The following is a 72,089-nucleotide window of genomic DNA, read 5'->3' as shown; positions in this document are numbered from 1 at the left end:
TTTCACTTTAGCCTAGCAGTTTGGTGCCATCCTGGGTATTATAATAAGACCCATTTATCTCAAAACAAACAAATGGCATTTTTAGGCTACTTGTAGTGACACATGCCTGAAAGCCAAGCGATTGGAAGGCATAGGCAGATGAATCTGTGAGTTTGAGCCAGCTTGGTATACACAGTGAGTACAGGTCAGCCAGGGCTACATAATGAAACACTTTCTCAAAATATTTCTTCTGAGTTAATTCTGATTCTTCTCTTTCTTTTAAATCCTACATCTGATATGATAAGTCCTATGGATTCTACCATAGAGCAAGTCTAGAAATCCATGGCTTCTCAAAGTCTCCATCAGTGCTGCAATATCCAAACCTGGGCTGACAACACAAGATTCCTGACTGGTCTCGTAAGCCTCTCCTTGCTTCTTCTACTCATACCACCAATATATCCACAACAGAGAAGCCAGTATTATCCTTTTAAACACTAGTTTAAACACTAGTCATATTGTGCTATCTCATCTGTCTGCTCTAAAATCTCTACTAAATTTCCATATCTCTCAGGAAAAATAACAAAGTCCTTAGAGTGCACATAAGACCTGAGATGACATGTCCCTTCCTACTTCCTGTCTTACCATTCTGACAGTATCAGACATACTTGGCTTCTTGGAAGTTTGTGGAGCAAAGGATTCCCTGTGTCAAATAGATAAATAGAGAATACGTAGATAATAGGTAGGTAGATAAATGGATTGATAGATAGATAGATAGATAGATAGATAGATAGATAGATAGATAGATATGATAGCCAGATAGATAGGAAAATACATGGATAAAATAATCCTCCCAGCCTTTCTCACCACACCTTGTTGGTGAGGTATTATATAATATGTCATCATTAAATTGTTTACTCTCTCTCTGAGAGAGGGGGGAGGGAGAGGGGGAGAGACTATTCCTAGGTAGACATGAACAAATACCTACGAAACCTAGAGAGGGAACTAAGGACATCAACAAAGTCTAACTTGGCCAACCATTGACTTTGTTGAAGTTCTTTATAGGAACATGGACCACTCAAAGGTGGCTATGTCACTTAAAGCCTGCCTCAGGATAGATGATAATGGAAGCTGGAGTCCTGAAGTTCTCTGCACAACCTGTAGGAAGCTGGACATGTTAAGGAATCTCCTCTTCTCAGCAGTCTCTATTTCTTATATAACCTTAGGAAGGGTAAATTTACTAAGTGTTATAGACTTTCTGAGACATTTGAGTTATTTCATCCTGAGCTTACCTTTAGATCTTTCTGAGTCTTCAGGTTATTTGCCTCAGAATATTACCTTTCATTTCAAATAAAATTATACATGTGTGTGTATAGTATGTGCATGCACATGTATGTGCACAAGTGTGCATGCATGTATGTGTCCATGTGTGTATATGTATAAGTGTGCATATGTGTATGTGTGCATGCATGTATATATGTGTTTGTATGTGCATATGTATATGTGTATGTATTTGTTGTTCCTTGTGTTTGTTTTATATTTGTCTCCCCTGATAGAATGAAAGCTACACTAGAAAACCCACACCAATCTCTTCAACTTGTAGATGCTCAATAAATATTTGTTGGTGGACTGTCAGAAAAGGGAAGCAGTAAGTATCCTGAACTGATGAATTTAAAGTAGATAAATATTGTAAAAATTCATCTGCAATTTGAGGTTTGTGGTTATGGGTTGAAAAAGTCATGATTACAGTCTCTCATCTAATCACGAATCTGCTCTGATGGTGTGTGCCCACACATAGTGCTGACTTAATTCTTTCAACAAATAGATGAAAGCCGGGGCATCCGTTCTTCAGCTTAATAGACAAATTACTGTGCTGGAGAAAAGTACAGTTGTTATCTCAAGAAATTTACATGGGGTATGCATTTTTTTTTTACTCCACTGTACTCAAGTGCAGTCAATGTCATATTGCTGCTTTTATTTGGTTTGGGTTTTGCTTTATGATTTTGTTGTTTGATTGGTTCCTGTCTCTAAACAAGTTTAATCTATTTTACTCACTCTGGAAACAAGTTTTCTGTGCTGAGTTCTAAGATCAAAATTCTTAGTATCCATCTACTCTGACTCCATCACCCATCCTATCAACCCTTGAGTATTAGGAGGAAATGTACACAGGTGCATGACACCTTAGACATGTCTACCATGTTTAGATGTGCTGGCATATAACTGCAACACCAAGACTCAGGAGACTTCAAATAATCCGGGCGATTCAAGGCCAGCCTGGGTTACCTAATTTTTTCTACAACCAATTAACCTTGCTCTATGTATGAGAATCTCATGCTGTATGGGGTCAAACTTTTTTCAAACAAAGATAATCTGTAATTCCACCTTCTAAATACTTCTGAGCCCTGAAAATTTGTAAATTCAGTATAAATGGGGTGTGTGCATGTATAGGAGAAAGGGGAAAAGATAGAACACATTCTATGTAACAGTAAATATCTAATATAATTCTATTTTTATCTGAAATAAAGTGTATAAGGTAAAAATATAACTTCAAGAGTAATGATAGCATTGCCGGGCATGGCAGCGAGTATCTTTAATCTCAGCACTTGAAAGGCCTCAGGAGCAGATCAACCTCTATGAGTTCAAGGCTAGCCAGAGCTATACAGAGCTACCCTGTCTAATAAATAAATATTATAACAGATACAAAATCTATTGGAGCATCATGGCTTATGCCTGTGATCCCAGCACAAGGAAAAGAAGATCATGAATTTGAGGCCAGCTTGGTCTGTATAGCAATACCTTGTCTCAAAAAAATGTGAAATAAAATTTCTAAACTAAATGTCCAAATTTAAAGTCAGTGCAAATTAAGAACTGATTCAACTTCTCTGAATTCGTCAGAGAAGTATTCCTAGAAGTAGATTTAGGACCATGCCTAGATCCAGTGTGGAAAGATAAAGAAGGACCAGCTTTCTCTGTGGTGTATCGCAGGGAAAATAAACAGGGCAGAAAATCAGGAAGCAGTGAGTCACGTATTGGGAAGAAGAGCTGGACGGCCGTGATGTGGGAAGGTCATGATGTGGGATACCACAGTCAGGGTGCTCTTCAGCATGGCAGAAAGACAAATCTATGGTGTGGGATTCTTCTGGAAACTGGAGCACATCACGAATGAGTCAAGACCAGCTTAGATTCTGGGAAAAGAAATCAGGAATTAAAATGCTGTCGTGAAGTATCAGTAAATGATCCCCAAAGGGAAATGAAGACCAAATACCACAATGAGCGATCCTAAATACTGGCACTGGGTTCTCCCTCCATTCTGACTGAAATGGAAGATTTCCAGCCCATCACTTACCCAGAGTTACTTCAATCGCTGCATTTGCCAAATCCAGTTTCTCCTTCAGCTTAGCTGTAGATGTGTACAGAGAGTCGTGACAAAAACAAAAAAACAAAAACAACAAACAAACAAAAAAGCCATCTATCCCAGTTTTCTGCCTTGTTACTAGACTTGGTAATACTTCTTTACCTAGGTAGTTAAAAATCCTTAAAATGAATAAGATGTCTCAGTGGTTAGAGCACTGGCAGCTCTTCCAGAGAACAGGGTTTGATTCCCAATACTCACATGACTGCTCACAACCATCTCACTCCCCCAATGGAGGCATACGATAGCCTCCACTGGCATAGCAGACACAGGGTGCACAGCCAATCATGTAGGCAAAACACCTATATACATACACTTATACAAAACACAAAACGAATACCCAGCATTAACATCACCAATGATGAACCTCACCAAGGGATCTGGTGCTTAGTTCTAGTTGCTAGGACCCAGATATGCATCTTCTTATTCCTGAGTTTCATTGAAGCTTTACCTCTGAGGTGGATAATAGCTGAAAATTCTTCAGTTAGAGCCATGTGATTAAGAGATGTGCTCAAGCTGAATATTCTGCCATTTATTATAATAAGCTAAACACATTCATTTTTTTCCCAGGGCCCCTCTTTACAAAAAACTATTGATCTTTGACTCTTCGTTAGGGGTTCAGATGCAGTGGATCTTTCCACACTCCTTCCTGACCTGTGAGAGAGACAGTCACTTAAGAAAATATGTTTAATGCCAGACAAACAAAATACCATGACACATGAGGAGAAAGCCATGAAAAGACCTTACAGGAAAGACATCATTTCAGCCTGCAATTGAATCGAATTTTAAGAAGCAATGAGAGGCATAACAAGGACATCCCAAGCTAAGTAAGACTAAGAAAGAACTGAAATGTGAAAGTGCATGGTTAAATTAAAGAACTAACTCATCGTCGTTCTGTGGTTGGAGCAGTGGGCACTGGGAAGATGGTGGTGGAAGATGAAACCAGACCACGGAGCAGCACGAATCTAAGACTCAGAATGGTGGCCAACCCAGAAAGCATTCCTGACCACTGACAGCCTCATCGGAATAAGTGGGTGGCTTTCTGAGACAACTACTTTGAAGAATAGCATCCCCTGGGATACTTCAGTTCTCAGACTACTTAAAACCAAATCAGTTTGAATTACTTGATAATCACAGCTGATAATCATTGTATCACTATAGAGAAAAACTCAGAAACAATTAGGTGAGAAATCAGGCTTCAGACTGCAAAACGAGTTACCAGAATACCCACAGGGGTGATGTTGGAAAGTCAGTCAAACGGCATTACTAAATAGAAAGACAAACACCTTCAAGAAAGCACATTGGGAAACTCTGCTTCTGGCTTAATCGGTTGAAGCCTTCTCCTGAGGTTCCATCAAAATATGGGCCAGGATGAAACCTGACTGCCTGGCCCCACATGCGGGGTCTCTGATTCAGTGAGTTTGCAGTGTAGTAAGAAATTGGTTTGTTTTCTCCTCCTCTTCCTCCTCCACCTCCTTCTCTTCCTCCTTTTCCCCCTCCTCCTCCCCCTCTTTTTCCTCCTCCCCTCCCCTCCTCCACTCCTCTCTCACCTCCTCTATCTTCCTTGTCCTCTTCTCCCTTTTCCCCCTCTCATTTCTTGCTTCACTTTGGTTTGGTTTCGGGGTGGGTTTTTGGTTTGTGTGTGTGTGTGTGTGTGTGTGTGTGTGTGTGTGTGTGTGTGTGTTGTTTTGTTTGAGACAGAGTCTCATGCAAACCAGTTTAGCTTTGAACTTTCTCTGTACCTAAGGAAGTCCTTAAACTTCTGATTCTTTGACCACCATCTCCCAAGTACCAGGATTGGGGACATGAACACTGGGGTGACATTGCAACTCCTGAGTCAAGATATCTGACGTTTGTGGGTCCCAGGGCTCCATCACCCTCTGCAGACCGAAGCTTCCAGTGATAGAAGCATAGGAACTGATAAATGCCATATGACCAGAAGCACTGATGTTTCTGAAAGAAGACTGATCAACATCCAAACAAGCACCAACCCAGACACGCAGCAGTGATGCCCCAGAAAAAAAGGGAAGAAAGGTTAGACAGCCTGAAGGAAGGAGGTCGAGAAGCAGTCCTTCCTGAAGCATGGAAGTGAATGCCTATGCTATCAGCACTCTGAAGACAGCCACCCTTTGGAGGAGGAAAGAATGGTATTAACCAGTCACCCAGAGTTCACAGCCCTATTGTCACCTGGCTCCCTCGGGAATCATCCAGAAAGCTTTCCAAAAATACCAGAAGTTGAATCCCATCCACAGCATAAGTCAGAGTCTCTTGCAGCTGAGCCCTGACAGTGGGATTCTCTTTATTAAGGGTCTTACGTGATTCGCATGCTCAATTAGAGCTGAAATTTACAGGTCGAAAGAAAGCCTGTTTGAGGGGCACTGACTGTTCTCCCAGAGGTCCTGAGTTCAATTCCCAGCAACCACATGGTGGCTCACAACCATCAGTAATAGAATCCGACGCCCTCTTCTGGTGCGTCTGGACATTGACAGTGTACTCACATATATACAAAATAAATAAATCTTAAAAGAGAAAAAAGAGAAAGCCTGTTTGTTAGAAAGAGAAATGCTGTAAGAGGCAATCTATTGAAGGAGGGGCACTTCCATCTTAGAATTTAATAAACGACTGCTCCTCACCTCCTTGCTGTCCATCAGCTGCATTTGTTGCTACGGATCTGTCTATCCAGAGTTGAGCATGCACACTCCCTTGCTGTCCTCTTGGGTAATTTGCTAACTGTGGATCATGATTATGGTCTTCTGTCCATCTGAGCTCAACACATCTTCCCCACTTGAGCACCAAACAAGTTTCTTCTAGGGTCACCTTTACCTTGTCTCTCAGAGGTCTCATGCTAAGAGGAAGCCCAAAGGGCTTTTCTTTCTGCCAAATCTGTGTGTCACTTATTTTGTGTGATATCAAAATGTGGGTTTAGATACAGGTATGGCAGGCAGTTCATGCCCATAATCTCAGCAGGCAGAGGCAGGAAAAGCACCATGAGTTTGGAGCCAGCATAAGCCACAGTTTCAGGTCAGTCTGGACTGTAGAATGAGGCTCTGGCTCAAAAACAAGAACCCATAGATTGAAGGAGGAGAAGGAAGAGGAGAAAAAAAGAAGGAGGAGGATAATGAAGTTGGCATAAAGATGTGTTCCAGGGCATTTGGGTGCATGAAAGAGAAGACGGCCATACTCATAACACAGTGAGTTATACATAGCACATGTATAAAACTCTCCTGAGCAGCATTTGTGATATGGAAGCAAGAGGATAAGTTCTCAGCCATGTTTTTGCTACATGGCCAGTTTAAGACTAGCCTTTTATACAAAAATATCAAAAATAGGGCTGGAGAGATGACTCGTGGCTTAAGAGCATTTGGCTCTCCCAAAAAAAGCCCTGGTTCAAATCCCAGCATCCGCATGGCAGCTCACCAGTAACATATATGCAGACAAAACACCAATGCACATAAAAAGAAATAAACTTTCAAAAATAAAAAATAAGTGAATAAACAAACAAAACCACAAATACGATGAAATGCTCTTGCATAGAGTTGCATTATTGACTGGGCAGAGTAAAGTGTAAGTAACCATTTACATGAAACCCTAAAATACAAACAGGTAAAAAGAGGCACTGGAGCACCACACATGCATGTTATTTTTCTGTTCATACAAGGATCAGTACAACACACACACACAAAAATCTCCAGATAGCCTTATCTTTATCCCTGACCCATAAGCCTCACACCCAGGCAAACACCCTTTGCAATTTCCAGTCCCATAAAATTCCTTAGTGTAACCTCCCTCAACAAAACTTTAAGTGAAAAAATATTAACCCTGCTTGCCATTTTTCTACATTCCGTAGTCCAGCCTAACTTTCTATAGGTGGTTCTTCCACATCTGTCTCCCGAGTGCATATTTCACATATTGCACAAAGCTGCAGATTAACCACAGATGAGGTCACTAAACCTACAGAATCTTCCGTGGGTTTTCCCCCCGCTTCTTGATCCCTCAAACATTTAATCTCCCCCACACAGCACATCAGACCCTAGCTGAATTTCTGCAGCCGTATTCAAAGAGACACTGACTATAGGCTCCTGTTAGTGGCACAGAAAACCCACTAATTAAACAAGGCCAAGCCTAAGTCTCATACTACGGCGGTAGTCATAGAACAATACCAATCCCCACTCTTTGTAAAAGACGGAGTAACAAGCTCTCTATACAAAGGCTTCTGTAGCTTACTCATCTAAGTTGTTTTCAGCGTGAGTCAAGAGACAGTGGAAGCTCCCATGGGTAGAAGTAACTCTACAATTCCTTCTTAATGCTGGCACAGGCCTGATGACCACTAGGTGGCAATAGCGACCTAAAAACAAACCCAATGCTCCTAGAGCCCAAACTGATGGAGTGAGCTAGCTCCCTACCATATAACTGTTCAGCCTGACTCACAGCCATGGCGCAGGTTCCAATTAATTCACTCTCTTGATTGGCTGTAGCCTCACGGTGATAGCAGTGAATTGAGGGAGGGGACGCTATGCTACTTGAGGGATTGGGGGTTGGCTGTCAAGGAAATGATCACATAGCCCAGGCTGACCACAAATTCAACATAACCTTCCCTACATCAGTCTACCAACTATTAGGATTACATGTGTAACCACATTTTAAAGACTACTATATATTTGCATGGCTTGTGGAGGCACTGAAAACCAGGAATCGCAGTTATATATCCTTTTCTTAAATGCACACACAGAGTCCATAGACTGCTATGTATACTATTCAACTATTTCCTCAAATCGTTTCCTTTTTCTGTCCATTCTTCATTTCTGAAAGCAAGAAGAGCAATGTCGCCTTCTTCCTTAGCTACCAAGCCATGATGTTGGTCTGTCCAGTGACCACCCACAGTGCAAAGAGCCTCTACTACCTGCTTGCTTCTTCCCTTCCTAGTCTTATGCATTGGTTCCTTTTAAGTTCTATAGAGAACATGGCAAAATCACAAAGAAAACATTGTATTAGGTATCTCTGTGTACACTCAAACCAGGAGGGAGTCGATTTTACTTTTTCCAACTCAAAAAAAACTGCACCATTGCCATTTTAATGTGAGAAAATGATGGTTTGGAGAGACTGACACCTTACGGACAATCACTAAAGGCACATAATTTATTAGTATAAATAAGTAAAGACATAAACGAAAGCTAGTGAGACCATCGTCTCATAGAAATGCTAAGGGGCAGATTACTTGGCCTTGTATAAGCTCCACGGTCAGATGGCTTGGGAACATATTCGCCCATCCTTGAAAGGCTGGGCTGTCCTCAGTGTTAGTGTCCAAAACAGGCCCCAAAATGACAGTGTGCTGGCAGTGTCCTGAAACAGTGGGTCAAGCCCAACTCAGGCCAGATTTTTATCGGGATCGGGTAAACAGAAACTTAAGCTCAGCATTCCTCAGAAACCTCATAATGTGGGTTTCTGAGCAGCAGGACAATCACCACTTTCTCTCTTCATTCTCAACCGGCAACTGCCATGGGCAAAGTGCCAGCTAACCCCAACACCCAATCATCCACCCAATCATCGCTAACATCTCTGATCCCTGCTTCAGCTCAAAGACCCCACCCTTCTGACTACCATATAAAATTCGCTCATTTCCCCACCACGCTGCTGCTTCCTATTCTCAGAGCAGCTCGGCAGTTTGTTCCCATCAAACTTTTTTTCTATACAGAGAGTGATCTAGTTCAGTGAGTTTGCAGTGCTTGCTTACACTGAGCTAATCAATTCACTGTAAAAATAAGTAAATATTAGAAATGTTACCTAACTCAAGGAGATTTGCATTCGCCTTTTTAATAGTAAAAGAATCTACCATGATATCTATTCCCTTGGAAAAAATGTTCTAAATTCAATGTTGGGACTCAGGGCATGATACCCCAAAGCATGGAGCTTGGACATGCTGAGTGTTTCCATCTGAAGGATGCTGGAAGGGCCCCAGAAGCAAGGTTTCTCTGACTTTCTCCTGTCTCCTTGTCTGTGCCTGACTTTCTTTTTCCTAAGCAATTTATAGAGATTAGAAGTAAGGGTCTAGGGATCTAGTTCACATGTCTACTGTGTTTGCCCAGCATTCATGAAACCTGTCACTTGAGTACTAGTGAGGCAGAGCCGGGATGATTAGGGATTCAACATCACACGTAACTACATAGTTCAATTAGCAGCTAAGCTTGGGAGGAGGAAAGAGAGACAGAGATACAGACAGAAACAGACACACAGACAGAGATACACAGAGACAGAGAGAGATGGAGTGACAGATTGAAAACTAGGAAAGGCAGAGGGAAACTGAGATGTGGAGCCAAAGAGGCAGAGAGACAAGGTGATAAAAATAGTGTAAAACCCAAAAACGCGGTTTTTCTTGAAATATGTCATTCCAGAGTGGCTTGCCCCACAGTAGAAAGAAGGAAACCTGACCTATAGAACTTCACCCTTTAGTCTTTTACCATTAGGTTATATTTTTTATCAAATCAAATTTGTACATAGTTCTCCATTCTTCATCAAATCTGAGCACAAACATACTTTCCCCCTGGGTCTTCATCTCTGAAGTCCCCCATAACATGTAAAATGTGGATTAAATTGGTATGTTTCTCCTGTTACCCTGTCTTTTGTTATTGGAGTATCCATTGTCACCTTGATGATTATTGAGGAACAATGCCCTACCTTTCTGCTTCCACAATAATAATTCGTTAGCTACAGCCTCCCTTCTTTCCCAGTAATATTATTTACCAAGGAGTTACTCATAGTCAACAAAAAATAGAAAAATCTAGAAATAGAAAATAAATGTTTCAAATTATACACCAGTCCGAGTAACATAACAGAATCTTGTGCCATTCCCATTAGTCCTTATCATGATAAGGATCACCTCTCTGACCAGCATATCCACACTGTATACCTTATCTATCCATTATCAGCTTACTGAGTTTTGCTTGGCCACCAAGATTTTCAGACTGGCCATCTGGTATACCAAAGCTACTCTTTTTTTGTTGTTGTTGTTGTTTTGTTTTTGTTTGTTTGTTTGTTTTGGTCTTTGATAATAATAAAGACATCTTGTAAGAAAAACACTTTGAGACAGTACAAGTAGCCTATTCCTTGGTTAGGAAGAATGAATCTAAACTATTTAAAAATGTTGCTAAGAGGTCTGCTGAATTAGCTGGCTAAGACTGCCCTAACAATTGGTAACAATGCGGGAGGCTCAAACAAGAGCAATTTATTTCTTGTGGTACGAGGTCATGGTGGGACAGGTTTGGTTTCTCCTGAGGCCTCTCTCTTTGCAGTGCGAATCTTTTCTCTATGTCCCCACATGGTCTTTTCTTAGTATACCTGATTTCCTTCTTCTACAACCAGGCAGCCTGGGCAAGGGTCCACCCCGAGGGCTCCATTTTAAGTAGTCTTTCAATGGTGCTATCTTCAAACAGTCACAATACTGGTGGCGGGCTGGGTGACGGCTTCAATTTACAGATTTAAGGAGCTATTTGCAGATTTTGAAGAGCTATTGTGAGATGACTCTCCATGTAAGAGGTCTCTACAACTGGAAAGCACTATGTAAATTCATCGCTCCTCTTGACAACCACCTACACACTCTCCACACAAATGACTTAAGCATTCCCTTACAATGCTGTTAGCATTGTTAATTTGACTCCCATTTCATGGCTGTCACTGATCAAGGTCAACCTCCCCTTGGCCAGCCTGTGTTATCACACATCTTCAGTGGCTGGCACCCACACTGAGTTTTGCTTGGAGTTCTTTAGCCTTTCTGAGAGGCACAGGGATTTTGAGCCTGTCTTCTGGTTATAACAACTACCTCGAATTAGGCCCAAGGCCTTTCCTTAGCTCAGAGAGAAAGGCTGCCTGTGAATGTGCCACTGATTTCTCCGGCAACCAGATGCACAGCCTTGGGCTAGGCCCCACTGAGAAGCACAGCTGAGAAAGCGGATAACAGTTCTCCCACGTAGGCAAGGAGGATTAATGAGGCAGTCTTAATAGAGAATTTGGATAACATAAAATGTGCAGACTCCTATTCATTTCTTCCTAGAACTCAGCCACAGAAGAAGCACCTGCTAGGAAACTGGAACCTGCTTCTATAGTTTTTACTTGAAAGTGGCAATGTGAAGGCTTAATACATCTTAGCTTCCTAGAGGAAGGTAAAGGACACACACACACATACACACACACACACACACACACACACACACACACACACACACACGTTTGCTATGTGGTTGCTATGTCTGATGAAGCGTAAAGCCAAAAGTATTCTCCCCCACTGAAATTTGTTACTTTGGGAGTTTGTTTTTGGCTTTTGTTGTTGTGTGTGTGTGTGTGTGTGTGTGTGTGTGTGTGTGTGTGTGTGTGTGTGTGTGTTTTGTAGAGTCTGACAGAGGCCAGAAAGAAGCTGAAGCTATGGCCTGCACTAACACTGAGTACCTCCACGGGACTTCTCTCTTTCTTTTTCTCTTCTTCCTTCCTTCTTTCCTTTCTTTCTTTCACAGGGTCTCATACTTTCTTATGTCACAATATAGCCCAGGCTAACCTCGAACACATGTCATTCCTATATTATGAGGTTACAGTCTTAAGTCACCAGGCAAGGTTCTTGAGTACTTCTTTTTTGCTTACTTGTTTGAGACAGAGTCTCACTGTGTAGACCAAGCTGACTTTGAATTCACAGAGATCACTCTGCCACATAGTGAGATTAAAAGCCTGTACCACCATTTCCCACCTGAGTATTTCTTAAGATTCCAGCATTCTGATTGTCCACAGCCTTCACACTCCAAGGAAAGAATGAGTAATGTTTGTTTAGCAAGCCCACCATTATTTCCCCCAGACTAACAAGAAACCATTTCTTATTTGCCTCAGGGGGAAAGAATGTGCCTAATCCTACAGAGTTTGATGCACCAGGGTGGAGGAATACTAGGAGGTGGGAAGAGGGAGGATAACCAAGAGGAGCCATCATTTGGGATGTAAACAAACAAATAAATAAACAAACAAACAGAAAAAAGAATAGTACTTTAGGTCTATTTTAGTAGGACATGCCTTTAATTCTATTTAATCCTTGGGAAGCAGAGGCACCAGATCTCTGTGGGTTTGAGGCCAGTGTGGTCTGCACAGTGGGTTCCAAGCCAGTCAAAGCTACATAAAAAGACCCCATTTCAAAAGAAATGGATTTTAGCTAGTCATGGTGGTATAAATAAACCTACAATCATAATCTTTAGTCGGCTGAGGCAGGAGGACTTCCAGATTGAGTCCAGCCTGTGTTGCATATCAAAGCCCTGTCTCAAAAAAAAAAAGAAAGAAAAAAGTTATTTTATTTTATTATATTTTAAATCCTGTGGTGGTTAACCTTAATTATCAACCAGACACAACTTAGAATCACTTAAAAAGAGAATCTCAATAAAAGACTATATTAGGTTGACTCATGGGCAAGTCTATGCAATATTGTCTTAATTAAATTAATTAATTTGGGGCTAGAGAAATGGTTTAGTGGTTAGAGCACTGGCTTTTCTTCCAGAGGACCCAGGTTCGATTCCCAGCTCTCCCGTGGCAGTTACTGTCCATAATTCCAGTTCTTCGGGATCCAGCACCCTCACACAGACATGTGTACAAGCTAAACATCAATGAACACAAAATAAAAATAAATAATTTAAAAATGTTTTAAAAGAATTTGAGAAGACCCAGCCCAGCGTGGACGGCACCCATCCCTAGACTGGGTATCTTAAAGTGTGCAAGAGTCGAGGCGTGGCGCTGACCACAAGCTAGCAGGTGAGTACTCACGCATTCTTTTCTCTCTGCTCTCGACTGTGGCTGTGATGTGAAGAACTGTTCGATGTTAACTTAGTCGCAATGATGGATGACAACTTGGAATCGTAAGCTGAAATATCCCCCTTTCTGCCCTAAATTGCTTTCTGCCTAGGTATTTTATCACAATAACAGAGATAAAACAAGGACAAAGCCTTTCAGAGTAACAAGTACTTAGCAACTATAAAGAGAAGCCCTTCTCCAAGGAGTACTTCCGAAACACTCTAAGAAGTTTCTCAGCCCAGGCTGTCAGCTTATGATGATGCATGACCTTTTTGTTTGATATTAGCCATTCCGTGTGTGCCAGTGAGCTGTTCTGTGGAAGGCTTATCCCCACAACCCCTTCCTTACTTGTCAGTCACAGCAACCCTCCAGGTGATCATCTCATTCTCTCTCTCTCTCTCTCTCTCTCTCTCTCTCTCTCTCTCTCTCTCTCTCTCTCTCTCTCTCTCTCTCTCTCTCTGCATCTCCATCACCCTCCTGCCCCAGTCTTTGTTATTTTTATTTTTTTAAACCAGCTTGACACAAGCTAATGTTATCTGGGAAGAAGGTATTGTAATTGAGGAATTACATCCATCAGCTTGACTGTAGGTAACTCTGTGGACCATTTTCATGATTGGTTGATGTGGGAGGGCCCAGCCTACTGTGAGTGGTACCACCCCTGGGTAGAATGGTCGTGTGTTATATATGAAAGCAGGCTGATCAAGCCAATGGGAAGCAAGCCAATAGGTTGGTTTCTGCTTCAGTACCTGAATCTAAGTTCTTGTTTTGAATTTCTTCCCAGACTTCCCTTTATGACCACAAGCTATAAGGTAAAATAAAACCTTTCCTCCGCAAGTTGTTGTTGGGCATAGTATTTTAGCACAGCAATAGAAAGCAAACTAGAACATAATCAAACTCTAATTTTGCAATAAAATCTTTTAAATTCTACATTGATTCCAACATCTTACTTGATTTAAAGATCAGTCAGTATCAGCCAGGAAGTAAGTGTGTGTGTGTGTGTGTATGTGTGTGTGTGTGTATGGTGTGTGTGTGTGTGTGTGTGTGTGTATTTGTGTGTGTGTGTGTGTGTGCATGCACATGTGCAAGATGGAAGAGTTTGGTGACTGTATCAGGACACTATCACAGCATCAGGGTGCCCATAGCATGGTCTCTTGGTGGAACTGCGTGTGGTCTAGTGAGCCTCAACACAAAGGTGAATGGGAGAGAGAAATAAATAAACCTCTGTAAATGCCCTGGGCCCTGTGAAGATGTATACCTCATAGACTGTGGGAGTCATTGAAGATTTTAACAACAGAAGTATCACAAACATTTGAGCCTGTGAGAAAGACTTCTCAAATGGAAAGATGGGGCATGAACTGAAGAAAAGACTATGATCAAAGAAGCCATCTGAGAAGCTCTCTGAATAACTCACAATTAAAGGTTCCAAAAGATGAGGAAACAAGGCACTAATGCAAGCAGCATTAGCCGAGTATGATTTCTTGGGGCAAGGACAATTTTTATGCCCATGTCAACCCTCCACTGGTCTTCATCAACCCCTTAAGATAGGCAACCTGTGCTAGAATAAAATACCTAAGGCACTTCCTTTATCAAAATCTCTTGCTTTATGGGAAAGACAATGCATTACCTGGTAAGGAGTACTAATACATACTATGATCCCAGCGCACAGAATGTTGAAGAGACTACAAGTCCAAGATCACCATAAACTACACAAAAAAGACTCTACCTCAAATAAATAAATGAATATCCTAACTGGGACTTACTGGGTGAGTTAATGGTGGTTATATGAATTCCCTAAGCTTCATTTCTCAATCTGTAAACCAGGGAAGATATCTGCCTCATGGGGATAGAGTCTATATGACCAAGTACGTGACAGGTATCTGCTAAGTGTTCGCAAGAAAAACTGGGCATGGTGACAAGCATCTGTAATTCTAGCGCTCCTAAGATTCGGGTAGGAGGATCAGAAATTTGAGGCTAGCCTGAGCTGTATGAGAAGATACTGTCAATAAAAGAATTTTTTTAAGTTCCTATGATGTACTTCATTGTAAGGAAAACTCAAAACTATGATGAATGTCATATAAAAAGTAAGTGAAAAGATTAATAAAATGTACTAGATAGAGCCAGGTGTAGTGACACACACCCTGAACCCCAGCACTTGGGAGGCAGATTCAGAAGGATCACTGAGTTCAAGGCCAGCCTGGCTTATAAAGTGAGTTCCAGGATGGCCAAGGCTATACAGAAATACTCTGTCTTGAAACCCTGCCACACACACACACACACACACACCACCACCACCACCACCACCACCAAATGTGCTAGATAAAAGAGTAAGAAGAAACAAAACTAGAATTCCCTATCATTAGCTTTTTCTGGAACAACTGTAAGTATAGAGAAAAATCATTGTTCTAATTTCATTCTGTTGCTGAGACAGATGCCATCACCCAAAACAACTTTGGGGAGGAGAAGGTTTAATGTCAACTCACACTCTGGGGTAACAGTCCATCCCCAAAGGAAGTCAAAGCAGAGACTTGAAGGAGAAACCATGGAGTCGGATGCCTTCCTGGCTCACTCTCTGGCTTTCTCAGCCAGCTTTCTTATACAGCCCAGGCCCGCCTGCCTAGGGAATGGCACCACTCAGAGTGGGCTAAGCCCTCCCATACACGTCATCAAACAAAACAGTCCCACATAAGCATAGCTACAGAATAAGCAGGGCTGAGCAATTCCTCAATTGAGGTTCCCCCTTCCCAGTTGACTCAGGTTGTGTCACAACCAGCCAGTTAAAAACTGTCTCCAGTAGGCTTGTGGGTTTCATTTCTAACCCTATCTTCCTTTTCCATATCCTCCCTATTTCCAGCTTTAGCCCCATTTTCTGAGGCCAAGGCTTTGAGTCATCCTAGTTAAGGCTCTGCTTAGCTACATCTCTATAGCTGTGACAAAACAGCATGTTCAAGGCAACGTATAAAAGGAAGCATTTAATTTAGGGGCTCGCGGTCCAGAGGCTTAGAGTGTGTGAAGATCATGGCTGGGAGTATGACGACAGGCAAGCAGGCAGGGCACAGGAGCAGTAGCTGAACGCTTTCATCTGCTCCCCAAGCATAGGAGGCAGGGGGAGGGGAGAAGGAGAAAAGGATAGAGAAAGCTAACTGGGGTGTCATGAGCTTTCGAAACCTCAAAACCCACACCCACGGAGATGCCTCCTCCAACAAGGCCACACCTCCTAATTCTTTCAAACAGCTCTACCAACTGTGGAGTGACCTCTGAAATAGATAAGCCTACAAGGGGCCCAGGGGTCATTCTCATTCAAATCACCACAAGCTCCACCCACAGCCTTGGGCATCCACAGGCCTGCTGTGGCCATAACTGATTCTACACAGACCTGTTCATGTACCTAAGTGTGCGGGAGATGCAATTCTCCAGGTCCCTGTTTGACCACCTTCTGACTGCTTTCTCATTCCATACCACAGGCTCCTAAACTCTCAACCCCATAACCACAGGCCTAGCACCTTCGAGTTTATCTGCAGTCAGATTTGCTGTACTTTCTTAGCAGCCCTTCGCCTCCTTGTCTGGAACTCTACTCAGTTTTCCTCCTGAATCCTGAAGAAGATCATCCCCATTGAACACCACACTTCACAGTCAGGGTAAAACTTAAGGATGAGGCATAGCTCAGTGGTAGAGAATATATTTCCCTTGCACAAGGCCCCAAGTCTAATTCTCACAACACCACTGGCCAAAAAGGGCAAGCAATCATTAAACTTGGTAAATCCAAGGGACCCCATTCCCCAGAATGTGACTTATTCCAAGTATGAAAATCAAATTCTGTAACCAAGTACTTAGCTCCATCTACCTAGGGCAAAAAAAAAAAAAAAAAAAAAAAAAAAAAAAAAAAAAAAAAAAACAGCACAAGAACACATTTCGTCTATTGTAAGACAGTATAAAATTTACTAAGGGTTTTTTTTTTTTTAAACATTATCTTATTTGAGCTCCACACCAAACACACCATATAAAATCACCAGTTTCTCTATCTTATATAGAAGTTTGCAAGCTTGGCACAGTGGTGCATGCCTGTCATCCTAGCACTTGGAGGGGAGAAACATGGGGATCATGGATCCAGATCAGCCTGAGATTCACGAAACTATTTCGGAATAAATCAAAGTAAAATCAGAAGCATGAGTGGGACAGAGCTGGGAGGTGCCACCCCACCCTGAGGATCTATAGGCCACTAATAGTTGCTGGAAGATGGAAGATTTTCTTCCATGGTGTAAGCATGGAAAAAGTGGCCTTGCTTCTGTAAGTAACCTCTCACCCTTGCACCTGTAAGCAGTATCTCACTCATGCTTTTGAAATCAACCCTAATAAAACTCACCAAAACAAAAGAAAAAAAGGAAGGAAGGAAGGAAGGAAGGAAGGAAGGAAGGAAGGAAGGAAGGAAGGAAGGAAGGAAGGAAGGAAGGAAGGAGGAAGGAAGGGAAGGAGGGAGGAAGGAAGAGAGGGAGATAGGTAGGAAGAAAGGAAGGAAGGAAGGAGAGAAAGAAAGGAAGGAAGGAAGGGAAGAGGGAAGGAAGAAAGAAAAGAAAGAAAGAAAGAAAGAAAGAAAGAAAGAAAGAAAGAAAAAAAGAAAAAAAGAAAGGTAAAGGCAGGACAGCAGAAGGGCAACTAACAGGAGAGAGAAGGAGGGGGTCATAGAGTGAAAGTGGGACATGAGAAGGTAATGAGATATGAATATCATCAAAGCGCGTTAGATACATGCATAAAAATGCCATAACAAGTCCATTGTCATACATAATTCATATATGCTAATAAAACCCCTAAGTAAATGACTTGGAGAGAATGATAAAATAACCCCATTTCCCCAGGTTTGAGGGGTTTCCCAGGTCACTGGTTTTCCTGTTTGGAAACAAGTCTGGCACAAACTGGGATGGTGACATACCCTACATCACACAGCTCATAAACAACCGTCTAGGATTTGGATCCAGGGCACCTAGCTGATACTGCAGTGGTCAAAACAAATAGCCATTTGTTAAGTGAATGCTTGCTCTCTTCTTTCCAAATCTCATGTGCTTTCCAGACTAAAGCATAAAGGTCCTGTTTGCAGTCTTCTTGAGATACCAGTTGGATATGGAGGATAAGAAATGGTTGCTTTTCACACAGGGAAAGCATCCTTGCATTATTGTGAAGGTCAGAATAAACACCCGCGGAAATGATGTCAATAAAAGGATTAATTGAACAGAGTCCATGATTATTGTAACGAGACTTGAAATCAAAAGTGATTGTGACTGGGCTACTAACCCAATTAACAATCAAACTGCCCCTACTCCTGGATGAGGAGCACTGATTGCAGAGATGAATATTCAGTGCATGCAAAATTTTCAGGCCCTTTTATCAGACAACAATCAAGAGTTGTAAGAGACATAAACAGGCCAATAAATCTCAAATCCAATGGTAGCCTTGCTGAAGCCATCTCACTAAAGACTCACTTAAAAACTGTTAAATAAAGAGAGGCCAAGAGCTTCCTAGGTGACAATTTTAACATCTACTCATCAAGGAAGAATGGCAGAGAAGGGGATTTGTAGCTTGAGATGGAAATGATTCCTTTCTCCTTATCCACCAGGAGGCTGCCATTACTTAATTGTGTGTGTGATGTGGGGTGGGGAGGAGTGTCACGGGGACAGGGATGTATTATTATCTAGTGATGTCATCTCTTCCTTTTGTGACAGATATGTGGACAATATAAGATAATAGCATTAAATGTATCAAAATGTAGCCTCTTTATGGCCAAAGCTAGCTGGGGACTTTTGTCTAGATCATAACACTATAGGTGTTCTGAGGGGCCAAGCAAGGCACCTCCTCCTCAGGTCTGGCACAGTTCCCCTCGAGGTGTGCAGCTTAACTTCTAGGCTAGGCAAAGGTCAGGGTGCATTCACTTCCCTTTCTGCAGACTTTATAGGGCACCACCCCTGTCACCAGAATGCCACTGTTCTTCCTAAGTTTGCCCAGCCTTCCTTTGGACATTAGTTTACATAGTCTTGGGGGATGATCCATTCCAAATGCTTAAATTCTATAATAAAATGTCCTTTGTATGCCTCCAATTTTAGTTTTTTTCAGTGTTTATTGTTTGTCTCGGGAAGATACTGAATATTCACTTTCTCTCAGTCTATAACTCTGCCAGACAATATGCAGGGTGCCAAGGTCAGAGGAGGAACAGCGATGATAAGGGTAAAAGTCCTCTTTAGCAACGAAGTGAGCAGGCGTAACAAAGCTATTCCAGAAAGAGGGACCAGCATTCATCGTATGCAGATGATACACGCAAGAGACTACACCTTAGTTCAGCAAGGTCTCAGGCAGGAAGCCTAGGAGCTGGCAGACCTGCAGCTGGATAATTCGGTACTTTTCCAGGAAGTTTTCTCTGGCTGATTCCAGTAGCAGCAACAGCTTCTGCCTACTCCCTTCGAATAATCAGAAAACCATTAGAGCTCCCGATGTCCATCCTGCCCCTTAGTTTCCCATCTCCAGTGTCTCCTCACCACGGGCGACATATTTTAAACCCTAATTTGCATTTGTTTTTCCACTTTTCTTCTGCGTCTACCTAACAGGCTGGTCCACATCAGAGTTCTCTGCCAGTAACCGCTATCAAGGGTGGAGTTTCCTGTGACCCAGGGAGAAGAGAAAACACAGCAGCCTTGCCAGCTCAATGTGATAGTGAAGCCACTGCATGCTATGTCAGAAGCATGGTTAATCTGTCTGAGGACAGCGTCGCATACCTGTCTCTTCTAAGCATGTCCCGTTAACTGAATGGACACAAATCCTGGCTCTCCCAGAGGTGTCTTTCAGTGGCTTACATGGAGCCTTGATAGTCAGTTTTCATGACTGTGTCAAAAATACCTGAGAAAAATATTTTGACAGAAAAGGTTTATTTTAGCTCACAGTCAAGGCACATGGTCACTTGTTCTGTTACTTCTAGACCTAGACCACTGTGAGGTGAGTCAGAACTCTGTGGTGGAACTGATAAAGTTAGGAGTCATCATAATTCAACTACCCTTCAAAAATCCCAGCAGCTGGCAACAAGCCATCTTAACACCTGAGCTTTAGGGGGATTGTTCCTAGCCAAACCACAGCAGGCACTAAGTAAGGGGCTTGGTTATGTCAGACACTGTTAAAACTGCTCCAGGCCAGTAAGATCTGCTCAGTGGGTGACTGGCAGTCGCTTGACAAGCCTGGAAGAGTTGAGTTTCATTTCTGAGACACACATGGTGAAAAGAAAGAATGTTTATCCTGACTCCAACAAGAAGGGTGTGGTACAACACCCCTCCCCCCAATGTGCACATTCCTCTAAAAATAAATTATAGGAAGAAGTGAGGACTGGGTGAAAGGCTATGGAAAGCAAGGGAGAAATGGAAGCAGCCTGTGGATGTATATGGACATCCTAAAGATGGATGCAACAAGTTTTGCTTGAACTTCTGACCCCAGGTTGAGTCTGAGCTGTCTGGGACAGTGATAAGCTGTGACCAAAGAACTGTCACATCACAGGCTGGGCGACAATTGTTGAGAAAGCTTGGGAGTGATGAAGATGAGGATTGTCATGGCCCAAGCTCGGATGGCTTGAGGCGTTTTCAATGCATTCAATGACTTTTCCTCTTAGCTGGCATTATGGCACTTAAGTTTCTGTTACAGATGACGGCCAAGTTAAGATGGCTCACGGTCTCCCAAGATAGAAGTTGAGTGGAACCCTGATCATTATGAGTGAGTCCAGACTCAACTCTGTCGTCCAAATTCAGCTTTCATTTATTGGTTGGTTGTTCGCACATTTAATATGCTTCTGAGTCTCTGCTACTAAAGTACTGTAATCACTTCTTGGTCTATTGGCTAAGACCTATAAATCCAGAGCTACACAAAATGCTGAAGATACAGTAGACTTCGAGTCTGAAAGTGTCACATGAGACTCCCTTTGAGCCTCTACATCATAGAACACAATCCAGTGACAAGCGATCAACAAAGGTTAGAACAGGCTATGTTACATGCTGTGGGTTAAGGCAGAGATGAGGAAAAGACACCTACTTGTGTGGTCAGAGGCAGGCCTTGGGGAGGGGGATGGGAGATCTGAAGGATGTTACAGAGTCAGCCATCTGACAACTGCCAGACCAGTAAGAAATAACCAATGCAAAGCAAGACTGAAAGTTTAGTAGGAGCCAGGCCATGAAGGGTCTTCAAAGCCATCACAGGACTTAGGATTGTCCTAGTACAATGACAAGCCCTTAGATGATGACACTGAACAATGGAGTGATGACAGTTTTACTTTTTATTCAGAGGAAGGATAGTTCAGCGCATGGGCTCTCAAGCCGGAGCACCTGGGTTTAAATCTTGGTTTGCTATTCATGAGCAGGATAGCCACAGGCAACTTCTTTTGTGCTTCCTTTTATCTTTCAAGTGCAGAATCTAGACCAGAAAATGGTGGTACATGTGCATAATCCCCGCACTGGGAAGGCTCAATAGGATGATGGCAGACACTCTGAGCTGCATAGGCAAGTCTATCTCAGAACAACACAGGACTCATCAAATGCAGAATCTAATAACAGATCCCTCCGGGGCTGTTAGGAAAGTCAAATTTGTTATCATTTGAATACATTTAGAATCACATTTAGCTTATAAAATACATAAGTAGATTGGTTAATAAATAAGCAAATAGATACTTTCATACATACAAGTGAAATATATCTCTGCATCAACTCAGAAATGTTATATCTAAGGCATCCTTTTTTTTCCATGCAGTGTGTGTGATTTCTTCTTCTCCCTGGTTCCCATTAGCAACTGTTCTGTCCTATAGGATTGACTCATCAAGAACTTGATGTTTCTTACCACATAATGATAAATAGGCATGCATAAAAATGTGTGTGTGCATCTGCATTATAATATGATACTATTATTGCTTTGCAAAAAGTAAGTCATAGTATATACATTGCTCAAGGAATTGCTCTACTAACATGTAGAAACCCTTTCTAAACAATGGGTATGAGTCTACTTCATCATTTAAGATGGGCGTGTCCTGACCTCTGTGGACTAATGTGCTATAATTTATGCAGCCCTTCCTCTCTTGGTACACAGTTGTCCCCAGTTCTTTTGACAGTACTAACATTTTTCCATGTGTCAGTACTTAAATATTTATGCACTCCTTTGTATCAAGAGATATCTAGGTGAGGGAATGCTAGCCTTCAGGATACCAGAGGGATTTTCTTTTCTTTCTTTCTTTTTTTTGGGGGGTTGGGTAGATTTTTGTTTGGTTGGTTGATTTTCTTTCTGATAGGATCTCAACTTAATAAAGGATTCTAACCTTGGACTTGCTAAGCAGCCAAGGCTGGTCTTGAACTACTAATGTCTCCACTTCCCAAGTGAAGTACTAGGATTACAAGAGACTTATTTTCATTTTGTTACTGTTTTTTAGCTTGTTTATTTGTTTGTTTGTTATTTGAAAGACTCTCACATAGCCCAGAGTGGACTTAAACTCGTTATGTAGCAAAGGTGGCCTTGAACTCCTGAGTCTACTGCGTCTACTGTCCAAATCCTAGTATTACAGGCATGTATCCACACCTAGCTGAAATGTCATGAGCTTCCATAATGGTTTTACAGTATAATCAAAACCACGATCAGGAAGAAAATATTCATCATCCTCTCAATTTCCCACTGACAATTATGATTTTGATTTCTATCATCATATATTAGTTTTATCTGCAGCTAAATGACATACAAATAAAACTACATAGTGTATATTTTAGTATCTGGATTATTTAACTCAACATTTTTTTTTATTGTTGGTGTTGGCTTTGTTATTATTATTTGAGAGACGATCTTACATTACCTCAGGCTAGCCTGTAACTCACCAAGTAGCCCAGGCTGACCTTAAACTTCTCTTCACTCTTTAGTCTCCAGAATGTTGGGATTAGAGATGTGAGTCAACAAACTCAGCTGGTGTTCAGAATGTTTGGTGTGTGTGTGTGTGTGTGTGTGTCTGTGTGTGTCTGTGTGTGTACATGTGCACATGCACACATGATGTATACATCATAAGCACATGAGTGAGTGCATCATAAGCACATAAGCACACCACTGAGGAAGCCAGAATAAAACATCAGTGTCTTTCAAAGGTTCCCCATTTCATCTAGGCTAGCGAGCCAGTGAACTCCCAGGATCACAGTGCTAGACATACACAGTCAGGTCCAGCTTTAAAAACAAAAACATGGGTATTGGGATTTGAACTCAGGTCTTTATGCTTTCACTGAAAGTCTTCTTACCCATCTCTCTACTTCTTCTGAGGGCTTTGGAGATTTATATGCATTGTGAGTATCAGTAGATAATTAGTATTACAAGATGAGTTTTTACTTATAATTTAAATGCAATAAAATCTACAGATTGTATCTTCCATTTTGAAAATTTTGATAATTGTATTAACTAGATAATACCTCATCAAATTCTTGTATAATCTCAGGTTTTCTTGGCCTTTAAAAATCAATTCATTGATAAGAAAGGTAGAAGACTATGATCCAGGAAGTGAGCCGGTAAACAGAGTCCCTTCATGGTCCTGCCTCCAGGCTACTGCTCTAGTTGGCCTGGGGTTCACTCTGTAGACCAAGCTGGCCTGGAACTCATAGAGACCTGCCTGCTTTTGCCTCCCAAGTGCTGAGATTAAAGGCATGTGTTACCACCACAACTACCATCCAGTTAGTTTTTATATTTTAATCTAGTATTATGTAATTTTATTAAATTCTCTTAAATTCCTCAAGTCTTTGTAAACAGAGGGTTTATTTTATTATATTGTTTTCTTTGAGAGAGGATTTCATGTAACCTAGGTTGACCTTGGATTTACTATGTAGCCAAGAACAACCTTGAAATTCCAGTTCTTCCCATATCCCTCAAATGTTGAAAGTACAGGCATGTGACACCACATTCAGTTTATAGGGTGGTGAGGTCAAATGTAGGGACCTTGTAAAGTCTAGATAATCGCTACACCAGCTGAGATACATTCCCAGCTTTATCAGTTTAAGTTATTTGAGGCAAAATTTCCTGGTGTTGCCCAGGCTACGCTCAAGCCCTCAATCTTCCTGCCTCTGCTTCTACTTCCCAAATGCTGAGATTACAGACACATGATACATATGGTATAAATATGGGGTTTTGGGTTTTTTTTGGGGGGGGGGATTTGGCTTTTTTTTTCAAGATAGGGATTTTCTGTATAGCCCTGGCTGTCCTAGAACTCACTCTGTAGACCAGGCTGGCCTCGAACTCAGATATCTGCCTGCCTCTGCCTCCCAGAGTGTTGGGACTACAGGCGTGTGCCACCATCACCTAGCAGGGTTTTTTTTTTTTTTACATAAACAATTATGTTACTTCTAAATAAATACCTCTTTATAAGTATACAATACCTCTTTATACAATAAAATATATTTTTCTTGCCTTATTGCATAGACTTGCATTTCTTGCATGGTGTAAAATGTAAGTAGTAAAAGCAAACGGCTTAGATGGAGTTGCATATTCCTGTAATCCCAGCACTTGGGAAGCTCAGAGGCAGGTAGTTTCTGTGAGTTCAAGGCCAGCTTGGTCTACATAGTAAGTTCCAGATATACAGTGAGACCCTGACTCAAAATAAAATGAAGCAAATATCTTTGCCTTGCTTCAGTAAGTAATTTAGTAAAAGCATCCAACATTTTGTTTTAATGTTACATGCTTTTCACCTATACTTTTTAAATTAAGCAAGTTGCTTTCTATTCTAAATCTTTAATAGGATTTTTTAAAGAAGGCCTTAATAAGGCTTGCATTCCTAGGATAAATTTTACTTGGTAATAATGTATTTGACATCCTATTCATATTAAAATTTAATTTACTAATATCCCATCTTTGACAGGCTCTGACCATAACTTTCTTATGTATTTGACAAGTGTTGATACCAGTACATAATTCTGGCTTTATGGAAATAACTGGAAGTCACTGTCTTCTCCTCTGTTTCTCAAGATTCTGCATTACACGAAAACATACAGCACATATGCACAAAAAAAAAATTAAAAAAGAATTTCTTTTAGATTTCTATTACTTTTCCCTTAAATATCTGGTGAAGTTTATCACTGAAATTACATAAGCTTATGAAGTCAACTACAGAGGGTGAATATATGGGGATAAATGCTCATATATGGATGCCATTTTCATAAACTCTCTCCTGACATCCCTTTACCAGGAACACCTAATCAGATACTGTATTTTATGAAAGTCTATGCCTACATATCAGTAATTCTTCTCAGTTGCTAAGAGAAAACAGGTGGAGGTGGAGTCAGATTTGGCTTACACTTCTCCATCATTGAAAAAAGTCAAGCCAGGAAGTCAAGGTAAGAATCTGGAGACCAGAGCCGAAGCAGAAGATATGGAGGAACGCTACTTACTGGCTTGCTCTCTGTGGCTTCCTCTTCTTATGCAACCCAGGACCACATGAGCCGGAATGTACCACCCACATGGGCTGGGCCCTACCACATCAATCATCAGTCAAGAAAATGCCCCCCAGACATGCTCACAGGCTAATTCGAAGGAGGAGATTCCTTAGCTTAAATTCCCTCCTCGTCAAGTTGACAAAAACTGTTCAGAACAACGATGGTGATAGTATTCCAGAAGTATTCCCTACACCTGTGAGAATGGAAGGCTAGTCCTTAGAGGGCAGAAGGGGTCTGAGGTAACAGACATTGTTTCCCTTTGAGATAAGATTGTGTGCTTTGAGGCTGATCTTGTTGTGCATGGTCTTTGTGCCTCTACCACCTTAAGTCTTGGATGACCTGTCTGGCCTAATGTAGTAGACTTCTCATTATGTTCCTCATTGTTCTTGAAAAAGAGTGTCATGTTGCAGTATGGGGGAGGGTCTCTGCTGCTGATCCCTCCCCATCCCCTCTTCTGGCAGGACTTTTCCGTGTAGTTTGGATAGCCTTTGGACTTGTACTCTCCCTGCCTCTGCTTCCTTAGTGTTACCATTAGACACATGCTGCACCATGCACAGTTAATGCTACAGAATAGTCAAAAGCAGCAACAGCTGTAATGTACCTAACAAGTAGACATCCAGGTTGTTAATCTGCAGGTATTATTACACACTCTGGCACTACAGTGTCATACCAGGTGTGGTTGGCCGGTGACATAAACTAGCTGGTATCAATGGCCAATACATTTCCATAACACTTAGTGCATGTTTTGTTGGTAGACATTTGCTAAAGGCTATTATGTATGAAAGAAAAAGCTTACATAATGGTGCATGGGGACACACGGCTGCTGTCATCTCAACACTGGACAGAGGCAAGAGGACCACGAGTCCAAGGATGTTCTAGACTACAGAGTAAGAACCTGTCTTCAAAACCACTGAGACAACAAGACGAAACCCAAACGAGCTTTACAATGCACGCCTCTGTCTACACTTCCTCTGCCTATACATTTCTGCTTTTTTTGTTTTGTTTTTGTTGTCTTGTTTTGTTTAGTTTTGTTCTTTTCCTTCCAATCCCCTAGCCAGATGTCCAGGCCATTTGTCATTGATTGAGCAGGAATTTCATGTTTTCTTATTTGAGGCAATTTGGTTTTCTCCACCAAGTGGGAGACTTGGTGCATATCTAAAAGCACACACCTTGGGGACATCTTTCACCTCCATTTTCCAGACCACCACTGATTGCTTTAATGCTATTGTTCATTTCTGTCAGAATGTGAGTGCATGTCAAAGTCAGATCCACCCCCACCCCCACCCCACCCCTACCCCACCCCCACCCCACCCCCACCCCCGGCATATACTCTGAGACCTCTTGTGTGAGCACAGGTGTGAGCTTGGAAGGCACGTGAACACCTATGGAGAAGAGGTATGGAGCATAGGTGTGCTTCCGTCTGAGACCATAGTCCCGGGCTTGTCCCAACTTTCCCACTATGGATATCTTCAAGTTATACCAGCTATTTGACCCACATGAGAGGAGTAGTCATACCACAGCCTTGAAATATTACAGACTTCTTACCTGCTCTTGCTCACTCAAAAGTAATGATGCCCTTGAGGGAGGGATGTAAAGATAGTCCTAATATATGAAAGTCTCAAAAATATAAAAATGTTAAATGTTTTAAGTGCAATAGCATTCTTAGATATATAATATATTACTACCTCTAGAGCCTAAAGATGCCTTCCAAGGACTGTGCTTCCTTATTTGTGGTAGGGGCTCCAATAGGACTCTTCATTTTAAAAGGATAGCTCACGAACCAGTGAAATAGCTCTGTTGGTAAAAGTCCTGGCTGCAACCCTGATGACCTGAGTTCAGTCTTCAAGACCCACCTCTGCATCTTCTGAGTCTGTAACAGGAGCATTCGTCTCTCCTTTTCCACATTTATAGGATGACCCTTGTGGGTACCACTTGGCCTTCTCCATTGTAGCATCCCATTCCCCAAGTCACCAGTTCCATGTGACAGATTCTCCATGGGTTAATAATAGACATTTAATGACTTGAGAAATAATCATGGTGTGTTCTTAGGGACTTAGTTAACCCCCACTGAGCTTGAATGTATCCAAATATGCATGTTTCCTAAGTCACACAAAACTTCAGTGACAGCCACATGTTCCTGGGTCTTTGGGGATCAACTCAAACCACATGTTCCTTAAGCTGTCAAAGTATTTCCTGCCCTTGGGTCAGAGCTTACACATTAAAAAAAAAAAAATGATCTCCTTGTTGTCATCTCAAGCTGAGACAAAAAAAGGGGGGGAGCCTATAGGTCCCATTTGGCTAGTCATTGGGTAGAAGCATCCCTGAAGGGGCTGTCTGCGTATTCTAACCCAGGGTCCTGGAAGCCATGATAATTAGTTCTTTGTTCCTGAAAGTAATATTTGGACGTTGCCTACTGTGTTGAGCACTGTAATGTCCCTGTAGGAAATGTCTAGAAGGGAAAAGGAAGCAAGACTGGGCAGAGGGAGAGGGTGGGTTATGGGGGGGGCATGTCAGAGATGCCAGCCAGTTCTACGTGGATCTTTGGCACTGGCATGGCCTCTCAGAATTGTCCTGAGCTATCAAATCCTGAGTCTTCTTTCTACCAGCATTAGACGTGGGCTTTCTTGGTGAAGAAACGTGATGTGGGATGAGACAGTATTTAGGAGAATCAACTAGGCTTGATGATACCCTCCCCGCTCTCAGGCTGAGGTGGAAGCGATGCGGGCTTGAGGTTGGCCTGGAGTGCATAGTGATGACCTGTCTGTCAGAAAACGGGGAGCTGGGGGTGTCACTCAGTGGCAGAGCGCTTGCCTAGCATGTGAGAGGCCCTGGGTTCCATCCTCAGTACAAAACAAAACAAAAACAAATGACAACAAACAAACAAAATGGGAAAAGAGAAAAGAAATAAAGTGGGAGAGGGAGATAGAGTCAGGAAGGGAAGAGGAGAAAGACGGGATAGGAAAAGAAAGAAGCAGGAAGGAGACGAATGAAAGAAGAGAAGAGAAAAAAGAAAAGAGAAGAGAAAAGAAAAGAAAAGAAGAGAAGAGAAAAGAAAAGAGAAAAGAGAAGAGAAAAGAAAAGAAAAGAAAAGAAAAGAATCGCTGTAAGCTGCTAAAACTGGACCCCTCCAGCAGTGGAGGGATAAGAACTGAAGAAATGAAGACTTATTTTGAGCCCAGAAAGGAGAGATCAGCTTATACTGATCTTGTACTGGAAAGAACATCTAGGTGATAAGCGGGGTCTCCGACAGGAGGACAGGAGCGGTCAGCACATAGATGGTAATTCAAAGCCTGGGTATGAATGTGATTACTAAGGAGAAAATGTAGACAGTAGGGAGAAGAGGAAGTTGGGTGCTGGGGGCACATGCTTGATGTCTGGGTTAGTTGAGAGCCTGAGGCTCTCACGTGAGCCCCAGAGTCTGAGGCCAGATTGAGTACCAAAACAAGATCCAGCTTCAGGGGAAGAGGAGTGATGCCTAGCCTTAAGTAAGCCGCTGCTTGTAGCATTGCAGCTCTGTTTCCACCCGAAACCATCGGGGCACCAACCCCATTCTCATCTTTTACACAGGAAGAGACAAGGTGGGGCTCTGCCAAGCTGACAACCGCCGCTTGGCACAGTTGCTGTGGCTCTCCGCTGTCTTTTTCTTCCATTCGCAGTCACGTGTGCCAGCCTTCAAAGTGGTAAACAGAGGATGGATCGAAAGGTCAAAGGGGGTCAGCTCTCGATCTGAGCACACTGGCTTGATCAGCTGTGTTTCCTCATTATAATCAGGAAATCCTGTCTCCCTGCAGTGAAGGCACATCTGGAGACTCAGCAAGGGTGGGGAAGGGCAGGGGGGAGGGAGGAAAAGGGGAAGAGGGTGGGGTCAGGTAGCAAGGAAGGGAGAGGCTGATCTCTCCTTTCTGGGCTCAAAATAAGCCTTCATTTCTTTAGTTCTTATACATAGCTCTCTGCCCCACTTTTCCCATTAGCCTCTGTTGTCTTTATAATTTCATTACTAGCTAAAGAGAATTTCACTGCATTTAAAGAGAAGGTAAGTGAGTGCTATAGTACATGCTGAGATATAAGAGACTGTCTCAAAAAAAAAGTTAAAAATTTAAAGTAATATGTTAAGGTATGAAAATGTTTGCTTGCCTGTATGTATAACGTACATGTGTAATCAGATGTGGTAGTGCACACAATCTCAGCAATTGCGAGGCCGAAGGAGGGAGATCTCGAGTCACAGATTAGCTTAGGCAACAAGAGAAGAGCCTGTTTCAAAAAAGGGATGTGGCTCAGTTGATAGAGCACTTGCCTAACCTGTATGGTGCCTTGGGTTCAATTCCCAATACTTTATAAACCAGCAAGGAAGATCAGAAGTTCAAGGCCATCCTCACCTACATAGGGTATATGAGGTTAGCCTGAAATACAAGAAACTGCCCCAAGAGAAACAGACATACAGTAACAGCAACAACCCTAACTCTGAAATGGCCAACTTTTGCAGAGTTTATTGCATGCCATCTATACTGTGAGCTCTGGTATTGAAAATAAAGGTTGAGTTGTTAATTTTAAATTGTAGCGGTTATTGGGGTTTTATTGACTCTCTACCTCCAGAGTGTTAAGAATTAGGCGTCTGACCACCAAGCCCACCTTGTATGGAGGTAAGGATGGAATCCAGAATTTTCTAGATACCAGGCAAACCATCTAACAGCTGAGCTATATCCCCGACCTGCTTGTTTCTCTGTTTGAGACAGACGCTGTGTAGATCAGGCTGGCCTGAAACACGCTTCGATCCTGCTGTCTCTAGTCCTGTGTGCAGGGATTACAGGCATACATCACCACAGGCAGCTGCTGCTTGCACTACATGCCTTATTCTTCAAACATGTATTCATTACTCTAATGTGTGTGCAATGCATATATGCACATGTGGAGATCTGAGGACAACTTGTAGGACTCAATTCTTTCTCCTTCTATCCGTCCACAGGTTCCGGTGGTTGACCTTAGATCATCGGGTAGGTGTGCTAAGTGCCTTCACCCACTTAGCAAGCTTTCTAACTCTATATACCCTAATTTATGAACAAAAATGTAAAGTTTGTTTTAGAATCAAAACCAGGTTCCTGTAAGGTCTCCTTGTCTTCTCCTCCTCCTCCTCTTCCTCCTCCTCCTCCTCTTCCTCACTCTCATCCTGTGATCTGGATCAGCCATGCAGTCTGCCAGTTTCTGTTACTCTGCTCTTTCCTGTGTAGGAAATTTTTCTGTGCTATTAGCAATACTTGCAACTGCTTTCTATTGAGTTTCAAATGTCCTAGAGACCTTGATCATTTCTAGGACTCCTTATATGTCAACAGCATGTTTCATGAGTTTGGCAATATTTATCAGTGTAATCTCATTCTTCTTGTCTGCTAAAAGGGTCTCTCTGGTTCTTGGCAGGCCTGCCCACTGTTTCAGCACCTGGAGCTTCGACTATAAGCTTTCTCTAATAGATTGATATCAGCAGCTCTGCCAACATGGGTCTGCCTACCGGCAGGTTATTAAAAAAAAAACAATCTTCCTCCTCACTTGCATAATCTGCTTTTGCACTTGACAGCTCTTCAGGCAAGGACACAGCCTTATCTTTCTCTTTTTTATTTTCTTTTGTGTGTACCAACCTTTTGCCTGCACATATGCAGGTCTTGCCAAGTCAGAGGAGGGAATCAGATCCCCTTCAACTGGAGCTGCCAATGGTTGCAAGCCACACTGTGAGTACTGGGAATCAAACCTGGGTCTTGGGGAAGAGCAACAAGTGCTCTAAACCACTGAGCTTTCTCTCCAGCCCCACACCCCTGTTCTCTTACAAAGTTGGAGGGAGACGACAGAAGTGCACTGACAGCAACCAAGCCAATTTTTACATTACTTGGCTTGTCTTGTTCAAGTCATGAATAGTTGTCCTAGCAACCAAATGACTGGCTTATTTGAAAGCCTACCCTTTGTCCTCTATAAATGTAGACTCTGAATGAAGTGAAGCTGCTTTCCTTAACAAGCCATAGGATTGTTAAGCTGCTGGCAAAGACAGACATGTTAATCGTTTTCATGTATTGATGATTTATTGGGTTTTTGATGCCCCTCTTTGTGTTTCAGACAAGATCTGTCTTCATAGTCCTACCTGGACTCACACTCAAAAATCTTCCTGCCTCCTTCCCGAGTCCTGAAATTGCAGTCACACACCACAATGCCTACCTTGATTCTCCTGCACTGAAGTTAGAATTCCTCCACAGGTTGGCATCTCAACCTTCTGGTTTCCTTCGAAGATCACAACTCAATGAAAGGGACTGGCACCCACCATTAAACATAGCAACTTAGGATGTCTAGTCCCTGACATATCTATCAAAAGGCAAGAGGACCATTGGATACTTTATTGATACTTCAAGGCTTCTGCCCACATTACCAGGTAGCTCTTCTGGTATTGTGACATTCTGCCATAGTTTCCAAGGGAATATTCCCCTAACCTAATGGGGCTCAGTATTGATCAGGAAAATGCTCTTTATAATTCTAAACTTGCTTCACCAAATTTTATTGATTTATTTTGTAAGAAGTCATTCCCTTACAAAAGCTTGGGATGAGTCTCTACCCTATCCCCAACTTGACTTTAAAACAAACAAATCAGGAGAACCAGAAAGGTCAATCATGGGCTAAATTACTCTCCTTGCCTCTCAGCTTTCAAGTGTAATGCTTCTACTTGATTTTAATGGCTGAGTTTCCTCGAAGTTATGCAGATCTGATTACCACTACCAGTTAATTGGTGTTCCTCAACTCTAGTCCACATATTTATTATTGGAACTGGAGAAGGCTGCTGTGTAAAGAAGCAGGGCCTTCCTCACAAGGGAAAACGTGAGATTATGCCCCTTTCCCAAGTAGGCTGTCAACCACTTCCTTGACTACAAAGATCAAGATACTGATTGCTTTCTTGGCTTGGCCTTGCCTTTTTGAATCCATCCCACTCCCCTGGGTCACTCTGACATAGCTCCCAAAGAAGGCAAAAGGGAATAGTTAGAGAAGTTACTGAAGCAGGTATGCCTTGACATAAAACTTTAAAGGTCACCACTTAGTAGATCTTTTATTTCAGATTTATTTATTTTTACTTTATGCATATGGGTATTTTGACCTGCATGAATGACTGTGCACCACATGTGTGTAATGCCTGTGGAGGCTAACGAGGGTGTCAGATCTCTGGAGCCAGTGTCTAGGATGGTTGTGAGCTCCCATGCCATTGCTAGAAACTGAACCTTGGTTCTCTAAAAGAGCAAAAAGTTCTCTTAATTGCTGAGCCATCTTTCTAGCCCAAAGCTTAGAAGACTTTAGGAGCTGTCAGCAATGATCTATCACCTGAGGATGACTTTACAACCACTCCAAATGCTTCAGGATCACTATCCATAATGCACTTAAAGGACCATAAGGTAAATTATGTATTAGAATTTAACATCTTAATTGGCTATAGGAACAGACAAGCCCCAAAAAGGATGTAAATACCTGTAATTCCATTTCCTGGGAGGTAAAAACATAAGGATCAGTTTAAATTTAGCCTTGTTACAAGTGGAGTTAAGGCCAAGTGACCTTAGACCCTGTCTCAGAAAAGAAAAGAAAAGAAAAGAAAAGAAAAGAAAAGAAAAGAAAAGAAAAGAAAAGAAAAGAAAAGAAAAAGAAAGAAAAGAATAGAAAAGAAAAGAAAGGATAGAATAGAATAGATAAAATAGAAACTGTTGTTACTGTCACTCAAAGATTAAAACGGATTAGAAGAGGCTGTATCTTCAAGGAGTCTGTGATACCTTTAGTGACACTTGCTGAATGTCACAGAAACTGAGGGAGGGTGAAAAAAAAAAGAAAAACACGATCTAAAAATAACAGAAAAATTTAAGGAACTAGTCCCAGCCTCTTCCAAACAGAAGGATCTACCCTCCTTCCTCTGAAAAGGGAACTGGATCAGTTTTTCCTTCGTTATGAGACTGGAAGCCCTAAAAGAATCTTCCCTGCTCTCTCTTAAAGACAAACCAGCTCAGGAAACCAGTGCTGGGTGTGTCTGGGAGATGAAAGAGCTGACATGCACTGCAGTGTAGTTTAACTTGCTGCTGTGAACTCCCCTTTTATTCTTCCCCACTAATCTATAACCACTGTGAATCATCATTTCAACCCAATAGAAAAGTCCGTTTGTATTCAAGAGAATGTGGAGAAGTGGCTCATCATAAATAACTATGCACTCTTTTTTTTTAAAGTGTTTGTTTAATTGGCACACAGTGATACTTCTGATTTGTGGGGTGATGTTTCTAGCAGGGAGGCATGGCAGCAGGAACGTGAGAGGTCACATCTTCAACAGCAAGGGTGAGTTAAGCAGGGTGAAGCTGGGAACTCCTAACCCTCGCCCCCAGTGATGTGCTTCCCTATAGGAATGCTCCACAGCCTCCCCAAACCGTACCATCAAACTCGGACCAAGTTTTCTAGCACCTAATACATTTCTCATTCAAATCCCCACATGCACTATTATTTCAATACATGCATACGGTATGCTATGGCCAGATCAGGACCAGCAGCAACCAGCTGACCTATTCATCATCTTTAACTTGTATCATTTCTTTGGGCTGGGAATATTCAAATCCTTTCTATTACCTATCTTGTAATAGTCAGTTAATTGTTGTCAACATAACTCTACATTTGAAAGAATTTGTCCCTTTACTATTTTCCAAAGACACACATATGCATAACCATACATGTAGATATGTGTCCACACACTCCAAGTGAGAGGCTAAAGCACAATCCAGTTTTTCCTTTAACCCACTGATGAACTTTTTGGGAAACCTCACAGAATAAAAATAACAACCGTAGCAACAACAAAGCAGGGTGTGGTGTCCTGCCTAGGAGCCCAGTATTCGGTAGAGACAAAGGCCAGAGTCAGCTCACACTCAACAAGTAACTGAGGGAATCATGTTAATAACCTCGGAAACTATATGGATGACTATATGACTTTTCCTAACATGATATGTTTCACACTTGCACTTAACTGTGGTACTATAACTCTACTGGCTGGTTTTGTGTGTCAACGTGACCCAAGCTGGAGTCATCACAGAGAAAGGAGGCTCCCTTGAGGAAGTGCCTACACGAGATCCAGCTGTAAGGCATTTTCCCAATTAGTGATCAAGGGAGAAGGGCCCATTGTGGGTGGTGCCATTCCTATCTTCAAGAAGATAGGAAACTAATTAGTCCACTGAGCTCGGGCTCTGATAATTTAAAGTGATTGGCCTAAAAGCTATGGAGTGGTACAAATCAATTGGCTCACATTTCGCGGGCTCTCCATGCTAAGAAATGATTGGTTTGTGATTCATGGGCTTTGTCGTAAACTTATAAAAGCTGTTGCAATTCTGCACTCGTGTTCCACAGTCCTCTAGCCCTGCCCAGTGTACGGCTGTGGAACCCAGAATTCTGGAATAAAGAATCCTCACGTTATTGCATCGAGACCATTTCTCGAGAGTGATTTGGGTGTCGTCTTCTGGGGTGTGGGGTGCACCCTCGGTTTTTGGGGGGGGGGGTCTTACACCATCACACAGAAGAAATTACGTGGGCAATGTGATGCTAGTGAACTTTTGTTCCCGTCTTGCCTTGGAAGGGAAAGTAACTTTAAAATACCTAATACACTCTTGATGTCCAGGTGCCCACAGCAGTTGGGGCATCAGATTTCCTGGAGCTGGAGTCAGAGATGATAGTTTTAAACTGTCTTACATGTGTGCTAGGAAGCAAACTCGGGACTTCTGGAAGAGCAGCAAGTGCTTTGTTTGTTTGTTTTTATTTGATGTATTCTTTATTTACACTTCAAATGATTTCCCCTTTTCTGGGTCCCCAAACCCACAAATCCCATAAGCCCTCTTCCCTCCCCCTGTTCCTCCATCTACTCCTTCCCACTTCCCTGTTCTGGTATTCCCATATACTATTGCACTGAATCTTTCCAGAGCCAGGGGCCACTCCTCCGTTCTTGGACATCATTTAATATGTGGATTATGTCTTGGGTATTCCAAGTTTCTAGGCTAATATCCACTTATCAGTGAGTGCATACCATGATTGATCTTTTGAGACTGGGTTACCTCAGTATGATGTCCTCCAGCTCCATCCATTTATCTAAGAATTTCATGAATTCATTGTTTCTAATGTCTGAATAGTACTCCATTGTGTAAATATACCACATTTTTTGTATCCATTCCTCTGTTGAGGGTCACCTGGGTTCTTTCCAGCTTCTGGCTACTACAAATAGGGCTGCTATGAACATAGTGGAACATGTGTCCTTATTGCATGCCGGGGAATCCTCTGGGTATATGCCCAGGAGTAGTATAGCAGGGTCCTCCGAAAGTGTCATGCCCAGTTTTCTGAGGAACCCCCAGACTGATTTCCAAAGTGGTTGCACCATCTTACAATCCTAACAGCAGTGGAGGAGTGTTCCTCTTTCTCCACATCCTCGCCAACACCCAGCAAGCGCTTTGTAACCACTGAGTTCTTTCAAGCTCCCCACTTGAGATTTTTGAAAAGCACTTGCCTTTCGAGTAGGAAGTCTTGGTTTTAATCAACAACCTGTTGAAAACTGCCCACCACTGAAGAGGTAAAGACAGGAAGGTCAGAGTTCAAAGTCATCTACTGAGAGTTCAAGGCCTACCTAACCTATGTGAGGCTCTGTCAACAAACAAACACAATTAATCTAAGATTTACTGTTTTCCTTTGAAATTCCCTATAGTAACACACATACACATGCAGGTGTATTCAAATGCACAATGCACACTAACATCTTTGTTCTTCTAAAACTCTTATTGTTTAGTCGCTTGAGAAAGAATCTCATAGCCCAGGTTGACCTTGAGTTCTCTGGGTAGCTGAGGATAACCTTGAATCCCTTCTTCTACCTCCATGTCCTAAATGCTAGGATTACAGTCATGTGCCACCTCTGGCTGGTTTTCCCAGGACTCCCACTCTGTCTTTCCATGGTCTTCACTGCTGTGCAATCTTTGGGTCATCCGCTTACAGACTAGAGCTGAAGAAGTTCTTTATCCTTGGAATCTCTTCTGCATGGGGAAGAAAGTGAGGATTTAAAAGTTTATTGTGTTTGAAGATACCAAGTTAGTCATTGCCACAGTGGGGACTGGAATTTTGGTTTTGCTGACTTCCAAGACATGGAAACAAAGAACACTGGAGAACTCTGAAGGAAGATTTCAGGTGAATTGAGTTATGCCATAATGACTCTAAACTTGAAACTTAAATGTTTCGGACTGGTTTTGAAACCATGACTTGATTTTTAATCCACTGTGTTGAATGGAAGACAGGGGAACTGGGTTGGTGAGGGTCAGTCTTTGATGGCTTTTCTCTTCGAAGTGCTGACTCATGGTCTGCTGACAGCCAGCCTTTGTGATCTCAGTGTTGGTAAAGAGGGCATTGCAAGGCAGGAAGCGGGAAGACTCACATCTCAGCCAGCCGCTTTTTTAAAAAAACAAAAAAACCAAAAAAGCTAGCAGCAGAGAGGTCTTCCTAGTATTTTGGTTCCAGCTACTTTCCTGTTCTAACTTAACACTTCCTCTTCTGCCCTTCAGTTTTGTTTCTTACAGCTAATTTTTCCCATTTCTTTAGGCCATTGTTTCCTTTAGAAGCTATGCTTCTGTTTTTCTTCTCTTTTTCATAGTCAACTTATTTTATTTTATTTCTTGCAGCCATCGTTTATATATATGACATCAAGCTTTATAATTCTCTTATTTAATTTTTAATGTTTGAAGTTAAAGTATAATTAAATTATTTTCTTCTTTTGCTTTCCTCCCACCAACCTCTCCCTTGTGCCACCCCCACCCCCTTAAATTCATGGCCTCTGGCTCTTTCTCTTTAATTGTTGACACATACATATGTATATATTCCTATATGTATACATATATGCATATATCTTCCTAAATATGCACACACAATCTGCTTAGTCTATATAATGTATGTATAGATATTAGGGCTGAGCACATTTTAAAAATGGCACCTCTTGCTATGTAGTCCTAGCTGGTATCAGGCAGCTTCTGATGTGCAGTTAATTCTTGAAAATATTACACAGTTGGGTCACTTGGCTATTCAAGCACGTTCTGACTTAAAAGTAACTCAAAGGTATAGGATAATTCATGCCCTTTTGCATTAACAATAATTGATAATGGGGAAATTAAATTAGAGGATGGGTCACTTAAAACCTGTGCAAGTTTTGTAATTTGAAATCTCAACCCCTGGCAAGGACATGAAGTACTGAAATATGCTGAATTCCTAAATCATGAATCCTGTAGTAAGTTTAGAACTTTCCTTGGGGAGAAACAAAAGACTTAGGAATGGTTGAGCGATAAGCACTCTAAGACTCTAAGATGGAGTAGTAGCCAACTAGATAAGAGGAAATTTAGTGGAAGTCATCATCAAAAACCATCCCCATGTTTTGTTATTGTCTTAACAATATTATTGTACAGCACACTGTCTTAACAATATTATTGTACAGCACACTGCGCATGTACTACAGTGATTTACTACCAGGGAGCTGCATGTGACCAGCGCCATCTTGTAATAGAGATGAACAAAGGGTGACTTACTACACGTGCCCACAGTGTCACACCTACTCCAATAAGGCCACACCCCCTAATAGTGCTGCTCCCTGGGTCAAGCATATAAAACCATCACAAAAGGGATGACTTAAAATTGTACACTCTATCACCATTTCACGTCACTGCACAAACAATAGAAGTTCTAGGACCACCAAGATCTACATATAATCCAGTCATCTAAAGCTGTTAAACAGTGGATTTCTAGAAGCCTACAGGCACAGTTTTATGACAGGGGTAACAGTTAAATTTTAAAATATATTATTTATTTTGCTTCTTGGGTAGGATTCTTTGCAGTAGTCTGCCTTAGGCAATGATTTGCCCAGAAGAAAACTTGAGTTAACTACAGAAGAACAGGAGACAGACGAAGACTCATACCTACTTGGTAAAGGGATTTCATGAACATTTCTGTGAAGCATTTGTCTCAGAGACTTTAGATCACAGGGTTTTACTACAGGAAAGGGGGAAGGGGGAGGGAGGGAAGGCCACCTACTTGTCACTAAAATTTAGTCAGGTGAAAGCTGTATGAAGACATGATACAAACACTTGCCCTTTGTGGGATGGTTAGCAGTTTGAGGCTGGTCTGGGCTATGTAGTAAGATCATGTATCAAAAATAATCACACACATACACAGAGAGAGAGAGAGAGAGAGAGAGAGAGAGAGAGAGAGAAAGAGGAAAAGAGGGAGAATGGAAGGGGAAGAGAGGAAAGAGGAGGAGACAGAGGATGACTTGTCTTTCGTTAATCTGAAGAATTGTTAAGTGTGTGTGTCTGTGTGTGTGTGTGTGTGTGTGCAGTTGTTGTGAGACACTAATGGTGAAAGGTTGTCTAATGGTCCCCACCCTAGCTCTTCTGAGGTTGGCCCAGGAAAGGAAAGCTTTCCTCTGAAGGCCCCAAAGCTGGAAACTATTAGAAAAATCCCTCTGCAGACACTGAACAGAAGTGGCCCAGTGTGCGATAGGCTTCCTTTCAAACCTAGGGATGGAGAAACTCCTTTGAGTTTTCTCCTGGCAATAGGGAGCTGTCTCTTTACCACTCAATAAACTCTGCTTGCTTCCTTGCCCTCAACACAAAAACAAAACATCAGAAAATGCAAAAAGAGAAATCCTCAAAAGGCACTAATTATGGAAGACAGAAGTGGCTGCACTACAGCGGACACCAGCCAGACATCCTATATCTCCAGCCCAGAGGAGACAGAAAGAAGACCATGTCAGTCAGGGCCCAACTGCTGGATTTTGACCAAACCCAACTAGAGAACCCCAAATCACACCCACACAACAGAAAGCCACAAACACCTACAGGGCAAATAGAAACAAGCAGACAGGGGCTGACTGCAGCGGTGGGGCAGGCAACAGCCTAAGGACTTCAACTTCTCCCTTCTGCCAGGGTCTTACATAAACCACAGTCCCTCCAACATGCTCTAGGCTCTTAGAGGAAGACGGTGGCGGATGAACATTTTATCCAAAGGATTACATCAGCAGACCCTGGATAGGATAGCTTTGTGTGTGTGTGTGTGTGTGTGTGTGTGTGACTTGCGCTGAGGATTAAACCCAGAGCCTCATGCATGTTAATCATGGCTTCAGTCACTGACCAATACCCGTCAGCTGGATGGTATTTTATGCTGGGATTTTGTTGTTTATTTTTTTCTGGCACGTTTTTATATGTAACCTAAGCTAACCCAGAACCCACAATTCCTCCCGTCTTAGCTTCCAGGGCTCTGGGATTACAGGACTGCAGCCTCACAAAGGAAGGGCTCATCTCAGCTGTTTACATCATAGAATTTCCTTCCACCCCTACACGGGAAGGAAGGGCTTGGGAGGGAATCCAGAATACTTTAGACTAAATAACATGCATATTTTTGCACCTCCAAACTGTAACACAGATGAAAGCTACAGTCCAGGCACTCATTCACTCTTGGGTTTCATGAGAGAGAGAGAGAGAGAGAGAGAGAGAGAGAGAGAGAGAGAGAGAGAGAGAGAGTCTAAGCACAAAACGTCATTGTTGACTGGCAGGACTTCCAAAGGGATGAGTTCTTTGAAAGACCAGAATAGTCTTCCTATGTGGTCTGGCTTTAGTAGAGCTCATCAGGGGAAAGGAGAGGAGGAGACAAGGAAACGGCTGTGGCCAGGGTTTAGTCTGTTTTCTTCACGACTGTGTGCAGTATAGTAAATACCCGATAAACCCATGCTAAAAGAGCAACGCGCATTTGAGAATCTGCCTATACCAGCCACTGAAAAGCATGATTCTATCTAATTCTCTCCACAGCCGAAGAAGTGGCGAACACCTATCATAGTTTATAGATACCGATGTGGATTCAGGTAGGGGGATGGGGCTCAATTGGTAGAGTGCTTGCTTGCCCAGAAGCAGGAAATCCTGGGTTTCATCTCCAGAGCCACATAAAATTTCACATGGTACTTCATGACCGTAATCCCAACACTTAAGAGGCAGAGGCAGGAGAATCAGAAGTTTAAAGTCACACTTAGCTCCATGGGGAGTTCAAAGTCAACTGGCACTACGTAAGATCTCGTCTCCCAAAACGGGTGACAGAGTAGGCATTGAGATGGATGGATGGGTAAGTGTCCTTGCATCCAAGCTGGATGATTTGAGGTTGCTGCTTTTATGCACTTTTTTTAAGTAGATAAAATCTTCATATGGAAGGAACTTTGATGATATTCTTGTCTTTCACTTTGTTTTACAGGAAAGATTTTGATGTTTTCTGCGGTATCGGGATTCCTCATATATACATACACACACATATACACATATGTCTATATGTATATTATGTGTGTACATTAGGAAAGTCTATATGTTTTAAAAGCAAAAACAAACCACAACAGTTTTTCCCTGCCAGGTATGGTAGAACAGAAGCATTTGTAAAGCAGAGACTACCTAGTGGTAGTTGAAGGTCTGCCTCAAATAATAAAGAGGAAAAAGTAAGATTTTTCCTGCTGCTCTGACTTCACATGGATGCAGTTAGTGTAGATCTAAGTTCAAATAGGTATATTACCTGGATAGAAAGAAGTCTCGGGAGCAGCAGAAAGGACTGTGCTGAGAATCGAAATGAAATTCCGCAGAGAGGAGCAAGGGACTCTGGAAAAGGGAAGTCATAACCCTAATCAGTACTTTAACTGAAATAAGCACTTTTTCAGGTCAAAAGAAGCCTTGAGCTTTGTGCAATCAAGGCTTAAGAAAACAAAATGGGCCAAATTGCATAAAAATAAGTCCTTTCTTGGATTTCCAGTGACATCAGAAACCACAAAAGACTTCACCATCCATTCAAATTACAGCCTTCTCTTTCTGCCTCTGGTGAGTTGCTCGGTCAAAAACCACCATCTCTTCATCTACATTAGCATTCACCACACCCTTCAGCTTTGATCTCCTGCTCTCTCTAAATTCAGTCACCCTGCAGCCAGAGAGCTGAATCTTCATCTTTCTCAAGATTTGCATTCCAAGATTCTAAAGAAAATCTGGTTAGATCTGAACAAACTCCAGCCAGGGGCTTGAAAATGGAAGCCTCACCTACAAACACAAACAAAACCGTTCATTTCTGACCACAGCTTTGGTTAATAGGACAGTGGTTGCAAAATGGCTTGGGGAAAGAGGAAGAAGTAAGTTATCGCAAGCCACCTGTCTCTACGATAAGACAACTGGATATATAGATCTCTGAGGTTCCTTCTAATTTGAGCATTTCAGTGGGTCCAAGACTAAGGAAAATTTCTCAACTTCCCCAAGGAAGAAAAAGCCAAAGCCTTCAGCTTTGCTGTTCATCTTGGTCTTGTGTCTAAGAGGAAGTTATTTTAACTCATTAGTCCCTGACTTGGCACGCTCAGGAAACAGAGTAACAAACTTTGCAGAAGCATTGTATATAGCTGCTTAGAATGGGAAAATCAGACCTGATAACATACTGGCTTTAAATGTTGCTTTAGAACGGTTTGCATTCATATGGTGTATTTTGATCATACTCATACATTCCTATCTCTTATCTTCCTCCCACTCATGCTGAGCCCTTCTTCCAAACGAGTTTTCCTCCTACTTTCAAGTCTTCTGGAGGGGAGGTGCTTGCTGAATTTAATTAGGGTCACATGGATCTGCATTGATTTGGGGGGGGGGGTTCTTTACTGGAGCACAGGAATATTACCAGGGCCTATTCCTCTGAAGACAATGACTCCTTTTCCCCCAGCAGCCATTAACTGTCAATAGTTCTTCATGGAGGGGTGGGGGAGGGTCTCCAAAGCCCCTCCCCAATCCATGATAGACTATTGATCTTGTCCAGGTCTTGCATATGGTAACCACAGCTGTCATGAGCTCTTGAGTGTCATGGTTATGTCTTGTCCAGAAAACAGTATTTTGCAGCACTCTGCCCTGCCCCTCCTCCAGCCTCAGATCCAATCAGAAAGTGTCCCCCAAAAACAGTCATACCATTATTGCTAGTGAACACATCTTGCCTATAAGGTCAGTATTGTAACACACAAGGTCTACATTTCAATCAAGATCACTGATGACCTTTCTTCTCCAGCAGCCTATGTTGTACCTCAGACACTGAGAAAGCTTTGTCAACATATTTTCTTTATGCTTTTAAATTTTAAAGAAATTTTAGAAAGAAGATGGGAGGAGTATTTATGATTGGAAAGTGCCTCACTTTCCAAAGTTACTTTCTCATCATGCTAGTACATTAGGACAGCATCCTTTAGAGAGTTCAAGGGGCTGCTTCTTTATCTGCCCACCCTCACCACTCAGTGGAAATCTAGGAACAGGAGCCCTCTATGAAGATATGCAATAGCTTCTGATTATCATATATACCTGCTAAGAAGAATCCTCATCCACAGAGTCCCAGAACCTGCGCTACTCTAGTCTCCCAAACCACCATGTTTGTCACAGCCAAGGGAAAAAAACAAAAAAACAAAAAACAAAAAAGTACTCCAATGTGGGATTGCCTTGGTAGCCAGAGTAAAATCCTAGATAGATAAGTCATGTCTGAGAGCTCTCTCTGGAGCACCAATTTATATTGCTGGTAAAGCAGGATCCCTGAGGTCTTTTCTGGCTACTGTTAGTGTCACATCATTCAGGAGGATCAAAAGCTCAGCATCATCCTTGGCTAGATACTGAGTTTGAAATCAGACTATTCTATATGAGACCCTATCTAAAAAACCCAAGCACATAAACAAAATACAAAATGAACAAAAATCTGAATATAACGCATCAACCCCCTGCTCCTTTTTACATACCTAGCAATACTGGGCTTACATTCTCTCAAGTGATCACAAAAACCTGACTGAGGGGGGTAGGGCATGGAGAAGAATAGCAGATTTCTCCATTGCGTTAGCCATTTATTCTCAAATTCATTTCCGTCTGTATTATTCCAATGAGTTCTCTGCCTGATTCTGAGAGATAGTGATGGTTCAGAATTGTTAGGTCCAAATGAAACTCCACATCAGTGGTTCTCAATCTTCCTAACATTATGACCTTTTAATACAGTTCCACATGTGTGGTGACCCACAGCCATAAAGTCTTTTTCATTGCTACTTCATAACTGTAACTGTGCTCCTATTATAAATTGAAATAAAGGATTTGATATAAAGAATATCTCATATTTGGTGAGAGGGTCCTTCAATTCCCAAAGGTTGAGAACCACTGCTCCTAAATCTCAAATTCCAAAAGACTTTCAACATATACAAAAGGAATATCCTGAAGGTTCTTCAACTGGTTTCAAGGCCTGCAGGTTTATTCAGGAAGCTGATCTCACTGTCTGTTCTGCCTTTAGGGACCTTGAGACAAAACAATGGTCTCATACCGTCTGGAAGGCCATTGCAGTCCTCAAGGAATCAAGGTATCAGGGCAAGCCAGAGGCCTTGTTTCAATTCCACCACTGCTTTTTAACTCCCTGTATTGTGAGTTCTATAAACACCACTTTCTAAGGTGTGCTCATTGTCCAACAAATCCCTGGAACCATTTTCACAGTCTAAGGGACTATGTCAGCCTGCTTAAAGCAGAATTTAGACAGAGCTTGGAGAGAGTAATTGCTTCCACTTCAGTTCTCTTCGATAACAACTGTCTGCTCTTTCCCCCTCCCTTTACCACACTCCACCCTTTTCTTTCTCTCTCTCTCTCTGCCTCTACCATGTAATGAGGGAAGAAGACAATTCCTGGAATTGTCCTGGTCTTGGGCCGGGACTCAGTGGTTAAGAGCTCTTCCTGATCTCAGAGAACCCAGGGATGCTTTCCAGAATCCACATCAGACTGCTCACTTCCGCCTCTAAGTCCAGCTCCAGCGGCTCAGAGTCCCTCTTTTTGCCTTCAAGGGCATCTGCATGCATGTGCAAACACACACACACACACACACACACACACACACACACACACACACACATGAACATGCACCACAAATTTTAAAAATTCTTTAAAAAAAATTGCACTTGAAGCCTTCAGAACTATGATTCAAAAGACATTTGTTCATTATGTTTATAATTTGTCCTTTCTGAGCTGAGGACCAAACCCAGGGCCTTGCACTTGCTAGGTGGGTGGTCTACCACTGAGCTAAATCCCCAACGCATACGTATAAATTTTAATATATCTGGCTCTATATAAGAAACATAATCATAGAAATTCCTATCTTAACAAAGTTAACTAGAATAGATTATTTTCTCTAAAGTTCATAACCTGGCTCCTTTGAGAATTCCTATTTTTCCCTCCATATTGCTGATCTGTATAGACATTAGTTGTCAGCATGCATGCCTGCAGGGGGTCTTCTTGTGGGAAAGAGCTTAGTACTTACACATCCACATGAGTTCATCCCATAAGGGACCTAATGCTTCATTTCCTTTCTACTTTGATGGAGTCTCCCCATTCACACACGAAAAGCAAAACTCTGCCTGCCGTGGGCTGGTGATGCCTACTGAGAGCCTGGAGTGTGAATGACATTGATCTTGAGAGATTATTACAGGGGCAGCCACTGGACACCCTGCTGGTTCCAAAATATGGGAGACAGATGCACCCTCAAAACCTGGGCTTTACCAAAAAAGGAATTGGGAAAGGAGAGATGGTGCTTACCAAGTTTGTCTGTGTGTGTGTGTGTGTGTGTGTGTGTGTGTGTGTGTGTGTGTGTGTGTTTTGGATGGTATTATAGGGTCTGCAATAAGATGGAATGCCATGAATTTCCTCCAAATTCCAGAAGAATCTATACTGTCAGATGTAAAGAATGTGACTAGCTTAGAACACGGAGAAACTATAGTGACTCCTATGTATCAAGCTTCCTTTGTATAAAAGGTCCTCTTGCTTCTGTAGGTAGATTTGAATGAAAGTCAAGTCAAAGGAAAGAACTGAAATGCTATTATTACTGATTTTGCTCCAAATGTGAGCTCCCCACCAGCTCTTTCTTAACTGATGGTGAGAGGCAATGTGTAATGTAAACTTACTGTAGTAACAACACGCACAGTTCTGTGAGTCAGACCTCCACCCAAGCTCAAGGAACTCAGGCGGTGGTGCCAGGCCTCGGTCTCAATGTGACCAGAAGCAGTTGTGGTGGCTTCTCTGGCACCAGCACACATGTGGCACACACACATGCATTCAAACATAGTTTTCATGCATGTAAAATAAATAAAAATAAATAATAAATCTAAAACCTTTAATGTTCTTTCCCTTACTTCTTTTAATTTTGTTAATGATTTTCTTTTAAGATTTGTTTGTTTGTGGGATTTGCACACATGCATGCCACAGCCAATACATGCAAGTCAGAGCATGGCCCCAGCCGGGGCTTGATCTCCAGTTGTGACTCTTGGCTACAAACCCCCTTGCCACTGAGCTCTCTTACAGGCCTTCTTTTTACTTTTTATCTTTTGACTCAAAATCTCACTGAGTTGTTTAAGCTGCCTTTGATTTTTCTCTTTAGCCCAAAACGAGCTTGGCCGCTTTGTTTTGAGGCAAGGTTTCATGTAGCTTCGGTTGGGATGGCACTGTTTGAGGCTGAGGATGATCTAGAACTTCTAATGCCCCGATTCAACTTTAGCAGTGCTGGAATTACAGTTGTCTATGCAGACGCCCTACTATGTGCAGTGGTAGGCCCTGGGCCTGCTGTAATCTAAACTGGCGCTCTTCCAACTGAAGTGCATCTCTGGCAGGCCTTGAACACTTGATCTTTCCTCTGTAGCCTCTTGGAATGGGAGCTGTAGCCCAGACCATCAAGCCCAGCTCAATTGGTTTTTTTTCCTGTATGTGTGCAGGTGGGTGTGTGGGTGTCTTCTGTATGTGTGCCTGTGCCTGTGGAGTCAGAAAACTGTGTCCGCGATCCCACTGAACTGGAGTCGAAGGAAATTTTGAACGCTTGGAACCAAACTCAGGACCAAACATTCTGGATTTGTGTTGTGGTGGTTGTTTTGTGTTTTGCCTTTGTTTGTTTGATTATTTTCCCCCTAAACAGGGCTTCTCTGTCCCTGTGTAGCTCTGGTTGTCTAGGAACTCACTCTGTAAAGCAGGTGGGCCTCAAACTCAGAGATCTGCCAGCCTCTGCCTCTCAAGCACTGGGATTTTAAAGGCATGAGCCAGCACTGCCTGGCAAGACCAAAGATTCTTAACTGTTGAATTATCCCAGCTTAATTTTTTATCATGGTTCCTATCACAGTATAAAAAATTCAGCTAGGGACAGGACTGCACAGGTAAAGGGCCTGTCACACAATCATAGGCCGGCAGTTCTGGTTCCCGGTATACACCCAGGAGCTGAGCACAATGGTGCTTTTCTAGAACTATAGTGCCGTAGGGCTGAAGGACAGCTATAACCCACAATCCCTGAGCTCCAGGTTCAGAGACAGAGCCTGTCTGAAAAGATAAGGTTGAACGCAATCGAGGAAGGTACCTGACCTTGACCTCTGGCCTTCAGATGCACAGGCACACAGACAGTACACATGTCTGTGCATATTGCACAAACTTATATGTATCTCTCCTCTCTCTCTCTCTCTCTCTCTCTCTCTCTCTCTCTCTCTCTTTCTCTCTCTCTCTCCCCTCACCCACTTCCCCAGCTAGAGAAGGAAATGACATAAAATACCCAGTTAACAGTTGCATACTACTTACAATTAAAAAATTAATAGTAGTAATAGTAGCGTGAGTGTGTGTGCATGTGTGTGTTCGGGTGTACCTGTACTACAAATTACACACGGAGGTCGGAGGACAACTTTTGGGAATCAGTTCTCTCCTATCCTGTTGAGGTAGGGTCTCTCTTATATTGTGTTCTCTTGAAGAGTGGGCCCTCAAGCCCAGGGACAACTTTCCTGTTTCTGCTTCTTATCTTGTAGTACATGTACTGGAATTATAGATAAATGCCACCGAGTCTCCCCCCCCCTTTCTCTCTCTCTCTCTCTCTCTCTCTCTCTCTCTCTCTCTCTCTGTGTGTGTGTGTGTGTGTGTGTGTGTGTGTGTGTGTTTTAATACGAGTTTCAGACATTGAACTCTGTTTTGCATGGCCAGCACTTTAACCCTCCAAATCATCTTACTGCTCCTGTAACAAAGTATTTTTTTAGGGGCTGGAGAGATGGCTCAGCGGTTAAGAGCACTGACTTTTTTCCAAAGGTCCAGAGTTCAATTCCCAGCAATCACATGGTGGCTCACAACCATTACCATCTGTAATGGGGTCTGATGCACTCTTCTGGTGTGTATCTGAAGATAGTGTACTCAAACAAACAAACAAACAAATAAATAAATAAATAAATAAATCTTTAAAAACAATACAACAACAACAAAAAAAGCAAAGTATTTTTTACATTAAACAACCTAGGAAATTCTTTGATACCCTAGCTCACTTCCACACAAAAATGGAGTATGAAAATCTGTGTTTTTCTCAAAGCGCCCTTGACTGGCATCTAGACAAGGAAGAGAAACCAAGGGCTCTCTCTGCAGGTGGCCACAGGCAGAGCTCACTGAGGCAGAACAGCATGTGAGCTAACCAACCTCTATTTCTGGTAGGGCAGAAGCTGGGTGAGCAGTCTCCAAGCGTCTGATAGCTCATGTTTTGACAAGTGATTTCTCACAAATATTTTCTTATTTTAGAACATAGCTTTACTGGCGATCTAAATCTGTTTTTGTTTTTTTTTTTTTTTTTAATCTGAGATTGTCTAGACAGGAGCAAGAGAAACTCTGAAATTAGAAATAAATATTTTCTCTTTTGTACAAAGTAGTAGTGAAGACACTTCACTTTCAAGGAGATGGTGTACTTTAAGGGGAAGAGCCCGTCATGGGGGGCTGGGGAAGCAAACATCTGACTGATTAGCATTCTTAAAAATCTTCGTCATAAAAATAGCAAATGGGGCCGGGGTGCAGCTCAGTCCAGAGGGCTCACTTAGCTCACAAGAAGCCTGGGGTTCTGTGCCTAGCACCACATAAACCAGGATCAGTGACGCTCGCATGTGATGATAGCACTTGGGAATTGTAAGTCGGGAATCAGAGGTTCAAAGTCATCCTCACCTATATAGCAAATCAGGAGTCAGACTGAGACACATAAGACTGTTTCAAAATAAGAAATAAATAATAGATAAAAGCAGCAAATGAAATCAGTCATGGTAATGCATTCTGTAATGACAGCACTCGGGAGGGCAAGCCACAAGTGTCCTTTCAGTCATCAGCACGCAACAGGACCCTACCTACAACAACCAAACACAAAGTCTAACAGATGGAACTAGGTCAGCTCACATTCGTTAGGGTTAAAGTGTGGGAGGGCCTGGGGTTCGCAGCTCCTGGGCTGCTGGTGGAGTTGACCAGGAACCGTGCAGGAGAGCTACTGATGCACCTCTTGGAGATTCTTAGACAACTGGAGGACTTTTGTGCCATCACAACTCCGATCATTAAAAGCATGCGGCATGCTTCCTCTCCTTTAAGGGGTGGAGCGACAGATGGCTCAGTGGTTAAGGCCTTGTTGCTCTTCCAGAGAATGTGAGTTCAAATCTTAGCTCACAACACTTGTAATTCCAGCTTCAGAGGATTTAATGCCTATTTCTGGCTCACACATGCGCACTCGTGTGTGTATACACACACACACACACACACACACACGCGCGTGCACATGTGAATAAAATAAGTAAATTTTTAGTTACACATTTTGTCTCCAATATTTTGTATACGAATTGAGTAAGGATCCCACTTACGGGTTATTCAAATGACTTAAGCAAACCTAATTTACCAGTTATGCCCAACATGGTTCTACTTCACAGCAACACTACAGAAAGAAAAGCACACACTCAGGTGCCACTGAAATGGTAAAATGTTTCCATCTACTGGAAACCGGATGCTTTTCATTAGGAAGACCATAAACAACTTGGAAAACTCCATCTTGATTTTTTTTTTTAAGTATAGAATAGAGTTTATTCAGGGCATGGGGAGGGGAGTTGAGGGAATAGAGACAGAGAAAGGCAGAGAGAGAGTGGAGGAGTAGAGGCCGGACATGAGCACGTGGAGGGAGAGGGGGAGGGGAATAGAGAGAGAAGGTAAGGAGCAAGAGGACAGAGCAAGAGCGTGAGGGCGCGAGAGCCCCACCCTTACTTTTGCAGCGGGTTCAGTAACTCTTCCAGATGAAATAATTCCGCAGCATTTCGTGTAAGTGGTAGAGAAGTCAAGGAGGAAAGCTGTCAGCATGAAGTACTTTGTCCGATTTACATTCTGTTGTCACTGTGTGTTTATTTGTGTGTGTGTGTGTGTGTGTGTGTGTGTGTGTGCACGTGCACACTCATGCCATGACCCACACACATATGGAAGTCAGATGCTGTGGACTCAGTGGAGAGAACTTCCTACTTTTTTTGACTTCTTTTTTTTTGACTTAGGAGCTAAGAATCCAGCCCAGACCCCCAGGCTTTACCTGCTGTGCTATATATGTGGTCAGCCTTTCATTTCTGTTTTAAAGACAGGTTCTCACTCAGTAGCCCAGGCTGGTCTGGAGGATTCAGTGTGTAGCCAAAGCTTCTTTCTGTCCTGGTTTCCCGAGTGTTGGGATTACGGCTGAGCCACTGTGCCTGGCCGAAATGTGGTGAAATGGACCTAATTTGCTTGTCCGATTTAAGTGTCTCAGTGAGCACTTCAGAACATCTGAAAACATTAAAGGAAGTGTAGGACACTGAATACATTCCTGAAAGGAAAAAAAAGAAGTATTTCTTGCCATCTCATCATCCCTTAACCTCAAAGGGAAGAGGCCACTAACTCACCAGAACAGAACCCTGTTCGTCGTTTTACCATAGCACAATCCCAGGGCAGACATTCCAGCTAAATGGGCAGGGAAGCAGACAGTGAGGATCTGTGAAGAGGTGGGGGGCAGGAAGGTCAGTGGCATTGTCCTCTTTGATTCCTCTACAGGAAACAGATCAGCAAGCCACATACTGCCTTCCCATCCCCTTGTAGGCCAGGCAGCGTTTCCCCTGCTTTCCTGTTTCTAGTTCTGATTAATATCTAATCAGCCTGTCACAGGACCTGTGGAACACCTGAAGCACATCACCTCTGTTCCACTACACCTAGAGCTGGCTGAAGGTCTCAGACAGGGCTGTGCACAGGCAGACGATGTATCTGGTCTCAGAGTGGCCTTCCCCCACCCTTTAGATCTTCACCCATTACTTCTACCTATACAGAGCTTATACCCAGGAAGTTGCCTTTACTTGAGTGAAGGCTCACGTGGCCATGGTTGTGTGTTTCCAATACTAATATGCTTCAGCATCCTTACTGGTCAAAGCCTTACCAGCTTTTACATTCATAGAAATTGTTTAAATTATGTTCTGCTTAAGAATGCTTACAGTCCTTCATGAGTTTGTAAGAGTGGGTTCTGAATGCCAATGAATTTTTATTGTGAAAGTCTCCTTGTATGCTTAGACACACACAGATTCTCCAGGGATAACACACAGAGAAGCTAAGGCATTTTCTCATCCTATAGAAGCAAGTGAGTCCCATTGGGTCACAATTATTTAGTATTTTAATGGTTTGTTTCTGGAGCACGAGATAAATACAAAGAGATCACACGCTCTTCTATGGGATACTCTGGGAATTCTGCCACATTCTCTTGGACTCTGTGGAATCTTCCCAGAATTTCCAAGAGAAGACCCTTTACTGCCATTGTGCTTACAAGCAGAAGCCTGCTGTCTTGGATTTTTAAAGCTTTCATTTACCTTTAGAATATAGTTGGATAAATTTAGGCACACATATCCATCTGAATAAGCAACGCTCTTTAAAGAAAAAGGTAAAATATAAAGCATTCTTAACAACCTGGAAATCTCTCCCCCTCCTCTGCTTGGGCCTCTGTACTCTTTTGATCTCTATAAATTGGTTTTCCCTTCCTTTTTAAAAAAGATACATTTTATGATCTTTCATAATAGGAGTGCATATATGTGTAAGTTCAGCAGAGGCCAGAAGAGTTGGAGCCCCTGAAACTGGAATTACAGAGGGTTGTAAAACACCTGACGTGGGTGCTGGGAACCCAATTCAGTCCCTTGGCGAGAGCAGTGAGCACTTTAGCCAGTGATCCATCTCTCCAGAGCCAGTTTTGCTTTCTTCTAAATTCCACTTTAGGAGCTTATGACGTAGAAGGTTGGTTTGCTGTTTGTGTTTTGTCTTTGTTCAACACAATGGCTTAGCGATTCAGAGAAAATGTTTAAAGAATTAGCAGTGACTGAGTAATATTCCATGTGTGCTAGCTGCCATCAGAATTAAAAGCAAAGCCGTGTGTGTGTACGGATGGCTCTGCTGAATCCTTTTCCTTGTATGATGTGAAGCACATAAAATAGGTAGGAAGGACGCATGGGGGAGATGGTGCGATCTATTTTCTCCTCTTCAAGAACTTACTGTGCTGGGCAGGGCAATTCACTGGTGTCACCTGGTTTTCAAGAAGTTGAGGCAAGGGAATTAGGGCAAATTCAAGGACAGCCTGGGCTCAGCTTGAGACATTATTTTCACACACACACACACACACACACACACACACACACACACACACATGCACGCACACGCATGCACGTACAGGCATAAGCCCCACCAGCACTACTTACTGTGTTCACAGGGAAAGGATATTTTGAATCTGTGAAGATTTCTTTTGGTTTTGGTTGATTATAATTCCTCCCTCAATGTGTTTAGCAACATATTTAGAATATGTGTGTGCATATTCAGGGAAAAATGCAAACAACTCAGCTCTAAAAATAAACGCAATCCGATTTAGTTCGATAAAATTAGTTAAGTACCCTTGGAAAACACCACAGATCAGAAGATGAGTCATCTTAAAAAAATACAGCTCAGTTGATAAATTGACTGTCCGTGTCTGTGTCTGTCTGTCTAGCACACAGGAAGTCCTGGGTTCTGCATCCAGCACTGTGCAAACTGGACTTGATAGCACTCACCTGTAATCTTGGAACTTGGTCAAGGCAAAGTCATAATAGGTTCATGTTCATCTTCCAGTAGGTTGAAGCCAGCCTGGACAATATGATACCCTGCCCCCAAAACAGAATTTTAGAGCTGGGTTTGATGGTGTATGCCTCGAATTCAGAATAAATTTGAGGCCAGCTTTGGCTATACGAGATCCTGTCTCAAAAAAATAAAAGTAATTAGTTATATAAAAACAATAAATATTACATACAAACTATAAAAACTCATTACACATACTTCCTATATTTATTATAACAGTTTCTAGCTAGAGATTAGTTTTTGAACCAATGAGTTTTTGTTTGGGGGTTGTTTGTTTAGTTGTTTAGTTGTTGAGTTGTTGTGTTTTTTTTTTTAAATGAGAACCAGAACTCCCAGCAATCCTCCTGTGTAAGCTTCCTGAGTTCTAGGATTATAGATGTGCCCCAACTGCAAAGCCAGTGACTATTAAGAAGGTCCTTAGAAATTCTGTACATAGAATGTGTTAAAATGAGCCACTCTGGTACTATAGCCTGCTTTCCCATTAAACACGGGATTACTGCCACCGAGAGCTACTGTATTGGCAAGGCCTCATTTTACAGCATTCCCTAGGAATACCGGTCATTTTTTGGAAGTCTTCCTTTCTGAGTAGCAGCTCCAAACAATGCTTAGAAGTGAACAATCTTGGTGATATAAAGAATGTCGGTGCAGAGGGTCCAAAGCCTAAGAAAGTGCAGTCCTAGAAGCACTAGGATGTGTGTTGGACAGGTTCCTTGTTGGGCTGGCTTTGGACTGTTTGTTTTTGAAACAGGGTTTTTATTTGTAGCTGTGGCTGTCCTGGAACTTATTCTGGAGACCAGGCTAGCCTAAAACTTAAAAGAGATCCATCCACTTTTCTCTGCCATCTGAGAGTGCTGAGGTTGAAGGTGTGTGCCACCACCACCTGGCTTTGGACAGTTTCTTAACACCACCGATGTCCAGAGCAGGCAGCACAATTCCAAATAGACTAAAACGATGACTGTTATAAGAAGACATTTTACAGTGGGGGAGGGGAAGAGGGATGCTAGACATTACAGATGAAGTACCAATATTACTTATAGAATATAGTATCTAAAGAGCATCAATGAATAAATTCATAATTTGTACTAAAGCGTCTAAATTTCTAATAATGTTATAAGAACTTGCAGTAGTAGTTCTAGTGTTTTCAGACAGTTTCATAACCTAGTTAGGCCTCTAGTTTGTCACTTGGCTAAAGCTGGTCTTGAGTTCTTAATCCTCCTGCCTCAGCCTCTCATTTACTGGTATTATAAGCTTGAACCACCACTCCCTGCTCCAGTTTCTATTATTAAAGGGCTTCTGGCAACAAAATGGAAGCCTCCGGGTATGTGTGGCAGGCACCTTTACCTCCTAAGCCGTCTGGACAGCCCTGGATAGTGTTCTGTGATGTTAATACAATGTTGAATGTTGGGGGTCAAATGCTATGTATGTAATGCCATTTCATAGCTTTCCTGATATTTAGAACTAAGTAAATTTTTACACAAATACGTAAGTGGTTTTTATATGCCTCCCTTCTCCTGAATAAGACTACTTTGGTTTTTTTTCTTGGCTTTTGTTTGTTTTGTGTTTTGTTTTGTTTTACAGACATGGTCTCATATATCCTAGGATGGTTTAAAATTCAATACTTAACTGCACATCTTCCTACTTTACTTTTCTGGGATTACTGCCACACCCACATCAGGTTTATGTGTTACTGGGGATGCAACCCAGAGCATACAAGAGAAGCTCTCTGACAACTGAGCTACATCTTCATGCACATATGTAGAGATAGGATATGGGGGGGGGGAGGGAGGCGTGCACTCATGTGTGTGTTCAATCACTGAGTGATTTTCTCATCCTCACTACTTAGAGTATACTCAATTAAAATCAGATATACGTAATGGGATACAACCAAAGATTCCTTCATCTTTGGCTTTGTGTCTTGACTGGAACTGGGACTTCTACACATCTACAACTGCCCCGCTTTCTTTTTTTCTTTTTTTTTCTTTTTTGGTTTTTTGGATTTGATCTTTTTTTCCCTAGACAGGGTTTCTCTGTATAGCCCTGGCTGTCCTGGAACTCACTCTGTAGACCTGGCTGACCTCAAACTCAGAAATCTGCCTGTCTCTGCCTCCCAGAGTGCTGGGATTACAGGCGTGCGCCACCACCGCCCGGCTCCCGCTTTCTCCCAACAAGATCCACTGTCTGGTGGCGCTGTGAAGGAAGCACGTCCACAGGATGCTGTCCTCAGAGGTGGGCAAGAAGACTGACCCCCTGTCACCAATGAGCCACCGTATGCTGCGATGTCGTGAGTCACCCTGTGCCTGAGATAAGTACAAAAGCAGAGCTTTGTCATCCACTGGAGCCAAATGGCCACACTTTTCCATTATGCCTGGCTCTGTAACGAAGGCCTGAGGAAGCGAGTGGAACATGAAGTCACCCCTTCCTTCCGCCCCAGCAGACAGATGGAGAGAGACATTCGCATTTGTTCCCAGCCCTTTGTCTTCGGAGCACTTTTGGCATTTCCTTCAGGAAGCTGGAGGTTATGACCTAAGGTTTCCGTAGCGAACACACTCTGTTTCCCACAGTTAACCTTACCCAGAAATGACATCTACGCTAGTAGGTGAGGTTTATCTTCATGTCCCAACTGTGTCCTGTCCTGGGCAAATTCAATGACACTTGAAAACACGAACTCTGAATAGTAGCAATAGGCTGACTTAATCTGCAGTAAAGATGGTGGTGACTCCGAATTAACTCTTAGAACTTTGTGCTAAGATGCCTTTGTAAAACAGTTGCTTTCATTTTAGTAGGACCAGTTAAATAGGCGAGAACCAAGAAAGATTAAAAGCTGCATTTGAGGGGACACAACTATCTATCTACCTATCTATCTATCTATCTATCTATCTATCTATCTATCTATCTATCATCTACTTCTCTAACTAAATATATATAATATATATATACACACCCTATATATTTCACTTGTTACGTATTATAATTGATATCGCATAGTCCCATAGTGTTCTCAAAAGATCCCAAGGTGATGGCCTAGAAGATGGGATGACTTAGAGGCTGGAGATGGAACTCAGTGGGTACAGTGCATGTGAAGTGTGTTAAGGGCCTGAGTTCAGACTCCAGCCTCTCATAAACCTGGTCCCAACATTGAAGAAGGGGAGGAGAAGGAAGCAGGAGAATCGTTAAGTTCACACTCCTCTTCTGAGCAAGTATGAGGCAAGTCTAGAACACATGAGACCTTGTCTTAAGAACAGACACACCAAGAAATTACAAAGCACTGACCGATTTAACACTATCTCCCATTAAGGACGTTTTCTTTTGCCCAGTAGGTTGATAAAAGTCCAAGAATGTAATGCTTTTGCTGCAGCATTTGAGCTGATCATTTCAGGCACAATTTAAAGCAGATTTCAGACTCCGATGCTGAACTTCAGAAGGCTGTGTTTTAAGGTGGAATCATCACACTTGCTTTGCTTGGCCTCACTGCACTTTAAAATCGAAATGGTCGCATTTATTTGCTGTGGTCTTTAGAAGGCTGATGGTTTTTCTCTTATTCTCCACATGTCTAGAATGCTAATTTATTGAAGTTTCTCTTCCTGAAAATGCTAGAGTGGTTTCTAAACAAACCACATTTTTTCATACCTTAGCTTATCAAGGTAAAAGCTTTTAACTTCTTTTACCTTTTTAAAAATTGGGCCTTACCTTTAATTCTGAAGAGCGACATAAGCAAGAGGGTCTCAAGGAATGAGTTTTTAAAGAGTTCTCTTCACAAAAGAATCTTTAAAAAAATCAGTTTATTAATGTTTAAAAGTTGATAAAGCTATGTGCAAAATGATCCACAAAAGTCAGGAACCTATTAAATACTATTTTTTTTTTAAAAAGACATTTCTTGGTTTAATTGCACTGAAAACCATACTAAAGAGACAGTAATATATTTTTATTCTCTGTAACATTTACACCCACCGTCAAGACCTAATGACAGCTGAAATAAAGAATTCCTGATGTTTCCTGTCAGTTAAAGTAATGCTTCTTTTGGGTACAAAGGATGGCACTTTCTTAAGAACTACACATTCGACGGTGTTAACACAGGTTAAGAAGAAATTCAATAGGATGACCTCCAAGGAACAAATACATTCGAAAATCAGAAACTGTTCGTTAAACAAAAGACAAGAATTCCCCAGTTGGTTGAAATGGCTCACACGACACTCTGAAATCATCAATGAAAGTGCCAAAGATGCTGCATGGGTTAGAGAAAGACATCAAGAAACAGCTCTTGGTTTGCACAGCGTCACTCTCATAGTTCACCTCATTCTGTTGTTTTTTGTTTTTGTTTTTCCTGTATCACCTAAGATCCTGGCCAGTATAATTCAAATAAAGTAGACTTCGTTATTCGCATCACAACACACACACGTTGCAGTTGCAATGGGAATAAGGAACTTGTGAGGAATAAGGAAGAACACATTGTCATCTTAAGACACCCTACCAAATCCCCGACAACATGACCCAGCTTATATGGACACTTTGGCCTCAGCAAATAGCCTTCCCCGTCAACAGCCTGCTGTCTAGAGATAATCAATAGACCTCCTCCACGACCTCTTCAGATGCACTAAGGTTGGGCAGTTAAGATATAAAGTAAAAGAATTTTAAAAGGGTGTGGTAAGGGGGAGACCGGGTCAGAAGAAACGGAGGGTGGGGATATGCACACCACCCGACCAAACTAAAGGGCACACACTCAACTTTGTCATTGCAGTGAGAGATCAGGACACTTTCTCCCAGGACCTTAGTCTTTGAGGAGGGCCAGATGAGCCCTCTGGGAGCTTGATAATGCTAGACCTTTGGCTCAGTGCAAAATCAAAGCTCCAGGGTATTGGGGGGGGGGCAGGAAACCCACTGCAGGCCAGACCTGATCTCCACCCTTCCCAGTGCATTGTTCACAATTACTACCTACCTACAACATGGCATCACCAGGTCGCACATTCTCCCTTCCCTCCCTCTCTCAGCCTCCCAGTTGCTTCTTCCTTGCAGCAGTGGAGAATGAGAGACATTTTTGAAATGCTGGAGTAGTGGGTGATCAAGTCAGAATGCTTCAGTATCAACAGCTTCCGGTTTTAAGAAGAAGAATTGACGTTTCCAGAAGACATGATGGTCTCTGGGTTGTCTCCATCGTCCTTCTGGGGGTGGGAGGAGTTGTCTGATTTGCTGCGGCTAAATTCCATGCCTGGGATGATGGGTCTCTTGAATTTGCCCGCGGAGTCTCCGTTGGGGCATTTGCAACAAGATACGATCCGGATGAAGGCCCGGCGCATCTCCTTGTTGGTCAGAGTGTAGATGATAGGATTGGTACCTGAGTTCAGCACAGCCAGAACCAGGAAGTACTCTGCTTTGTACAGGATGCCACAGGTCTTCGCCTTGCAGCCCACATCTAACAGTAGTAGGATGAAGAGAGGGGCCCAGCAGGCAATGAAGACACTCAGAACAATGATCACCGTCTTCAGCAAGGCCAGAGACTTCTCCGAACTGCGGCTGGCTTTGGAGATGTTCTTGCGGAAGGTCAGGCGGCGGCTTCGAGTCCTGACCAGGGAGTAGATCCTGCAGTAGAGGATGACGATGGAAAGCAGGAGCAGAGTGAAGACGGTGGTGCAGAAGAGAATATAGTGCTTATGGTAGAGCGGGAGCACGGTGGAGCAGCTGGACAGTGAGCTGATGCAGTTCCAGCCCATGATGGGCAGGCCACCCAGGATGAGGGAGATGACCCAGCAGGCGCTGATCAGCAGAAAGGAGCGCGAGCTGTTGCTCCCATTGTGTAGTTTCATCTTCAGCATGGTGATGTAGCGCTCAATGGCGATAGCAAGGAGGCTGAAGACTGACGCGGACAGAGCCACAAACATACTCCCTTCCCGCAGAAACCACTGAGCAGGCGTGAGCTTGTAGGTGGTGGCCCCAGACAGTAGCAGGTTAGCTGTGTAAGCCACTCCTGCTAAGAGGTCCGAGAGGGCGAGGTTGCCTATGAAATAGTACATGGGCCGGTGGAACTTCTTGGTTTTCCAAATAGTTAGCAAGACAAAGATATTCTCTAGGATGATTAAGCAGCAGATGACAATGAACACCACTGAAGTCAGTTTAATGCCATGGTCCTTCTCCACCCCGATGTTCAACTTGCCTGTGTAGTTGTAATGCCGGAATATGATATCATAGTTGCCATAGTCAGAGACTGGGCTGCGGAGAGCCTTAACCACCGGGATGCTGGTGGACACCATAGCCGCTGCACTGTGTCCCCAGAAGCCCGGGGTGGTACTTCTCCAGACAAACGCTAGAGGGCGAGGTTGAGCGAGCCTTCAGTTACAGCAAGGACCAGGTCAGCGAGCAATCCAATGCTTTTTTAAGTTGCTTTTCCTTGGCTGGAGAGGCCTCCAAGAAACAGCAGCCTTAAACAAGTTACAAAGAAAAGAGTCAGGGAAAATGCCCAGCACACTGGCATAATTCATTCTAGCTAAGGCATTGCTCCAACTTTGTTGTTGATTTGATTTAAGGAAACTTGGCCAGAGCACAGGGAAGATTTTTTTTAACTCAAATTATCATTTCTAGTAACAAAACAAAAACAAACAAACAAACAAAAGAGAAATAAAGTTAGGAAGAGAGGTAAAAAACAAACAAACAAAATTTACCCAGACTTTGAGTAGACAAAACCTTCCCCTAGGTCACTAAATCTACCAAGATGGAAATGAGAAAGAGCTACCTATTCTAGTTTTAAAACCCACGCCACTTCCACGGGCACTGCCACATTCCGTGTCCAGTCTTGAGATTCCTTCAAGGGATCACCAGGTCCACTGCTCACTCACCACCAGCCCAAGGGCCTCTTCTCACAAAAGGCACCGACTGCTAATTCTGGGTGCAGGGCAGACATGCACACACACACACACACACACACACACACAGCTCAAAGAGACCAGCCCACCTTCTCATTACCATGCAAGAAAGTCTCTTTGTAGGAGGGTCATTTGACAAGTCGTTTTCTGGGCTCTATTAATAACTCTCTGGGAGCAGGTGTGCTGAGGGTCGGGTCAGAGGGTAAAGCGAGGTGTGGGACGCCAGGCCTTGAAGTAAACAGGAAAGCTTGGCGCCTCGGTGAAGCAACTGCCCATTCTTCTTTTTAATTTCTTTCTTAACTCCTCCACCCCCACCCAACTCCCCACAAGTCAACTTATTCCGTTAAAAGGTATTCATTGAGAACCTCTCCTAAGAGACTGCAGCAAATCCTAGAAGTTTCCACACGAACTGATTGCTCAAGACTTGTTTTAACTTTAGCCAACGCTTGCACGCACACAAAATGTCACCCTGCTAGCAATAACGAAACATGACTCTTTGTTCTAACTTCAGATACATTAATTTCCAGAAACACATACTGCTAAATTTGCATGGGCAGTTTTAAGCTCATCGGCTCCCCCACACCCTCAACACAGCCTCCTCTCCTCAGAACTAGCAATCCCTAAAGGAAGGACACAGGGCACTAATTAAGTTGGACACACAGTACTAATTAAGTACTCTAAAGTTTGCATGGTAATTGATCAACGCGATAACAAATGAGGGGGGGGGGGACATTGCAGCCATTCTATGACAAAAGATTACGAAATTCCACATTTCTCCATTCTGCTACAATCCACTCTCAGGCAATGGAAATCATTGGCGTGGTGCCTGATAATTTTCTCTATAGGATTTCCAAAAATAAACGTCTCCCCTTTTCTCCGTTCTAACGAACCGCAGCTTGTCTAGCACCCCCTCCCCCAGTCGTTTCTATAATTTGGAAATTAATCTTTTTCTAACTTCATAAACTCCGCGACCCAAGAAGCCAGTCAAGATGGGCTCCATAGCATCTTGGTGATGCCCCGGCTTGTTTTGTTTTTCTCAAAGTTTTTGTTTGTTTCGTTCGGGTTTCTTGACACCTGGATGCCCTACAGCGGGCGCCGAAGCCCGAGGGGCTCACAATCCCCTACCTCGCTCAAGCTGGACGGAGCTGCGTCCGCAGGACTCTGGGTCTACACCGCTCGATCCGCATCTTGCAGCTGTCGGCGACTGACGGAGACCAGCTCACTCGCAAAGTTCCCAGAGCTGGGGTCCCCTCCCTCCTCAGCCGTGCACTCCAATGGCCAGCTCTGCCTGCGCTGCCCGCACCACTCGTGCAAGGCGAAGTCTCTGAGCGCCCCGCCGAGGCTGGGTGGCTCCTCTAGGAAGGGACTGGGAGGGGTTAATGCCTTTAACTTCTCCGCCCTCTGCCAGCGGCAGGGGGCCCCTCCGGGTCCGGGCTGCTAAGAAGCAGCCTCCCGGAAAGATCTGGGGCAGAGTGACTAAAATAAAACGAAATGAATAGGAGCCCCTCCGCCCCAACCAGCATTGAGGGTGGTGGAGGGGAGAGAAGGGGCGGAGCCTGGCAACCCCTAAATTCTAATTCACAAATCACGTCTTAAGCGAGCTACCCGCAGTCCCCAGCGCGGGACGGGACTCCAAAGCGAGGCACGGGGATCCCTGGGAAAACTTTTCTTCGTTGAAAATCTTAGAGAACAGAAGACAAGCCTGCGTCTCGTAGAGGATCTTTCTGGTCCCCATCCCACAGCTCTGAGGATCCGTGTAGCCCGAGTAGCACGGTGCTTTGGGGACCAGTTTCACGCGGTTAGGGAAACCGTAGCCACTGCCCAGAGAGCCGCCGCCACGCCGCACGGAGGAGATCCTGAGAAGGGAATGCGAGAGAGGTCCGAGGAGAGCAGCCCGGAGGCATTGAAAAGCTTCTGTTCTCCTCCTCCCCCTCCACTCCGATCCTGGTGAAGCCTTGAAACTTGCGGTCTGGTGGGCAGAAAGTGGCTTTCCCCGGTGCAGGGTGAAGTGGGCCAGTGCTGTACTTGGTGTTGGGCGGGGGGTTCCCCTCGCTCAGCTGAGCGCAAAGCCAGGCGGTGTGCCCCAGATTCTGGGAAGCGCAGAGGCCTTTGAGGAGGTGGGCTGCTTCCCTGGCCTCCGAGATTTAAACAATCCTGCAGTTCAGGAATTTCCACAGGGCAAAGGGCTTCTTAGCTTTTCACTAGCCAGCGCCTACAGCCCTCACCCTAAAGCTGGATTCCTCTTCTTTCCCTGTCCACTTGAGAGATAAGAGACCCCCAAATCTAAAGGGTTGCACCTCGCCCACAATTTTCTATTGCTAGATAATGCTAGATTGAGGCTGAAGAAGCCTTGGTCAGATTTGTCTGCATAGCAGACTCAGGGCCTTTATGTCTTGTCCGTCTTTATGCGTAGTCCTACTGTTAAAAGGAGGTTCCACCCCAGTCCCCTGTTCGCACTGCCTTCCCACCCTGAGCAGATGTGTTCACAAAACTTCCTCTGCTGTGCAGTTTCAATTAACAGACACACCCTGTACCTGAATGACTCAAGAGAGGCTGAAGGCACAAACAACAGACCCCTACCTTCTGGGATTTTATGAGCTTGCAAAAAAAAAAAAAAGTAACTGTTAATTCACATTTGCCTAGAAGCACTCAACAGCCTCCTTCCTTACGTACCCACAAACTACAGACTCTGCAAAACAATATGGAAACCAAGATAACAGCCATCCAGTCTCCTCCGGAAAAGACAGAGTTTGAGACTTGTTTCATTTGAAGAGGAGATAATTTAAGTCTATCACTGTGCCGCAGAGGCAAGAAGTTAGCCTCCCCTCCTCCCACCAACAATTTATGAGGTCTTTAAGGGGGAACTGTGCACCTTGCTGTCCCAAGATGTGATAGACAACACATTCCGTGAAGCAATGGAATAGCATGGCCATTCTATCCATGGGAGAAATCCTCAGGCTAAGAGACCTGTGATTGTCCCAGGAGTATGTGACTCGGATGAATCATCAAATCTACGGTGTCTTGCCTGCCTGCCCAAGTGCTGTCAATCAGTTTAAAACTTCAAATTACTTTCCTAAACAGAGACTTCTGGACTTGGACTCTGTACATTTGTACTTCCGATTGTACTTGTCTTTACATATGCATTAAACTATTATTAATGTATAAGTGTGTTTGTATGTGTGTGAGGGTGAGCCTCTCAAGCGTGGGTTATCACAGCCAGCTGTAGATCCACCTCATTAGTATACACAAATGCTAAAATCCAGCGAGGCTTGTTCCTAGCTACCACTTTCCGGTAAATTCCAGGTTTCTAGCCCCACACCCTCTAAGACCATATCCAGGGAAGAAGGTGCTAAGAACTATGCCCTCCAGCTAATTCCTGGCCAGGAGTCTAGCCCTTTTTCTACCAGGAAGCCACTATCTTTGTTCCCACCTTACAAGGGCACTTTTAAGGACACACATCTTCTGTGTGCAGTTCCTCTTAAGGAAGCTCCACTCCTGGGCTCTAATTTCAAAGGACAGTTCCCTGTCCTTCAGTGTTTTTCCTTAAGAGCTGTCAGATGAAATAGCACACGATTCTTAAGCTATAGTATAGATAAAAAGTAAATATTCATTGATCTGGGAATCAAATGTAAGGGATTTGAAAGAGGAGATAATTTAAGTCTATCACTGTCCCGCAGAGACAAGGAGTTAGCCTCCCCTCCTCCCAACTATTTATGAGGTCTTTAAGGGGGAACTGTGCACCTTGTTGTCCCAAGATGTGATAGACAACTGTTTCACAAAGCAATGGAATAGCATGGCCAGTCTATTTACTGGAGAAATCCTCAGCCTAAGAGACCTGTGATTGTCCTAGGAGTATGTGGCAGAGATGGACCACAGTCTCCCACTTCTCACAGAGAAAACTATATGATCACTTTCCTGACTCTCTGAGTTCCAGCTCAGTACCAGAGCTGCTCCCCCAACATGTCTGCCCACCTACTTGAGAAGTGAAGCTCATTTTGGCCTTTAAAAGCAAACTCTTTCCCTATCATTCACCTCACTGGCTCCCTCAGAGCGCCATTGCTTCACTCCCTCTTGTAAACAGTTTTTGGTTATTTCTTTTCCCAAAGATTTATTTTTGGTTTTATTTATGTGTGTGTAGGGGTTCACAGGGAGGCCAGAGAAAAGCGTCAGACATCCTGGGGGTACAGGATGTCCTGAGCTGCCCCGCGTGGGTGCTGGGAACAGAACTTGTGTCCTCTGGAAAAACAGTAGGTGCTCTTAACGGCTGAGCCTGCTCTCCCAGACCTCTGGCACAGCTTGGTTTCTGATATTTTTAGTTTCTCTGTTTCTATCTCTATCTCCCTGTCCATGTCTCTACATCTGTGTTTCTGTGTCTCTGTGTTTCTATGTGTGTGAGAATATGTGTGTGTTCTTTTCTTCTGACACGGAATCTTTTTAAGATTTATTTATTATATGTAAGTACACTGTAGCTGTCTTCAGACACCCCAGAAGAGGGTATCAGATCTTGTTACAGATGTCTGTGGTTGCTGGGATTTGAACTCAGGACCTTCGGAAGAGTAGTCACTGCTCTTAACTGCTGAGCCATCTCTTCAGCCCGATACTTCTTCTCTTTAAGTCATTTTAAGACTTAGGGCTTCTTACGGCAGCCTCAACTCAAAGAAAGTATCTTCACATCTCATGCTGCTGTCGTACTCTCATTTCCAACTTCTCATTCATTTCTTTTCAATTTTGAAACAGCCATTCTATTACATTTTTTATGGGTGCATGTTGTTGGGAGGGTGCTGATAGGGTTGCCAGGGTGTGCACATAGATGTCAGCAAACAGCTTGCGGAAGTCAGTTGCCTCCTTGCAACCAAGCAATTCCTGGGATCAAAGTCGTTAGTCAGACTTAGCAAGGAAGCGCTTGTATTCATCGAGTCTGGAGTCCATTTTGTCTCTGGCCTTGACAAAATCATTTTTGATCAAGCCGATATGTGCACACCATTTAGAGAACATCAAAGAGTACTTACCTTGTGCAAAAGAGTGTCTCTTCTCGAGTGCTCGCCGGTCCTCAGCTCCTCTCGTCCCATAGGCAGACACCTGCTGATGCTTCTGATGGCTACTGGGAAAATCCCTTAGTCCTACGTTTATATGGTCATAATTATATTAGTAGTATTTAATGTTATTTATAGATGCTTTTGCCATGCTGAGGTGTCTAAAAAAAATGTTTCATGCTGAAATGCTGACTAATTTACTACTAATTTACTCTTAAAGACAATGCTTGTGCTGCAAATGTTCCAAATCCTACATGTCTGATATATATCTATTCATATATATATGTATATATATATATATATACATATGTGTGTGCGTGTGTGTGTGTGTGTGTGTGTGTGTGTGTGTGTATCCCTGAGAATTGAAGGTGTCACACTTTTGTCTTTTAATTTCTACTTTTAAAGCTTCCCAAATGCAGATGTGACATATGTACCTTTCTTCTTGTCTATAGGTGGATCTGAGATCGTCTCTTCTCAGTGTTCCAAAATAACATAACTTTTCCCATCCCCTTTCACCTTTTCAGTTCTAAACATTGTCTGAAATAATACTTTCATCTTCCCTTCATTCTGCTCCTCTCTAGAACTTCCACTATTCAGGTTGTAGGTCATCTGTTTCTCCGGTGCTGATATTCCCTCACAAACACTGGTCTCACAGGCATGGGGAAGACATAGAACTTTTTGATTTTATGTGAATAATAAATTGTTATACAGCTCTGTCAGGCCTGATACTTACTTTAGAGCCCAGGCCAGCATCCAAGCTTACAACAACCCTCCTGTCTCAGACTCTCAATTGCTGTAAACATGGATGTGCACCACCATGTATATGTACAAAATGAACTTTTTGAATATTCCTTTTCCTTTAAAAAATTAGATTTAGTTAATTTTGTGTGTGTGTGTGTGTCTGTCTGTCTGTCTGTCTGAGAATATGTGGAGGTCAGATAATAAATGGGAAAGTTGGCTCCATCCTTTCACCATGTGGGACCCAGGTGCATGACAATGACAACCCACTGAACCATTTTGCTGACCCTGCATATTCTTTTTATTTGCTCAATTTCCTGTATCTTTACCACTAGTTAATGCACACTTGCAGAGCATTCCTTCAAATAGGTGAGAAAGCATATCAAATTCATGCAGACTCTTCCCTAGAGTCCTTGACTTCTGCAGTCCTGGCTGCTACCTAGCTGTCATCTTGTTCCCCTCACCTCTCTCCCCATTGGAGCTTCACGTTCCCACTCTTTATCTATCGACACATTTGTGCTACACTGCTGGTGGAACAGTCTAGACCTTTTCTAGCAAAGGGCATATGGAAAAATCAATTCCTTGAGAAGTTACTTGTACGCAAGTGACTTTAGCCAGTGTTCATACTTTACACTTGATATTAGCCAAAAGGCCGAGAAGCGATCAGTGTTCATACTTTAATCATTCAGCAGAGCGTAGAGTTCTAGGAGGAAGTTGTTCTCCTTCAGAATGTGTGAGACACTAATTACTCCCTTGTCTTCTGGCATTCAGTTACTGACAAGAACCGCACATTCTGATTCCCAAACCTTTGTGCAGAACCTGTGATTGTGTGATTCCCTTTCTCCCCACACCTCCTTCTTATATATAAATGTTATACTTGCCCACCAGAGCTGGACTCTGTGGATCCTCTACTTGAACCTGGACCTTTTAAAACAGCTTAAAGTAGAAATTACACTAATGATTTTCAGGGTAAGTCATGAAAAATAGCCTATCTCTACCTGCCTGTGATGGTTTGTATATGCTCATTCCAGGGAGTGGCACTATTTAGAGGGGTGGCCTTGATGGAATAGGAGTGTCACTGTGGGTGTGAGCTTTAATACCCTAGTCCTAGGTGCCTGGAAGTCAGTATTCTACTAGCAGCCTTCAGATAAAAATGTAGAACTCTCAGTTCGTCCTGTACTGTGCCTGCCTGGACGCTGCCATGTTCCCACCTTGATAATACTGGACTGAACCACTGTCCCTGTAAACCAGCATCAATTAAATGTTCTGTATAAAACTTGCCTTGGTCATGGTGTCTGTTCACAGCAGTAAAAACCTAACTAAGACACCACTTGTTCTCTCACTTCATCAGAGTTGACATTAAGATTGTCTTAGTCTATTCTTGGTAATGTAACAAAATACATTAGACCGAGTTATTTACAAATAGCACAAATGTATACCAGTTCTATACACTGTGATGTCCAATATCAAGAGACAGCCAAATTTAACAGGATGTGATAGTGTTTACCTTTAACCCCAGAACTCAGGAAGAAGAGGCAGAAGGATCTCTGTGAGTTTGAGGCTAACCTGGTTTCCATTGCTAGTTCCAGTTCAGCTAAGCTAAATAATGAGATATTTATAAATAGATAGAAGATGGATGGATGGATGGATGGATGGATGGATGGATGGATGGATGGATAGAAGATAGATAGATAGATAGATAGATAGATAGATAGATAGATAGATAGATAGATAGAAGAAACAAGTAAGCAAATGGAGTCTGAGGTGCATGGGGGTGAGGTGGGATCTTTGTTTCTAAGATGGTACCTGTTGTTTTCTTCAGATAGTTAAAGGGACAAACTCTATGTGTTCACATGGCAGAATATGAAAGAATCAGACTGCTTCTCTGTGTTTGTTTTGAGACAGGGTCTTTTGTAGCCTGTGCTAGCTATTAATTGTCCATGTAGCCAAGGATGACCTTGAACTCCTAGTCCTCTTGCTCCACCCCTTCCAAAAGTTAGGATTACAGGCTTTCATTTCTCCAATGCCCTCCCCAACCACCACAAAAGAAAACAAAACAAAAAACAAAACCAGATATTTTTATTGAGTTTTTAGTCTCTCTTTTGCTTTAAAATATTTATTCTTTGAAAAGTTATATATGCATACAACATTTCTGAGTCAAATCCACTCCCAAAGCCCCTCTACTTCTTAGCACGTCTCCCTTCCAACATCAGGTCCTTTTTATTTGTGTATTTTTTATTTTTATGCAACGCACTGTGTTCAATTAGCCAGGCTCTCATGCACATGGGTGTAAGGGCCATCCCCCTGGGGCATGGGTAACATATCAGTGGTTATACCCTAAACAAATGTGACACTTCATCCCCTGTCAGCCATCAACTGCCAGGAGCTTCTCAGCCATGGGTGAGACCTCAGAAGCATATATGCCCTGGCTATAATGCTAGTAGAACTGGTTTGATCTTATTCATGTCTACTGCTCTGAGTTCATGCATACAGCAACCATGTTCTTCCTGGAGGACAGCAGTGTACAGCACTCCTCCCCATCCCTCAAGTCTTTCTACCCCGACCCCTTCTGTGCCATTAGGGCTAAGGGGTCAATGTGGATGCTTAATCTATGGCTGAGCACTTAACAGTCACTCATTCTTAGCCTTTTGATCAGTTATGAGTCTCTCCATTACCCACAAGTCCTAGCCCGCACTCCCACATAAACACTTTCCGTCTTGTTTTGAGACAGACTCTCACTATGTAGTCCTGGCTGTTTGACAACTCGCTATATGGACCAGGCTGGCCTCACAGTCATGGTGATCCACCCGCTTCTGCCTTCTAGGTGGTGGGATTAAAGTAGTGTAATCCAGACCCACTTAAACCTTGCTGGCCCAGAACTTCCTCCAATTTCTCATAGCATTTTGTGTTGCAATGCCTCTGCTGCCTATGGTTTTCACTGAGGTTATAAGACCATAGGTTTCCATCCACTTTTCTCATACATCTCAGGCATGAGTTGTATGAGAACTCATACAACTCATGCCTGAATTGTAGTGGTTGAGCCTTCCTCTGGCCCCTCCCTTTTCTTTCCTCTTATTTCACTCCTTGCTTGAACTTTTCCACTCCCAACACCCCCCTTCTTTACCTTTGTAATAAAAACTGCATTCGACTATCTCCCTCATTTGCACTCCCCCATGGCCTGGTAATAGTTTCACAAGTATCACTGCTGAAGACACAGAGACACGAGAAGCCAGGACCCGCATGAGAACACATGAGTATTTATAGTTCCTTCTTTATTTTCAGTGACTCCAACAATGGATTCTTTAGTTTCCGTGAATTTGCATATTTTCTGTAGTGTTAGCATCATAATGTTAATATCTAGCTTTATCCTATGGTGCCCAGATAGAATACAAGGTGTCATTTCAATTTTCCTATATTTGGTGAAACATGCCTTACGTCCCAATATCAGTTTTGGAGAAAGTCCCATGGTCTGCTGAGAAGAATGTATTTTTTGTTTGTTTGTTGGGTCTTTTGTCTGTTTCTTTATTTTGTATGTAACATCTCTGGCTGTCCTGGAACTTGCTCTGAAAACTAGGCAGGTCTCAAACTCATAGATATCTGACTAGCTCTGCCTCCCAAGTACTGGGATTAAAGGTGTGTCCCACTACGCTTAGTTAAAACGCATATTTAGTGCTTGAGTGGAATGTTCTGTAGGTGCCTATTAACTTTTATTAATGATTTTACTTGAAATCCAATGTCTTTCTGTTTAATTTTGTCTAGATGAATCTGATTATTGATGAAGGTGTTCTCTGAAGTCACCTACTACCTCTTGGATAGGACATCTAATAGTATTTCTTTTGTAGAACTGGGAACATTCATGTTACATTTGTATTATCTTCTTGTTCCTTTAATGATGAGATGACTTCCTTATGTCTTCTGATAAGTTTTGAAATAAAATCTGTTTTGCTGGATGCTATGAAAGTTATAACTGCTAGTTTTTTATCCCCATATGCATAGGGATAAAAGCATGATGACTGGAAGGCAAGGGAAAAGAATTGGATGACCCTTTATCGTCCTTTTATACTAAAAGATTTTTTTATTCTCTAATGATACAAAATCTTTTTTGGAGGCAACAAAAAGATGGATTTTATCCAATCATTTAGTCTGTGTCTTTTTATTGGGGAATTGCAGCCATTAGTATTCAGAGTTATTATTGGAAAATTCACTTTTATTTCTGCCATTTTGTTGCTTTTGTGGCCCTTCATAGATATCTTTTGACTAATTCTTCTGGTATTCTTTATTTACACCCCTCTGACCTCTTATGTTGTTTATGCTTCTCTTCAGTCCAAAGTATTCCTTTGAGTATCCTCTGTAGATCTGGCTTAGGGATCATAAATTCCTTTACTCTGTTTTCATCACTAAAGTTTTAATTGCTCCTTCAACTCCAATAGATAGTTTTGCTGAGTATAATGGTTTAGATTGGAAGTTGTAGCCCTTGAGAACTTGCAACACATCTTTTCAGGTTCTTCTGGACTTTAGACGTTTCTGTCCAACAATTAGCTGATATTCTTATGGGTTTTTCTTTATAAATAACTTAACCATTTTTGTCTTGCAGGTTTTAATATCCTTTTTTGTATTCTGTGTTTCTGATGTTTTGACTATAGTATGTCATAGGGGTTTTCCTTTTGAATCCTGTTTATTTGGCATTCTATAGACTCTTGATCTGAGTGGGAAGCTCTTTCTCTAGACTTGGAATTTTATCTTGTATAATCATAGTGAAAATGCTTTTGATGCATTTCTTCTGGCCTTCTTTATTTTTCCTAAGCTCATAATAGATGTTTTCACAGTCCTCCCAAATTCTCCAATGTTCCATTTGTGCATGCTAAAAAGGTTGTCATTGACCAGTACTGAGTGACCCAATTCTTTTTCCTTGTCTTCCAATCCCAATTCTGTTTTACACAATCCATGCTTGCCTCATACTTTCCATTGAGGTTGTTTGACTGGTTGCATCTTTTATCTCCAGCATATTTTTGTTTCACTTTTCTTCAGCACTTCTTTTTTCTCTATTGAATTCCATTTTCATATCATGCATTGACTTCCCCATTTTGTTCTGCCCTTTGCTTTAATTCTCGGAGAACAATTGCATTTTCTAAGAGTAAGTTGATGATAGCTTTGATCACTCTCTTGAATTCTTTGTCAGAAAGTCCTTCTAGGCCATTCATTATGGGGACCATTACTGTGGGTTAGTAATTTTTGGAGGAGACATGTTGTCTTGGTTTTCTGTGTTGTTTTTTTGTTTTTCTGCTATGACCTGTGCATCTGGGATTAGTTAAGTCTTTCTCTTTCTTTCTTTTTTTCTTTCTTTTTTTCTTTCTTTCTTTCTTTCTCCCTCCCCCCCCCCCCCCAAGTTATTTTTCTTCTTTCAATGGAAGCATTTATAATGTTTTGGAAGGGATTGTATCCCTGACAGGACTAAATCATAATAGATTTGAGATGTCATTTCCTTCTGTGAGAGGTGCTATTGAGTTCTACAGTATCTATTCAAAATTTGGCTCTGAGTGTCAGCAATAATCAGGTTAGTGGCTATAGCTGGGATCAAGAGCTGAAATGGAGTTCCCAAGGCAACTTACACAGTTCTACCTGGAGGAAGCCAAGTCTCTCACCTGGTCTAAGAGGCTGTCAGGCACCTTGGAAGAACTCATCTAAGGTGGCATTGATAAATCTCAGTAGGAGCCAAGCCTCTCACTTGATGTTTAAGATGTGAGGCAGGCAGTGTACCTGGAAGAGGTGACTTTGTGGCTGAGCCCAGCAGGCAAAGGCAGCAGGTCTCTTACTTGGTGTATGAGGCCCTGCAAACAGGCAACTGGCAGGTGATTGGTGAATGTGGGGGGAGGTTGCAGGGGGTTAGGGAGCTGCTAGGGAAGAGGGGTCGTCAGAAGAGGTAGAGGGTCCAGAAGGGCATTGAATCGGACTTTGGGAGTCCTTAAGAGAGACAATAGGTCTCCGGGAGGAGGAGGCACACAGTCATGGTGAGCAGAAGGCTGGTATGGCGACTCTTTAAGAGAGAGGGGTGCATAGGAGGCTGGGAATTAGGATCCCAAAAGATTTGTGGTTAGAGTTTTGGGTGACTTTTTAAAAAATAAGGACATTAGACCTACTACCAAGGAAATACTACCTACTATTACCTCCTGACTCAGGACTCCTGCCCAAAGATCTCAGTTTCTTAAAAACTTGTTTGTCTCTGGTATCCTCTTTTGAGTCCCTCTCTACCTCTTTATCATTCTCTTGGGGCTTAAATGACAACATACACAATTTAAACAGACATAGCAGTGATATGGGCAAAGGATGAAGACAGCTGAGGGGTTACCGTGATTTCTGCCATAGCTCCCCAAGTTTTCCAATATACTAAAAGAAAACTTTGAAATTGAAACCTTAGTGGGAGACACTGAGCCAGAACCCTGCATGCCTTGGGCCATTTCCAGATTCCTCTCTCTCAGGGATTGGCAGGAGATAAGTCTGCTAGTGTATGCTACTAAAGTTAGGGGCAGTTTGCTGTTAGCCAGGGAAAATCAGCCAGAACATCACTTATCACCCCATCTTGCTCTCTCCAACCTCTTACTGCCACAACTTTTAAGATCCTGTCTTTGTCTTGAATTTTCTGAAAGTTCACAAAGATCTATCATCGTCAAACTGCATTTTCTTCCTTCCATTGTGCCAAGGAAATCCCAAAGTTTTGTGGACACTTCAATTTAGAAATTTAATTCTCCTAGCTTAGAATTAGTTCTTTGTCCTGGGGGTGTGTCTCTGAAGATGTGTTGTCTCACTTCTTCAAGTCTGGGTTAATCACT

The 72,089-nt window shown here is 42.6% G+C and overlaps 1 protein-coding gene and 2 long non-coding RNA genes across 4 annotated transcripts; 1 reads left to right on the top strand and 2 right to left on the bottom strand.

The window, feature by feature from the left end:
* The first annotated feature begins 30,606 nt into the window (after positions 1–30,606).
* Positions 30,607–33,235, top strand: LOC127682110 (uncharacterized). Its single transcript, XR_007977352.1, has 3 exons — positions 30,607–30,638; positions 31,296–31,364; positions 31,744–33,235. It is a non-coding gene; the product is annotated as an uncharacterized LOC127682110 (long non-coding RNA).
* A 16,667-nt stretch (positions 33,236–49,902) lies between these two features.
* On the bottom strand, positions 49,903–54,611 carry LOC127682774 (uncharacterized). The gene is made up of 2 exons (XR_007977422.1): positions 52,577–54,611; positions 49,903–52,059 (listed from the first exon to the last, which is right to left on the bottom strand). It is a non-coding gene; the product is annotated as an uncharacterized LOC127682774 (long non-coding RNA).
* Positions 54,612–56,402: 1,791 nt separating this feature from the next.
* Positions 56,403–61,916, bottom strand: S1pr1 (sphingosine-1-phosphate receptor 1). Of its 2 annotated transcripts, none has more exons than XM_052179399.1 (2): positions 60,617–61,916; positions 56,403–59,050 (listed from the first exon to the last, which is right to left on the bottom strand). In XM_052179399.1, exon 2 carries the CDS (start codon positions 58,880–58,882, stop codon positions 57,734–57,736), a length of 1,149 nt encoding a protein of 382 aa, XP_052035359.1. In that variant the 5' UTR covers positions 58,883–59,050; positions 60,617–61,916; the 3' UTR covers positions 56,403–57,733. The 2 variants fall into 2 exon arrangements, with proteins under 2 accessions (XP_052035359.1, XP_052035360.1); XM_052179400.1 differs by lacking the exon at positions 60,617–61,916 and adding an exon at positions 59,362–59,523.
* Between the last annotated feature and the right edge of the window lie 10,173 nt (positions 61,917–72,089).

This window comes from Apodemus sylvaticus, chromosome 4 (genome assembly GCF_947179515.1).
Source record: "Apodemus sylvaticus chromosome 4, mApoSyl1.1, whole genome shotgun sequence".
In the NCBI taxonomy this organism is placed as follows: domain Eukaryota; kingdom Metazoa; phylum Chordata; class Mammalia; order Rodentia; family Muridae; genus Apodemus; species Apodemus sylvaticus.
The sequence above is the reverse complement of the archived record's forward strand: the minus strand, read 5'-3'. Positions and strand labels throughout refer to the sequence as shown.

Excerpts from the sequence above, each read along its gene's own strand:
- S1pr1 (XM_052179399.1), bottom strand. The coding sequence starts at position 58,882 with ATGGTGTCCACCAGCATCCCGGTGGTTAAGGCTCTCCGCAGCCCAGTC.